Genomic DNA, 72,089 nt, shown 5'->3' with positions numbered 1-72,089 from the left:
GCATTCTAGAACTTGAGCTACACTGCCACTTCTGGCTTTTTTTGTGGTTAATTGGAGGTAAGAGTATCATGGACTTTCCTGTCTAAGCTGGCTTTGAACCTCTATCCTCAGGACTCAACCCCCTGAGTAGCTAGGATTACAAGCCTGAGCCACCACAGTCTGGCTCAAGGCTTTTTTAAGATAAGGTTTTTTTTCTACTCTCTAATCTAAAACAGAGCCATTATATGCTCTCAAATCAATCTATGCTTGCAGAAAACAATTTTTCATCACATGATATTATTAGATGGGTTTATTCCAGACTCAGTTTCAGGCTCTAGGAGCACGGGTCTATCTGCCTGGCCACACTAAGCATCCATTACCCAGGACAGTGTCTGGCCCACTGCATTCTGGGTGAATCTTGAACGGATAGATAACTGTAATCATAGCCCCTACCTTCCCAGAAGAATGTTTGGAATCAATCTGTGATGAAAATTTTTGTGACATGTACTCTACTCACATATTTAAATAGTCACTAATCTTCCTCATTTATACCTTGTAAAACAACAGAGCACAAAATAGTATTACCTGTTAATCCACAGCAGTGAACTTGGGATAAATGCATTACAAATGACATTCTTATTTTTTTTTTTTTTTGGTAAGGGAAATACTATAACAGCAAAGAAAGAACAGAGAAAAAGTATCTTAAAATAACATAATTGGGGGGCTGGGGATATAGCCTAGTGGCAAGAGTGCCTGCCTCGGATACACGAGGCCCTAGGTTCGATTCCCCAGCACCACATATACAGAAAACGGCCAGAAGCGGCGCTGTGGCTCAAGTGGCAGAGTGCTGGCCTTGAGCGGGAAGAAGCCAGGAACAGTGCTCAGGCCCTGAGTCCAAGGCCCAGGACTGGCCAAAAAAAAAAAAAAATATATATATATATATATATATATAAAAAATAACATAATTGGTTAAAGGGCACGATACACATATGAGACAAGATTGTGATGAGAACCGTTCAAACAATTACAGGAAGCCCTGATTCATGCCTGTAATTCTAGCTTTTCAGGGAGGCTAGAATTCAAAGCCAGTCCAGACAGAAAAGTCTGCAAGACTTTATCTCCAAATTACAAGCAAAAAGCAGGGCTGGGAGGCAAGCCTCAGGTGGTATAGAGCCATTCAAGCCACCAAACCAAGCAAATGCAAGGCCCTGAGTTCACATCTCACGACTATCAAAAAATAATTTGAGTTCCAGTAAATTGGCTTTCACGGGATATATTGTTATGGATTTACATTTGTATGCCCAAGCCAAATAAATATTGAGTGGATTTCACATTAAGCTGCAGCTCCTTAGGTGTCCAGATTATGAACTTGTACACTTCTAAAGCTTAATTCTGGTCTTTTGTTTTTTTATTGGTCATGGGGCTTGAACTCAGGACCTAGGCCGTGTCCCTGACCTTTTGTGCTCAAGTCTAGCACTCTACCACTTCTGCCACTTCCAGTTTTCTGGTGGTTAATTGGAGATAAGAGTCTCACAAACTTTACTGCCAGGGCTGGCTTCAAACAGCAATCCTCAGATCTCAGCCTAGGATTACAGGTATGAGCCAGTCCTACTCATTTTTAAGATTATTTCTATGATGTGAGCAGTATTTAAAATATGGTCAGAAACTGTAGGTTTGTAAAGAAATACTGATGCATTTCAAAGACCATTCAAGAGTAGAAAGGAGTAAACTGACACATTCCTTAACATTGATGAACCTTAAAACCACACAAATGAACCCAAAAAAGGCAGATGCACAAAAGTGAACATGCTTTGTCACTACATTTCTATGAAGCTCTGAAATATAGAAAATGGGGTAGAGAGATGGCTCAAGTAGTTAGGCAAAATTGTATTACTCATCTGTGATAGAATTCTAATTGCATGTGTAGAGGTGAGGTAGGATTTTCCAGGTGTTAATTACAGTTGTAGGTCGTGTGTGTGTGTGTGTGTGTATGTGTGTGTGTGTTTCAATCAATATTTGTGTATATAAGAGCAGAGTAACTCATTTTGTAGTAGAGGATATGCCTCATATATGTAAGGCCCTGGATTCACACACACACACACAACACAGCACATACACACACACAAAGATGAAGATTTGTATATCTTATTATAAGAAAATTAAAATGTAAAGTAAAAATACAGGATCGCAAGCAAAGTAAAACTGGCATCTGTGAAATAGGAGAAATATAACTGGCATGAATGGAACAAACTTGAAAGTTAAAAGTATAGGATGCCCATGTTTGTGGTCCTAGCTACTCATTAGGCTGAGATCTGAAGATGCCTGTTCAAAGCCAGCATGGCAGAAAAGTCCATGAGACTCTTAGCTCCAATAGACCAGCAAAAACAAACTGGAAGTGGAGCTGTGGCTCAAGTGGAAGAGTACCAGCCTTGAGCAAAATAACAAAGGCACAGTACCCAGGCCTTGAGTTCAAGTCCTAACACCAGTACCAAGATAAATAAATAAATATATAGTAGTTCTCTGGAAAAATTAGTAGCTAGTAATCTATATTATAGTTTTTATACCTAGCTCCAACCTCAATGTATTTTCTGCACTATTTCTATGGGTTCTCCTACCAACCCCCAGCCATCGAAATGGAGTTCCTTTTGGCAGTTGGATCCTTAACATTGATCATCTTGAAAAGAGGCTGGCAGAGACCCCCAAAAACGTCAGAATAAATATTGACTTAATTTCTCTCCTTATTTCTCTCTTCCTCCCTCCCTTTCTGGCAGTGCCGGCGTTTGAACTCAAGCCGCATCCTTGGCTCTTTCCCGCAGCTGTCCTTTACAAGGCAGGGTCTGACACGTTGGTCCATGGCAGGCCTCTAACCAGGACCCTCTGGAAACACAGGAGCATGCATCACGCTCGGCTTCTGGGTTGGAATGGGTTTTCCCTAACTTTTGTCTGCTGGGCTGGCGTTGAACCGCAATTGTTCCAATCTCTACCTCCAAAGTAGCTGGGATTGTAGGTGCGAACTACCTTGCCCACCCCTAAAGTCATTCTTCAAATGAATATATTTTATTGGAGAGGGAGGGGTAGGTAACATGTGGCCTTTGAATTTTTAAGATATTAGCCAACATTTTATTAATTAATATTAATTTTACTTTTGACATACAGGCTATATAAAACAGAATTCTAAATCAAATAAGTAACCACACTAGCTGAACTCTGAGTCTGACTGGATGAAGTAGGTAAAAGTTATCACCATCAGAGCCCAGTGAGGAAGCTGCTTGCGCCAAGAGGAGAGAGAGGCCTGCAGAGCAAATGGACTTCAGTCACATTTTCATCTCTCCAAATCTGCCAAGTGTTTATGGTGACATCATTTGCCATGCACTTAAGAATTTCAGATGTGTTTCAAGTATGTGGAACCTATTTAACTTGTTTCTCTCTTAAGGAAGTAAGGGCTTGTTACTTGTATTCAAAAGAGATTTCAAACAGAAGAAGGGCTAAACTATTGATTCTATTTTCTTACTAAGAACCTAAAATGTACCTGGCACCCAAGATTCACCCCTGTAATCCCAGCTACTCAGAAAGCTGAGATCTGAGGACTGGGATTTCAAACAAGCCAGGGTAGACAAGTCTGAGAGACTCTTATCTCTAAATAACAAGGAAAAGGCAGAAGTGGATCTGTGGCTTAACTGGTAGAGCTCCAGCTTTAAGCCCAAAAAGCCAATGGACAGCACCCAGGCCCTGAGTTCAAACCACAGTACTGGCACAAAAAATAAATACAAGAATGAAGAAGAACAAAAAGGCCAGAAGCCTTGTCCACAACCAAAGACAGAGAAGAAAAGCTTACATAGACACAACCACAATGTTTCTAGAAGACAGCTGTAACTACTGAGTATTGCATATATTTTCTTATGAACAGCAACTTTCATTGTTGTATTTTCTAATCTGCTGATTTTAATTAGAGGCATCTGCCAAGCTAAAAAGAGCCTGAAAATTATAAACACAAGACTGCAAACTGCATTTGCTCATGGAGTCTGTTTTACCATTCTCCCAAATAGTGAGCTTATGGGAGAAGAAATTACATCTGGGTGATTTTTATCTTTTCATCTTTTGATACAATGAAAACACATTTCCTGAGAAAATGTGTTGCAGCATACTGTCTCGATGTGAATTTTATATAAAACTTTACGACAAGGCTTAGCACTGTCAGAAAGAACTCACTGCAATTGTTCTTACAAACAACATGTCCTGGATTGTCTTCAGTCTATTAGAATTATTATATCTTAATTTCCCCCCAAGATTACCCAGTTCACCAGCACAATCATTAGCTAGACAGGACATTTGGAAAACATTGATAATCTTTAAAAAAAAAAAAATCTTACTCCCTAGCTACTCAAGAAGCAGAAATCTGAGGATCACCGTTCAAAGCCAAGACCAAGCAGAAAAATCCCCGAAACTCGTCCACAAGTAGCCACTCAAAAACCAGAGTGGCTTTCAGCCATGGCTCAAAGGCACCAGCCTTGAGCAAAAGAACTCAGGGACAGTTCCCAGCCCCTGAGTGCAAGCCCAACAACGGGCAAAAAAAGTAAGCAAAGAAAGAAATGTCTCCCATGACCAGCATCTCTTTCTTTAGTGCAGAGGAAGAGAGATAAAAGAGATGTCAGAGGGAGAGGCGAGGAAAGACGACAGAGGAGGAGAGAGAAGGAGAAAGGGATGGAAACAGAGGTAGTGAGACAGACAGCGCGCCTAAATCCATGAAACAAGACTGAGCAGATGACAGACAAAGCAGTCGGGCTAGGTCTAGTAGCTCAAACCCAGACCCCAGGCCCCATTGCCCACGCGGGGAATTATGGCCACGTGGGTAATTTCGGGAGGCAGAGCTGGATTGCCCTCAGCTACCATGCAGAATAAACTGAAGACAAAGTAGGAAGAGTGGAAGACAGAAATAATAAAATAAAGCCTTTTTGACTAGAAGGTGAAGTGCACAGACATGTGGGAGACAAAGACTGAGTGGGTTCAGGATAAGGTGGCTGTATGATCCTTACATGTGTGACTTGGGCCACCAGGATCGTAACTCAGCCAAACCATGAAGGAACCCAAGAGGAGAAACAGATTTGTGTGGGCAGACAACACGCTCCTTGGAATGAAAACAAAAACAGCATTTGTAGCTATATTAAAGGAGGTTGCTTTAAAAAAAAAAAAAGTAACTAAAAGTGGCTCTGCGATTCACGGTATTTGTCCAAGTACCTATGTTTATTCAGCAGGAGTTACAGAGGAAAGGTGTGCCACAGGAGACAGTGGACCTGGTAGATGGCAAAGAGATGAACATGCGTGGACCTGCGCAGAAGGAGCTCACTGAGCATGAGAGCTACTTAAATAACTAGTGTGTGTCCCAGGAGATGTCCAGAGCAGTTGCCAACAGGTTTCAGGTGCCAGGGATGATAGGTAGTAGAAAAATCCCACAGAATACACCTTGGAAAAGATAGTAGGATTTAAACAATATTTGAGAGAGGAAGAGAGAAGGGAGAAGATGGAAGGGTAGCATCCATTGTGTCCCATTAGGCTTGTGATTGTGTGTGGATTTGAAGCCCCTAGGGGCAACTTCTGAAAGATACTTTTTAAAACTTAATTAAAAAAATAAGTAAGCAATGAATAGACTTTTAATAGGTAGGAAACAGAGAAAGGACATCCTAACAGAGAGAAATCTATTTGCCGAGAAAAGGATCTGCTACTACGGAGGAAAGGAAACAAGGAGAAGACCAATCCATATGTGGTTTTGTGTTTGTTTGCTTGTTTTTATGCCAGTATTGGGGCTTGAAAACAGGACCTGTGGGCTGTTCCTTAGTTTTCTTAAAAATTAACTAATTGATTTTATTTTAATTCATATTGGAAAAGTGATATACAGAGGGGTTACAGTTACATAAGTAAGGTAATAACTACATTTCTTTTTGCTTCTTCTCCCCCTCGTCTTTCCCCTCTAAGTTGTAAAGTTCATTTCCAACATAGTGTCTAGTGAGTAGCACTGTTGCATTGGTTCACCCTTTGTCCTACTGTTTCTGTGATTCCCTTTCCCTTCCCCAAGTCAGATAAACTTATGTACAAGACAAAGAGTACAGAAATCAAAACAGTGCCAACAAGGCATAAGCCAAAGGGAAAGTAAAGAAAGAAAAAAGAAACAACTGTAAACAGTACATTATAAAAACCACTTGTTTCCATTTCTCTCTTTTTTTTTTTTTTTGCCAGTCCTGGGCCTTGGACTCAGGGCCTGAGCACTGTCCCTCTGGCTTCTTTTTGCTCAAGGCTAGCACTCTGCCGCTTGAGCCACAGTGCCATTTCTGGCTGTTTTCTAGATATGTGGTGCTGGGGAATTGAACCCAGGGCTTTATGTATACAAGGTAAGCACTCTTGCCACTAGGCCATATTCCCAGCCCCTTGTTTCTATTTCTTGAAGTTCATTTTGTTAAGCTTCATTTTATACTATCATTTGCACCTAGCTATTCAGCTATTGTAGTTCTCTGCTAAGAATATCATAGACATAGTCTAGTTATTACAAATGGGGGAAACCACGCTGCCTAAGTTTCTTTGGGTCTGGCTCACTTCACTTAATATTATTTTTTCCAAGTCTTTCCATTTCTTTACAAATGGGCCATGTCATTCTTTCTGATGGAAGCAGAGAACTCCATTGTGTATATGTACCACATTTTCTTGATCTGTTCATCTACTGAGGGGCATCTGTGTCGGCTTTATATCTTAGCTATGGTAACTAAAGCTGCAGTTGTTTCTTAGCATTTTTGCTCAAGGCTGGGTACTCTACCACTTGAACCACATCTCCACTTACTTTTTCTTATTCTTTTACTTTCCTTTTTACTTCTTTATTGTCAAAGTGATGTACAGAGGGGTTACATTTTCATACATAGGGCAGTGAGTACATTTCTTATCCAACTTGTTACCTCCTCCCTCATTCCCCCCTACCCATTCCCAATTCTCTTCCCCTCATGACTTATAGAGTTGGTGTACACCATATCGTTCTGTAAGTATTGCTTCACTTTCCTTTTCTATATCTTAGCTGTACAGTTAAGAAAGAAGAGAAGTGAATTAATATGGGAGATGACTGTTAATAATTTTAAATAATTACAGTGACCACTTAGAAAAATCTCCTTTCAGTCATGAAACAAACATATTGTATATTATTGTAAACATTTGCAAGCCATTGGCAGGTAGTATGCAGTCAGTGGTAAGAATAAATAAGAATCAATAATAATATTTTTCAGCCAAGTACCTGTGGCTCACACTGGTAATCCTAACTACTCAGGAGGCTGAGGTTTGAACGCCAGAAGTGACGCTGTGGCTCAAGTGGTAGAGTGCTAGCCTTGAGCAAAACAAGCTCAGGGACAGTGCCCAGGCCCTGAGTCCAAGCCCCAGAACTGGCCAAAATAAGTAAATAAATAATTGCAAAATGAGAAATGAGTGCTCACATTTTTGAGCCTTTAATATTCAATATTCAACAAGGAAAATATTATTCATTATTATAAAATTATATTTGTTGTATTTATATGACATGGGCTGATGATTAAATGGATTTAGGGTTTTTGCTTTAATCTCTAATATAGTAAGTAGTGAATGAAGTGAGTCTTGTATTACCATAGGCAGCTCATAACCAACACAAATGTATGCCTTTTGATTATTCAATGGCTATGTAAAAAATATAAAAAGGTTGGGTGCTAGTGGTTCATGCCTGTAATCCTAGCTACTCAGGAGCTTGAGATCTGAGGATCACTGTTCGAAGCCAGCCCAGGCAGGAAAGTCTATGAGACTCTTATCTCCAATTCACCACCAGAAAACCGGAAGTAGAGCTGTGGCTCAAAGTGGCTCAGAGCTCAAGTCTTGCACAAAAAGATCTCAAGGACAGCACCCAGGCCCCCAGTTCAAGCCCCACAACCCACAAAAAGTAAAAATGTGTAAAAATATCCTGACAGCAATTATCTTGACAAAAACAGCTTAAAAAAACAAAACATGTGAGTCACCTAAACAAGTTACTCGCTACAGTTACTTAAAACCCCTGAGAGTATTTGTGGCCCTGGGCCCACATTGTAGGGTTTCCTATCTGTCATCACTGAGCACTTCAAGCCAAAAGCATGACAACATGTAAAGGCCACTTAAATAGCAGCTGCCCAGCCCTCCAGTAAACTATCCAGACATGTGCCTTCGCTTTAAAGCATTTTGCTTTAGATTTCTTTATCACCAGTAAGGCTGCACTGCAAACATATTTACTCCAACTCTAAGATCTACATTATCTTCTTTCTGTTTTCTCAGTGCCAATTTTCCCCTACTTCAAAAAGCATTATTGGCATTAAATGTTGTTTGAAATATTTGTGCAAAATCCAAGAGGAAATACACAGTAGATAGCAGGGTACAGAGGAAAGACTTTGGACCAGTCATATCTATTTAAGAGTTCTTTAGCCAGGAGCCAGTTCTTTAGCCTGTGTTCCTAGCTAGTAAAGAGACTGAGATATGAAGATCGTTTGAAGCCAGCTTAGGTAGAAAAGTCTGTGGGATACTTACATCCAATTAACCAGTACAGTGCTGAAAACACAGTTGTCATTTAAGTGGTAGAGCATGGGCCTTGAAGAAAAAAGTCAAGCAAGAGCATGAGGCCCTGAGTTTAAGGCCCAGTACCAGCATTAAAAAAAAGAGGGAAGGGGAGGGGAGCCAGGGGCTGGGAATGTAGCTTAGTGGTAGAGTGCTTGCCTAGCATGCATGAAGCCCAGGGTTCAATTCCTCAGTACCACATACACAGAAAAGGCTGTAAGTGGGGATGTGGCTCAAGTGGTAGAGTGCTAGCCTTGAGGAAAAGAAGCCAGGGACAGTGCTCAGGCCCTGAGTTCAAGCCCCAGGACTGGCCAAAAAAAAAAAAAAAAGCCAAAAAAAAAAAACCCCTACTGTTCTATCAAAAAAAGCTACAGCAGCAGAAAAAGGAGGATAAAAAAAGTGGGTTCTATATTATATATTTGGTGATACTTTTTTCAGGACATTTATTAGGAAAAAAATCTACAATGAAAAATGATCTTGATTATTTAGTTGATTTATGCACATTTAGTGTATGAAACCGACTATGTAGGTGTCTCGTTTTCTCTTCTGCTGGGATTGCTTTGTGATAGAATCCAGCGGTGTTTTGTTTCAAGGGCTAGTGGAACAAGTGGTACTTGCTGATGTCTTTCTATTTGTTAATACTTTTCATGGAACATGAAAAGTAGAAGAGGGAGTGGACATGTAAAATCAAGGTGGTCTCACAGAAACACTGGCTTTGCCTTTGACTTCATGTGAGGAGACTGATTTTCTGTGTATCATTGAGGTTCCTGGCAATTTAAACACATTCATAAACTCAAAAACCAGGGGAAAACTTGAAATCCAGAATTCGGAGAGAGCCTGGCATGGTGGATCACACCTGTAATTCCAGCTATTTGAGAGGTAGACATGGGCAGATTGTAGTTCAACTGGGAGCCAGGCAAAAAAGATGTGAGATTCCATATCATCCAATGGTTGGATGCAGTCGTGAATGTCTACCATTCCAGCCACAAGGGAATTGTGTGGGTTGCTTGCAGTGGCATAGGCTGTCATTCCTAAGGAGGAGGCTCACAATCCTGCTCACAGACAAAGCAAGACCGTACCCCAAAACCCATTCATGCAAAAAGGGCTGCTGGCGTGACTTAACCTATGTAGAAAGCACAAGTCTGAGTTCTGTCCTCAGTACTGGCAAGAAGAAGATGATGAAGGAGGAGGAAGGGGAGAAGCAAAAGGAGGAGCAGAAGGAGGAGGAGGCAGGGGAAGAGAAGGTGAAGGAGATGGAGAAGAGGAGGAGGAGAGAAGGAGGAGGAAGAAGAAGAAGAAAATTAGAGAAGGAAGAATGGGAGAAAGAGGAAGAAGAAGAAAATGAGAAAGAAGAATCAGGGGAGGAGGAAGAAGAGGAAGAAGAAGAAGAAGAAGAAGAAGAAGAAGAAGAAGAAGAAGAAGAAGAAGAAGAAGAAGAAGAAGAAGAAGAAGAAGAAGAAGAAGAAGACAAAGAGAAAAAGACTTAGGGGAGGAGGAAAAGGAGGAGGAGGAAGAGAGGACAAGGAGGAGATTGAGAGAGTATCAAATCGTGGGGCTTTTTCAATGTGCACTAGCCGAGTCACGTGTGCAAAGGGCTAGGAGCCTTTAGAAAATGACACCAGTCCTTGGCCAACAGCAGCTGGGAAATTGGGACTTCCAAAAAGACCTGCAAGGAAATAAGGACCTGCCAGGACCTGAACTCAGACCTCTAACAACAAAAAATAGCTTAAAACCAGGTTCTTCCTCAGAGTCTGAATAGAAGACAGGATGTGATACCTCCATCAGTCTCTAAAATCCTCACTCAGCCTGCAGGTAGGTGATTCACAACATGTGTGCAAATTTGTGACAGCACATTTGAAAGCTGATGTAGCTATACACATTCTCTTCCCCAAATGGCAAACTTGAAACTGTTTTATATCCACCTGGGAAAACTCCTTCAGTCCCCAACCCTGGGTGCCTTTCATCTCTGTCCCCTGGGGCCTTAGCTGAGTCACTTTTTCTCTCCATTAAAGGTAGCTGGTGTTAAGAGCAGGGTTCTGTTGTTAACCTCACTTTCAACCAGAGAAAGGTTCTGAGAGAGTGCATTATTTTGTCCCTTTCCTGCCCTGGCTGGCAGACCTTCTAATGACTAAATATTCCCACATTTCTTGTGGGACTTCTCATGGATTTCAGTTCATTAGACAAAAAGTTGCCCTCGGGTTATTCTGAGAGAATTCTTTCTCCACATTTGGCATCTGCAGAGAGGATGAATAGATTTGATTGGGAAGGTCTTTAAGGTATATCTTTTCACCTCTGAGTAATTTGATGATTTGATTTTCCAGAAATCAACAAAATGCTATAGAAACCATACTCCACCTTCAACAATTTGCTTAGATGTTTCCCCAACCCAACACTTGAGCCACAGCTCTACCTCCAGCTTCTTGTGGTTAATGGAATACAAGAGTCTCACAAATATTTCTGCCCAGGCTGGCTTTGAACCATGATCCTCAAATCTCAGCCTCTTGAGTAGCTAGGATTATAGACATGAACCACTGGCACCCAGCTAGTGTGGATATTTTTAAACTAGCATCTCAAGTGAAACTCTCTTCAAAATTCTAATGGCTGTAGTTTACTCCCAGATTCCAAACACAGATAGATAACATGGGCTAGAGGTAGGAAGGGAGAATGTTATAAGATCAAAGCAGAAATGCTTACTGACAAGCTCTGTGCAGAATTATTATTATCAGAATAATCCTGTAAATTCTTTGATTAAAAAAAAAAGATCCAATTTCAAACCATAAAGCAGGAGTGAACTGTCATGTGAAATCTTCTTCATATATTTAAGAATTTGTTATGGTAATTTCCCTTTTGCTACCAAACAGAAAACAGATGATGGCCAAACAGATGATCACACACAAATGATTCAAACAATATTCATACACTTTCCCACAGTTTCTACGAAACTCCGGAAGTTCAGTTGAGCTCAATGTGTTACATTTCCACAGTCACGGTGTTGACTGGGTGTCTGTTTTGTTTTCTGGAACTTTTGGTTCTCTTCAGTATTATTATTATTATTGCTATTGTTGTTGTTTTTGTTATTTGTGCTGGTACTGGGGCTTGATCTCAGTGGCTAGGTGCACTGATTTTTTTTGCTGAAGGCTAGCACTCTACTATTTGAGTCACAATGTCACTTCCGGTGTTTTTGCTGATTAACTGGATATGAGAATTTCACAGGCTTTTCTGCCCTTGCTGGCTTTGAACCTCAATCCTCAGATCTCAGCTTCCTAAGTAGCTAGGACTGCAGGCATGAGCCACCATTGGTAACCAGGCTGCTTCTTGACACTGGGAGGATTGAGTTATTTTCAGTTGTAGAAATAAGGCTCCTATTTCCTTGTTGACAGCTGGCCAGGGCTCTCAGGCTGACGTCACTGCGACCATTGTCCACTCTTTCACTTGTACTTATCTACTCGAACCAGATCCTTCTCAGGGTTGCAAAGACTTTAAAGAAAACAAAACAAAAGATCCTCCCTGAAAAAGCCTCATTCTAATTATGTTTGGCCCCATTTTGTGGCTTGAATTTGGAGTTTTCGTTTTGGTTTAGCATCCATTTGTGGCCTTTCCTTCTGATTGACCCTTACACATGAATTTCTTGGTAATTATTTCTCTTGGTTTAAGGGCATACTTTGGTTACAACATTTTCCTACCTGAACTTACGTTATCAAAGGGTAACACCTTATTCTCCTTGAAGTTCAGGAACTGTGTGAGGGTTTCTTTTATATAATATTGTGGCATATCTGAAAGTTGTCTACCTTTTATCTTATCAACTACAGATTATACACTGAAACGCCAGGCACTAACATAGATGACATTTGTAAGACCTCTGGGCAGCAAATAATGACTGCATATAAAACACAAGTAAGACAATAGTCTTCGTTCCTTTTGCTTGAAACTTAGCCAAATTATACTGCCATGTATTCACTCCAATACTTGTCCATATTATGAAGAGTATACCAAAGGAGAAACTTATCTCGAGGAGATAAAACTGATGCCGATTATTAAGTGAGTATAATTATTAAGTTACTTTTTGAAACTTTTTAAGTTGAAGATTTTAGCACACACTAGATATAGCATGACTATTAAAATATAAACACTAGGCACAATGTTTATGTGCATCTGATCATATAAAATAACATTTATCAAAATAAAAAGTATATAAACACTAAGAACACTGTTCGGGAAAACTAAAAAGAACAAGGGCTGGGTGCTGATGACTGACGCCTATAATACTAGCAACTAGAGAGTCTGAGATCTGAGGATTGTGAGTCAAAGCCACCCTAGGCAGAAAAGTCCAGGAGACTCAGATCTCAAGTTAACCACCAGAAAAACAGAAGTGGAACTGAGACTCAAGATGGTAGAGCACTAGCCTTGAGCACAAAAGCTCACGGACAGTGCCCAGGCCCTGAGTTCAAGTCCCATGAGTAACAAAGAAAAAAAAAGGAAAGAAAAATGTGCTATGTATAAGGAATGCTCCCTCAACTACCAATTACTATAGAAGATTTTAAAAGTTAGTTGTATTTAACTTTCTTGTCCCAAAAGAATAGTTACAAATCAAATTAGAAGAGACCCGTTTTATGAGATGAGGAAGCAGAATATCATCATTTTGTTGTGTATTGATTTATGTAAGTAATACTCCATTCAAAGGCAAATAAGAACTGGCCAAAAGTTATACAACCTCTGGTTGTATTTCAACTTTTCTTAGGCCAAGTTCTGAAAAACGTCACTGTGTTGACTAAAATATGTTTTTAAATAAAGTAAGTAAATACAGAATCTAAGACTGAGAGAAAATGTCTGTATAGATGAACATACGTTTTCATAGAGGAATGTTAATTTGTATAAATGGAGGCTGACTGCTGGGCAAAGTAGTTTACACCTGGAATCCCAGCACAGACTAGGAGGATTATAGTTCCAGGCCAGCTGAATCAGAAAGATCTAGAGACTACATCTCAATAAAAGAGGTTGGGTGTGGGGATGCATGATTGTCATTCCAGATACACAGCAAGCATACAATCACGACCCTATTTCACAAATAACCAGAGTAAAATAAGACTTTGCTTCATGACAGGAGCACAATGAATGCCTAGCAAGCATGAAGCCCCAGGTTCAAATCCCACTACCACCACCCAGAAGAAATCAAGTGGCTTGAGTCATTTTATTTTATCATATATATATGATATATATCATATATATACATATATATACATCATATATATATACACACACATATATATGGTCAGAACTTGGGCTTAAACTCAGGGGCCTCGGTGCTGTCTCTTGGCTTTTTTTTCTTCTCAAGATAGGTGCTCTACATCACAAGAGCCAAATAGCTATACCCTTATGATCACATAAGATGATGCTAAGTGAAATGAACTCCATGTTATGGAAACAATTGTTATATCACAGTTGTAACTACTTTCAACGTCCCATCTGTATCTGTAGCTTCTATTATTGATGATGTTCTTGTATCACCTTCCTGTGGTTGTACCTACACTATTTCTGTAATCTTATCTGAGTATATTGGAAACTATGTATACTGGTATTAGAAGTAGGAAATTGAAAGGGAATACCAAAATTGAGAGACACAGGGTAAAAAAAGACAAACAACTACAAAAGCAATACTTGCAAAACTGTTTGGTGTAAGTCAACTGAACACCTCAGGGGGGGAAAGGGAAAGTGGGAGGAGGGAGGGGGGTATGAGGGACAAGGTAACAAACAGTACAAGAAATGTATCCAATGCCTAACGTATGAAACTGTAACCTCTCTGTACATGTTTGATAATAAAAATTTGAAAAAAAAAAAAAAGATAGGTGCTCTACCACTCGTGGTAGAGCTTTTTGCTGGAGATAGGAGTCACAAATCTGTCTGCCTGGGACCACAATCCTCAGCTCTCAGCTGCCTAGGTAGCTAGGAGCACAGGCAGGAGCCACTGGCACCCTTCCTGATTTTATTGGATACCACCTCTAGTATGCCTCGCGGGATAGGTATTTACCAGAAGAATTTGCAAACAGCAAAATGATGTGTCCTCAGCCTTCTTTGACAAGTAATCAAAGATTTTATTCAATCCTGGTTTTTCTTCCTGTTTGCATTTCCTCTTTCTGCTCCAGCGAAGCCAGGCAAACTAGAGAAAGCCGCCCAAGCAAGAGAACTCGCCCAGTGGTCTTTCAGAAAGCTTCTGATTTCAGGCAGCAGTTCGTCTAGCTAAGCCAATCCATTTCTCTCTCTACCATGCATAGCCCTAGTAAACTACAAACAGGAAGATGAAGACATACTGGAGCTACTTGACTCTCCTGGTTTAGGTGCTCGCCTACCCTTTATTCATACATCTTGCCATCTCCCTGTTTCCAGTGGGTAGTAGAAGCCAAATGTGCAATCCCATTGTGATACCCACTGTCTTCATTAACCAAGTGCTGAATGACTGGGTTCCCTGCATGTGCAACTTTTAAATTAATTAATACTTTATTTTTGTATTTATTAGTTATTATTATAATTAGTGTGTGTGTGTATGTGTGTGTGTGTATGTGTGAATGTTGATCCTGGGCTTGAACTTGGGGCCTAGGCACTGTCCCTGGGCTTTTGTGCTCAAGACTAGCATTCTTCCACTTGAGCTACTGCTCCTCTGTGGCTTTTTGTTGGTCAATGGGAGATAAAAAGTCTCACAGACTTCCCAGTCTGGGCTGGCTTCAAATCTCAGTCTTCAGATCTCAGTTTCCTGAGTAGTAGCTACGATTGCAGGTGTGAGCCACCGGCCATGCTTGGCTATTATTACTGCTTTAAACTTTCTTAAAAAGTCAACACCCTCCCTACTTAGGTAATAAGCACAACTGTACGGGTAAACTGAGGCAGTTTCTTCCAGACCTTCATTGTGAAACTTTACATTATAGGCAGCCACCTGTTATCTGGAAAGGTCACATGACTTCCTATATGTGGAGAGCCAGAACTTCCTTGTTGGATAAAGATTTATTGTTATTTTTTGTCTGTTACTGTTTATATTTGCTTGCTTGGTATCAGGTTTTGAACTCAGGGCCTTGTGTTTGCCAGGCAAGTGTTCTATCACTCACGCCACGCCTCCAGCCCCTCTGCTGTTGTTCTTTCAGAGGGGTCAAACACATTTTTGCTCAGGCTGACTTCAGCCCAGGATGCCCCTACTTCTCCCTCCCACACAGCTGGAATGACAGACATTGCTCACCACACCTCCATGATTTATTTGTTGAGATGGAGACAGGCTTGCTATTTTTTTTTCATGTATTGTTTGGTCTAGGCTGCCTGTGAACACTGAGCATTTCTATTTCCACCTCCCAAAGCAGCTGAGGATTATAGGCATGAGCCACCCCACCCAGAGGCCTGACTGAAGCTTTCTAACGTGCCAGTGGACGTGCTTAGTAGAGACTTGGCCCTTGAAAACAAAGTCTCAAACTAAGTACCCTAAAAATTCATCTATTTATCTAATTATATTTCACATGGGCACTACACATATCAAAGAAAACTAGGATGGATAAACAGAGGCAAGTAATTTCAGTGCACTTTATTTCCAAGAGATACAATGAAGAGCTAGACTAAGAAGGCAAATTTAGCACAGCTTGGCTATCTGTTACCCAAAATGTTTGGGACCAGAAGTGACTCAGCTTGATTTTTTTTTCAAGTTTTGGAATATTCACTTGTACCTAATGAGCTATCATGGGGTGAGACCTAACTTGAACTCAGGATTTACTTACTTTTCATGCATATGGCCGGAGGTGGCCTGATCCAACTCAAGACTGCTGTGCCTAGACTGCAACTCACAAGGGGAGGGGAGGGTGGAACTTTCCACTCGTTACCACAAGTAACATCATCACTCAAAAATTTCAGATGTGCAGAACAGCACTAAGATCCCATCTTATCTCAGTGAGAATTGCTGCTACACATAAAAGGGAAAAATGTATGTATATTTGTACATCTATGCACACATCATATATATACATTATATACATATGTGTACATATATAATTATATAACATATTATATACTATAATATGTTATAGAATGTGATATACTATGTAATATTATATGTGAGGTGCAATGAACTTGTACTCATCCACCAAAAAGAATAATTATGTCATTTGAATGAAAATGGGTGGATCTGGAAGAAGTCATATAGAGGGAAGTCAGGTTCAGAGAAACAAAGGATGCACAGAAAAGCATATCCAGCCCACACGAATATATATACAGAACCAAACTGACTAAATATCATTTATGCATGGGGGAAGTCCATGAGATAACCCCTCTGAACAGGCAACAGTTTAATAAAGTTGCCCATGAGAGAGCTGAAACATGTCTTTCTAAATGTGGGAAGGGGGAAGAGGAGGAAGGTGGATGAATAGCAAGAGGAAATATGAGTGAATACGGGAAGATGTCTCAATGTACCTATGAACAATGAAATTAGGAACCTTGAGGGGACAAGTAGGGCTGGAATGGATAGAAGGGGAAGAATGATAGGTGATGTTGATCATGCTAGATTGTACATAAAAAGGGGTACTGGAATGGAAATCTTTGTACTTGAAGATAACAATTAGAAACCCTTCATGCTGGCGCTGGTAGTTCACTCCTGTAAATCCTAGCTAGTCAGGAAGCTGAGGACTCAGGATTGCAGTTTAAAGCTAGCCAGGGCAGGAAAATCTGTGAGACTTTTATCTCCAACCAATCAGAAAAAAAAAAGCTAGAAGTAGAGCTGTGTCTCAAGTGGTAGAGGGCTAGCCTTGAGCAAAAAAGCTCAGGGAGAGAGCACCCAGGCCCTGAGTTCAAGCCCCAGAACTAGCTATAAATGGATAAGTGAAGTAAAATCTTTCAAGTGGAGAGCCTTGCAGGGAGTAGTTGGGGTTGAGGTTACACCTCTGTATGTGCAGGCCCCTGGTGGTTCCAGTTGGGGTTGGGGCTGCCCCGTTGTATTTGCAGGCCCCTGGTGGTTCCAGCTCCCATTGGATGCGCTCCCAGTCCTTGCTTTTCTCACCATCACCTCCACAAAGCCGAGCCTGAAAGCAGCAATCACGTGGACAGCCCTGCCATTTCTGTGGTTCTTCACGGAGTTGCAGGAGTGCTAGCTGGTGCTTAGGTCAAAGAAGACTCCATGGCCACAGGGCTGTTGGGCTTCTGAGCCTCCCTTTTCCTTATGGCCTCAGGGCCTCGTTCTCTGGTCTCCTCATGTGGAGGCTCTGCTTGACTAAGCTAGATAGCCAGGCTTCTTAACGATGTGTATGCACAGGCACGTGTGCGTGTGTATGCGTGTGTGTGCCAGTACTGGAGCTTGAGCTCAGGGCTAGGCTCTGTGCCTTGGCTGTTTTGCTCAAGGCTTACCACTCTACCAAACTGAGCCACAGTCCACCTCTGGCTTTATGGTGGTTCCCGGAAATAAGAGTCTCTTGAACATTTATGCTCAGGCTGGCTTCGAACCTCTAGCCTCATATCTCAGGTTCTTGAATAGCTAGTTTGCCAGGTACTGAGATCCCAGCACCTCCTTCAATGATGATTCTTAACTCTGAGCATTCCAAGGTGGAACTCAGAAGCTGGCAACCCCTGCAAACCCTGGTCTGGAGGTGAAGCCCTGTTATTTCTGACACATGATCTCGTGATAGGACATGAGGTAGAGAAGTGCGGTGCAGGACCAGGAGGCACAATTCACTGGAAGCTTCTTGGTGTCTAGCTGCTACTCCAAGCTGTGGTGGGGTGGGGGGGAGGGAAGGCATGGAAATAATATTTCAGGAGTGCAGGGACTTATTCCTTCGAAAATGAGGGAGAGAGAGAGAGTATGTGTCTTAGAGAATAAGAAGAGAATCTTACCTAATACTAAAGGTAGAATTTCCAATGTTTCTAGAATAGCAACCATTTTGGACCAGGCACTATGTTTGGAAGAGTTGAGATGGAGTAAGCCAGACGCTTGGTCGCTCATGCTTGTAGTCTTAGCTACTCAGGTTGGTGAGATTTGAGGATCGAGGTTTGAAGCTAATCCAGGCAAGAAAGTCTATGAGGCTTATCCACAATTAAGCACCAAAAAGTTGGATGTGGAGCTGTGGCTCAAATGGTACAGTGCTAACTTGAGTGTCAACAAAGGACAGTGCCCAGGCCCTGGCTTCAAGTCCCAGTACCCCCTTAAAGGTTCTTAAAGTAATTCAATATAGACTTGACATATTTGTCTAAAGAATATTTCAAAACAGGCCTTAGTACAATTTAAATAAAAATAAAATCAATTTTACCTCTCCCCAAAGGAATGATCCTATATTAAGCCAACTGAGAGTGTTCATTTAAAAAATGTAAATACCTAGATAAAATAAATGAGTAGATGACATTTGGTGGCCATGTAGCATTCAGCCTAATTTAGAAAAACAACCAAAAGAAAGCTTTCTGAGAAGTTACTAAGCGGACACAGACAATCTTGCCCTACTACAATATAGACTGTGTCCACCTAAAAGGTATTTGTGTGTGTGTGTACCAGTTCTAGGCCTTGGCACTGTCAGTGAGCTTTTTGCTCAAGCTTGTGTTCAACCATGTGAGCCACAGCTCCACTTCCAGCTTTTTTGGTGGTTAATTGGAGATAAAGTCTCAGGGACTTTCCTGCCTGGACATCTTTTGAACCGTGATCCTCAGACCTCAGCCTCCTGAGCAGCTAGGATTCCAGGTGTGAGCCACCAGTTCCTGGCTCCACCTTCCAGATTTTGATGGCTGAACACATCTGTCATTCTAGGCTCTTGTATAGGGACAGCTGGGACACAGATTTCTTTGGCCTTAAGGAAATGTCTTAGGTGTTTTTCCCACGGACTCCTTGTTTCATTTATTTTTGTGCTTTGTCATCTATTATTCTTGCAAATGAACACAAGTTACCTTCCTGAGGTAGAATGTCTAGGCATGCTGGCTTACTTACAGAAATTCCAAGAAAGAAAAAAAATAAGGTGTGGCTTTACAAGAAGAGAAAGAAAGAAAGAAAGAAAGAAAGAAAGAGAAAGAAAGAAAGAAAGAAAGAAAGAAAGAAAGAAAGAAAGAAAGAAAGAAAGAAAGAAAGAAAGAAAGAAAGAAAGAAAGAAAGGAAAGGAAGGAAGAAAGAAAGAGCAGAGAGTTTGAGGTTAGGAAAAAAACCATATCATGCATTTACTTGGGAACTTGTGAAATTATTAAATTCTGTGTAACCCAATCCAACAATGAAATGACCTAATAATGTTTCATTGAAATTTCATTAGAGAATTGTAGAGTGGCCATAATAAAGTTGTAAAAGTTCACCTTGACAGATGACATTTAGCGTGTTTCAAATTAGTATAATTATATGGGATTATTGCTTTATTATATATGATCATACAGCACAGGAGTCAGGAATGTAACATTACTGAGTCAGTTCCAGCTGTTCTCAAATATTTAAAATGTGGTGCTGAGAGCTCTCAGGACTGACCTTTATCGGGGGAAAGCAGGTGAAAGGCTGAGAAGGATTTTTGAGGCTGATCACAGGCCATTTAAACTGCTTTATAAACCTGCAGAAGCAAAGGGAAGTACCAAGTGCTGCTGGCTAATGCCTGCAATCCCAGCTACTTCTCAGGAAGCTGAGATTTGAGGATGAAGGTCCAAACGCCAGCCTGGGCAAGAAAATCTGGGAGATTTTTAACCACCAAAATAAAATGCTAGAAGTAGAGGTGTGGCTCAAGCCTTTAGCAAAAATCTGAAGAGACAGCACCCAGGCCTTGGGCTCAATCCCTGGGACCAGCCCACACACACACAGAAAAAAAAGGAAGAAAAAGCATTTAGAAGAATCCAATATAATGAATGAGGACACTAATAGACATTTTGTGTGTATTCTGGTCCTGGTGCTTGAACTCTGGGCCTGGGTACTGTCCCTGAGCTTTTTTGCTCAAGGCTAGCATTTTATCACTTTCTTAAGTTACAGCTCCACTTGCGCTGTTTGCTGGTTAGTTTGAGATAAGAATCTCTTATACTGTCACCAAGGCTGGCTTGGAACAGTAATCCTCAGATCTTAGCCTCCTGACTCGCTAGGATTCCACGTGTGAGCCACCAGCACCAAGTAGACTGGGGGACGGTCTGTTAATACAAACAGTAGGATGGATGCTTTCACATAGTCAAGAGTTTTTGACAGGAGTTTGAGTTCCAGTGACTGTCCTGAAAGCTTGACTTTGTTTTTGTTTTTGGCTGTGTGGAGTTTGGGTCTCAGGGGCCTGAGCTTCAGGGGCAGGTGATCTACCTCAGGAGCTGGCCTTCCGCACCAGGGGACCTACAGTGCACACAAGACTTAAGAGTACACAGAAGACTAAAGTGGCTCCTCTAAGACCCCCTAAAATCAAAGTACTCCAATCTGCAGCTTATAGGCATGGTAATGATTGAAAACAGAGCTTAAATTAGAAATGGAAACTTATCACTGCCAAATAAGGAAATGAATGTTCTGTTTAAAAATGTAATCATTACAAAAGACCTAATTTTGAAATTCCTATTTGCGCTTTTAAATACCTCAAATCTTTTGTGAGGAGACTCTTTTGATGGAGCTCTCGTTTCTAACCAGATTAAAGGGTGTTTTGTACTCAAAATTTAACTATAATATACATAAGAAAATATACAATTGTTAATATACAAGTTTGGGAATTTGAAACCATTGATTCAACTGTTGTTTGAACCATTAAGATGAACAGAATTAGAAACTATGGTAGGCTTTGTCTCCTCATCTAAAAATCTTTGTTGAAGGATGTAAAGTGGGGGCTTAAAAAAAAAAAAAAGCAACTTGTAGCCGGGAGCCTGCCTTTAAAATCCTCAGGAGGCTGAGGTCCCAGGACCATGGTTCAAAGGCAGCCGGGGAAGGAAAGTCTCCAAGATGCTCATCTCCAATTAGCCAGCAAAACGCTGCAAGTGGAGCTGTGGCTCAAGTGGCAGAGCACCAGCCTTGAACAAAAGCTTAAGGACAGAGACCAGGCCCTGAGTTGAAGCCCCAGGGCCAACTCACACACACACACACACACGTGCACACCTGCACACACAACACAGCACACCTGCACACACCACACACACAAGACATACACACAGGACACACGCGCACACATGCACACACAAACAACACAGCACACACGCACACACCACACACATACACACAGTACACACACATGCACACATACACAACACAGCACACACATGCACACACCACACACATACACACAGGACACATGCACACATGCACACACATGCACAACACAGCACACACGCACGCGCACACCCCCCACAGGACACACATGCACACACATACACAACATAGAACACACACACGCATGCACACATACACAACACAGCACACATGCACACACGCGCACACACCACACACATGCACACAAGCACACATTACACACTTGACGCACGCGTGCACACATGCACACCGCACACATGCACACACACTCAGCACACACGCACGTACACATCTGTTGTCAGGACACCCCTTCTACCCTGGAGAGGAGTCCCCGCCCCGCTGAGGTGAGCGCCTCCGGTGAGGGGGGAGGGCCCGCGCCCGGCTCCACCCCCTCGGCATTCCCTTCGGATGGGAAGCCCCGATCGCCCGTCACTGGAGGGGGCCGCTTGGCTGGCTGGCGCGGAGGCGGGAGTGCATGCGGGAGTGCGGGGGTGCGGGGTCCCCTCAGCAGCCCCAGGCCCGACCCGGCCTCGCCTCGCCCCTCCCGCCAGGAAGACAAAGGCCCGCAGAATGGGGAGCAGCCCCGCCCCGCTGGGAAAGGCGGAGCCCGACGCCGGACTCCAGGCCGGTGGGCACACTCCTGGGAGTGGGAGGGGCGGGGAGGGCGGGCCAGGGGCGGGGCCGAGCTGGAGAAAGGCGGGCGTGGCGTGGCAGGGGTGGAGCCTGTTGTGGGGCGGGGCCAGGGGGCGAGGCGGGGAGGGGTGGAGCCAGATGGCGGGGCGGAGCCTGAGGCAGGGCGGGGTCGGGGCGAAGAAAGGACGGGAGGGGCGGAGCCCGACGGTGGGCGGAGCCCGAAACTGGGTGGGGCCAGAGGAATACAAGGCCGGGTGGGGGCGGAGCCCTCGGCTGGCGAGGGAGGAGCCTGGGGGTGGGCGGGGTCAGGGGGTGAAGAAAAGCCGAGTCGGGGGCGGGGCAACGGTGGAGCGGGCTGGTGGGACTGGAGCCTGAGGAGGAGGCGGAGCCAAAGGTGAAGAACGGCTGGGTGGGGGCGGAGCCTGCGACTGGGCGGGGCCACGGCGAAGAGAGGCCGGGAGGGGGCGGAGCCTGAAGTGGCCGAAGAAGGGCCGTACGGAGGCGGGGCCGTACGTTGCGAGCGTAGCTTGAGGACAGACAGACTCAAGGGTGGAGAGAGGCGGGGGGCGGGGCGGGGCTGGGGAAGCGACGCGGGGGCGGGGCGACGCGCGGGGGGCGGGGCCGACGCGGGGGCGGGGCCGGCGCGCGGTGCGGGAGGCGGCGCTGCCCGGGCAGCGGCGGCGGCGGCGGCGGCGGCGGTTGGCCGGTGGGGGTGGGGCCGCGCGAGGCCGAGGCCGCCGGGCCGCGGCGCACGGCAGTCGCTGGGATCCTGGAGGCGGGTCTGGCGAGGCGGCTAGCGTGTCCCTGCCGGCGAGCGGGCGGCGGCGGCGGCGGCGGAGGCGGCGGTGGGTGCCCGGGACCCGCGCTTGTCTGCGGCGCGGTGCGGTGCGGAGCAAGTGCCTGAGGCGGAGCCGGCGGCGCGGACGACGGCCGCCGCGGAGCCGAGGTACCCGGGGGTCGGCGGCAGTGAGGTGCGGGCCTCCCTTGCTCGGTCCGGATGGAAGCTCAGGGGCTGCCGCGGGGCCCGAACCCCACCCACCGCCGGGAGCCCCTGGTCCGCGCCCTCCCCGCGCTCGCGGCGGGCAGGGCACGGGCGCGGGTGCCCCGCGACCCGGCCGCCGACCCCTGCCCTGCCCGGGCCGGGCCGGGCCAGCCTCGCGCTCCCCTCCCCCGACAAAAGACACGCCCGGCCCGGCCCCGGCGGCGGAGGGCGGCCGCTCGCCCCAGCCCGCGCCGGCCTCCGGGGGCGGCCCCGGCCGCTCCGCGGGGCTCCCGTCGCCGGGGACCCCGGGGTTCCTTTTGTCTGTCAGCTGGAACCGCAGGCCGGAACCGTGGGCGAACCCCGCCGGCGCTCGCGAGGCCCTCGACCCTTCCCCGCCGCCCAGGGGGAACCCCCCCCTCCCGGCCATCTGTGTGTCCTCCCCCTCCCAAGGCGGGCAGGACGCCGCCCCGACCCCATCGCGAGCCCCGGGCTCTTGGTGGGCGATGGGGTCAGGGCTCGGTCCCGAGACCCGTCAACCGTGGGAGGTGGATGGAGCCCTTGGCCTCCTCCTGAGCCCCGGTTCTTGGGGGGAGACTGAGCCCCTGAACTTCCTTGGCAGGAGATTGAGCCGGATCTCCATCCTGAGCCCTCTGTCTCGGATCTGAGATCTGTGCCCCTGATCTCCATCCCGAGCCCCTGTTCTCAGTGGAAGATTGCAACCCTGTCCCCAACCTGAGCCTCGGTGCTTGGTGGGAGACTGTACCCCTGACCGCCCCCCCCCCCCCATCTCTAGCCTTGGAGGAAGTGGGATTGCCGCTGACCCCTATCCCGAACCCCCGCCCTTGGTGCAGAGGACAGCAGAATGCAGGATGGACTTGGGTGTCATTTGCTGTTCTTGTACAGACAACCACCCGGCCCCCTTTTTGGTTTTGTTTTGTTTTTTCCTTTTTCTTCTTTCTTTTCCTCCCAGTTCCCACCCAGCTAAAACCCTGAGGTTCTTTTCCCTAGATTTTGCTAACTATCAACAAAGAAGTGTGGCCAATCAAGTAGTCCCAGCCCGACTTGACTACCGTGCAAGCGGATAGAGCTTCTTAGTGGCGCTGTTCTATCAAACTCGCCAGAAAGAGCTATTTGGCTAGGATTAAGGATGTTAATGGAGATGCATAAAGTGTCTTTTTCCCCCTCTCATGTTATATAGCGAGGTTTTAAAGTTGTAGTTGAATTAGATTCAAAGAGGGTTATAAAAGGGCAAGTTGTCTTCCCTAAAGGAGGAAAAATTACATGGAAAATGAATTTCCTTAGGGGTAAATTGTCCAGTTTTTTGAAAGTGCTAGAGATGAAGTATTTGGTTCTGTGAGGTTAATTTAAGTAAATTGTATCCTTTGGGTTTTTTTTGTTGTTGTTGTTTTGTTTTGTTTTTTTTGTGGTTTTTTTTTTTTTTTTTTGGCCAGTCCTGGGGCTTGGACTCAGGGCCTGAGCACTGTCCCTGGCTTCTTTTTGCTCAAGGCTAGCACTCTACCACTTGAGCCACAGTGCCACATCTGGCTTTTTCTGTATATGTGGTGCTGAGGAATTGAACCCAGGGCTTCATGCATGCTAGGCAAGCACTCTACTACTAAGCCACATTGCCAGCCCCTGTATCCTTTGATATATTAGCTTTTAACATGATGTTGCACTGACTGAGGTATTTTTGTTTTATTTTAGTTACTTATGGAAATTGTTGGTTTCCTGGACATTTTAACATTAAGGAACCTCTGGATTGGTTTATTAGCCATCTGCTTACTGTCTGGAAAGGTGCATTTGAAGAAGGCTTCCAACTAAGAAGGTGTTCAAAGTACTTTGCCTTTTCTGCTGTGTGGCAGACTAATCTGAGACGATGCCTAGCACTTGCCCAGCGTCCTGAAACTGGCATCCTTCATGAAGAGATTCAGTGCTACCTATGAACTGTGTCAGTGTCATCTTGAAGACAATGGACAGCTTTTCTGTGTCTAATTTTCAGATACAGGTTTTGCACTTGGAATTTGGAGCAGCATTTTGTTTAATTTGAAAGTTTAGGCTTTCCAGTAGTCTTCCAGATGCATTGTCTCATCTGTACACTTGAAACATCCACAATCACATGACCTCTAGATAGAACCATGGAGCCCTATAACCCAAAGAGATGCAGGAAAAGTGTTGCTGAACTTTGGCACCAGGCATTTTCTCATCAGTTAAGCAATTGAACTGGTGTATGTGTTCTCTGCTTATCCAGAAGATGGAACCAAATAGTGCCCTGCACATTCTGTTGCCAAAAAGATTCTGTGGCTGTTGAATTTTACTCTGTCATTCAGAATCAACTTATGCAAGTCAGGAGCAAAGGGATGTAAAGACCAGCGTTGATGTATTCGGATCCTAGTGAAGGTTGAAGGTAAAAAAACAAACCCTAATATGACTAATCCTTGGGAAGAGAAAGGCTGCAAAATGGCCCAGACAAGTTTACTGCAAGGAAAGCAGTTTTACTGTAGGGAGTGGGTTTTCCACAAGCTTCAGCACTGCCTCCAGGAGAAGACCAACTGCTGTAACAGCACTGCCAGTACCCCATCCCATGTCATGAATTCCGGGAACAACACTGGTGCTGTCTCTGGCAAAGGAGCTGCCTGGGGAGTTTTGCTGGTCGGAGGGCCCGGCAGTGGCAAGACAGCCCTCTGCACTGAGCTCTTATGGCCAAGTTCCCCGACAAGCTTGCAGAGAGGTTTACATCGCCAGGCCTTGGCGTTTCATTTCTGCAAAGCCCAGGACTCTGACACTTTGTGTGTTGGAGGGTTTATCAGAGGGCTGGTGGCCCAGATCTGCCGCAGTGGGCTGCTCCAAGGGTATGAGGACAAGCTGAGGGACCCAGCAGTACAAAGCCTCCTGCAGCCTGGGGAGTGTGAGAGGAACCCCGCGGAGGCCTTCAAAAGGTAACCCTGATGCCAGGTGTGGCCTGTGCAGTTTCTAGGCAGCAAAGTGTTTTAGTTTTTATTCATTCATTCATTTTATAACCATTGTGAGCTACCTTCACGCAGGCTGTACAGTTGGTTATTGCCACTGATTGATAATATACCTGTTTGGGTTTTATATTATATTGTTGCATAATTTATGGATTAAAAGCCAATCTTGATTTTGCTGTTGGATAACAGAAAGCTGACTTTCTCAAACAGTACCTGTACTTGGTAAGGGAAGTTTGTCCTGTGTTACAGGGAGCTAGTTCCCTGCCGGAAAGAACAGGAGACTGGTTTGCCGGGAGGTTTATAGTAGCATTTTTTTAGTAGTTGTTTGATAGTTGAGTTGTTTTTGTTTATAGTAGTGATTTTTAGTAAGAAAACTTTTTTTCCCTAACAAATCCTTGGCATTGAGAATCTGCAGAGAATTTGCTAGTGTTCCAGGGAGGGGTCACTCCCTTTGTGAACCAGTTGGAAAGCTGAGTGATGTGTGTGGTGTTACATAGAAAATACTGAAAGGTTAGAGTCACTTGAATGCTTTATTGAATGGTACACAACATTTTGTTCCCCTAAATTCAGGTAAGCATTTTCCCAGGTAAGCATTTTCAGGTAAGCATTGGTCTAAGGGAGCAAGTAGCATTTCAAAGTGGTTTCATACTCGTAAGTGTGTTCAAGAAAACATCATTCCTTGGAAATAATCTGAGTGTATCTGCTCTTCTGTTCATTGTAAAAAGTAGCAGACAAATTGTTATTTTGTGCTGTCAGGGCCTCACTTGAGCTTTCTTGCATATGTTGCCTTTTTCTTCTCAGCATTACCTGGGCTTTAGCAAGGAGAGTTTGCATCCATGACATATCATACACTCTGCACAGGAGGTCTGTGTGTCTCTGTTTACAGGAGGAATATGAATAGTTTAGAGAAGGGTAAACGTTTGTTTCTACTGTTTCTACTTGTCCTCAAATCTGTATGAAAGCTATAAATTTTGAAAGTGATAATGAAAGTGGTTAATAATAATGGTAGCACAGTCTGTCACTATTGTAAGTGCTTAGCAAATCTTTGGTCTTCCTAACTCTCTTGTAAGGTGGGTGCTCTTATTCTTCCTATTTTATTGATGACTTGAAACAGAAAGAGAGAAAGCACATAAGAAAACTGCCCATAGTTTTAGTTTAGGTTAGTGAGTAGCAGATCTGAGATTTGAAGTATGTCTAATATGTAATTGTAGGAATTCCCTGGAGAACTCTATGAGGAGTGGTTTAGAAGTTTGTGGGGTGAGGCTAAGAACCAGGGGTGTGTCAATGTGATTTAAGGGTGTGTTTCAGATTAACATTATAAGTGAGAGTTAGGAAGGACTGGGTAGTAGAATTCAGGTGGTGCTGGACTTGTTAAAGTCAGCTAAAGGACTTGATTTGAGAAGTGTGACAGTCTTATAGGATTTTAATATGTGAGTACAGCCAAAAAAGGTAAATTTTTAAATTCCTTTTAGCCATCAGAGTAAGGGTTCAATTGTTACATTACCTGTAGATTAATGAAGAAATCTGTTAAGAAAGGCCTGTGGCACAAATGTCAGAGGCAGGATCAAGGGAGAGTTGGGCTTCAGTATTTTTTCCTTATATTTTATTGTATGTATATGTGTGCATGTGTGTCTGTGTATGCGTGTTGTCTCTAAAGTTTTTTGCTCAAGGCTACTGCTCTACCACTTGAGCCAGTTTATTGAAATTACCTTTTCTTCCTAACAGAATAATGAAAGGAACTTAAACGCCACTTTCTCTTCCTTCAGACAGAGTAGAGTGTACTGTACCTTAGCTTCATTGTCAAAAAATTTCTTCTGACCTTCATTCATTAATTCTTTTTTTTTTTTTTTTGTCGATCATGGCACTTGAACTCAGGGCCTAGTACTGTCCCAGAGTTTTTGCTCAAGGCTAGCACTCTGCCACTTTGAGCCACAGCTCCAATTCCAGTTTTCTGGTGGTTAACTGGAGATAGAGTTTTACAAATTTTTCTGCTAGAGCTGGCTTTGCACCATGATCCTCAGTTCTCAGCCTCCTGAGTAGCTAGGGTTACAGGCGTGAGCCACCAGCTCCCAGCTTCATTCATCAATTCTCATAGCAACTATTGAGCAGATATTTTGACTTAAGTACAGTTGTGCTGAAATATCTACTTTGAGAACATTTTCAGTGTTAGCTGACATTCAGCTGGATGCAAGAGGTAGTTAGGACATACAATTACCTGCCTTCAGGGAGCTTCCATTTTTAGCATTTTAGCATTTATACAATTATTCAGTCTGCTAAAGGGAATAATGAGTAATGACAGATTGATTTCATGTATTTTTAAATTATTTAATTTTTAAATAGTTGTGTACGTTTACAGTTCCTTTTGTGTGTGTGTGCGCGTGTGTGTGCGTGTGTGTGTGTGTGTGCTCGCACACCATTAGCAGGGCTTTCATTCAGGGCTCTTCACTTTCACTTAGTTTCCTTGCTCATGGCTAGTATCATGTCTCCAGCCCTGCATTTTGCTGGTTATTTGGAGATAAGGGTCTCACAGCCTGCCCACACTGGCTTTGGCTTAGAACTGCAATTCACCAGATCTCAGTCTCCCCTGTAGCTAGGATTACAGGCCTGAGCCACTGGGGCCCGTCTACTGTTCTTTTTATTTACCCTTTTCTGTTAGTGAAAGGAATTAAATAAATGATATTTCATTTGATTTTGAGAACTGAAGGTTGATTTTTCTCACCCTCCCCTTTCCCCCCTCCCCCTGGCTTTTATTACAGAATTGTATAAGGTATTTTCAGTGTGTCTTTTCTAGTCTCAGCATTAGAAGTAGAGTTTCTTATTAGCCCTATAAATGTAAAATGAATTCTAGGTATATTAGACAACTAAGAAGTGGGCGTGGCAGAACTGAAGATGGCTGCTTCCTTCAAATAGGCACTGCTGTGGGACTCTTACTCTCCCATGGACCTTGAAGCCACTGGTCCTTCCAGAAATACAGTGGATTTGGTGCCGGGAAGTACAAATGTTTGTTCCTGGTTATATCCTTCCCTGCTTTTATTCCTGGCAAACAATGTGCCAGAACCAGGTATGAGTTTTCTCTCTGATAGCACATTTTCCATGTAGAATAACAAGTTTTTTCTGTGTAATGTTAATATTAAAAATAAAACACTTTTCTAAATACTATACATTAAATATAATGGAACAAAATTGTGATGAAAAATTAAACAATGAATTTTAGACTTTGAGAGTATAAAAGAAAGTTGTGTTAATAGGTTTAAAAGGCAAAGTGACTTATTTGAAAAAAGATTGAGCTGGGCGCCAGGACTCAGGCCTGTAACCCTAAGCTAAGCTACTCAGGAAGCTGAGATCCAAGGATCCTGGCTCGAAGCCAGCACACAGGCAAGAAAGTTCAGGAGATTCTATCTCCATTTAACCATCAAAAAGCCAAAAATGGAGCTGTGGCTCAAGTGGGAGAGAACTGTCTTTGAGCATAAAAATTCAGGACAGCACCAAGGCCTTGAGTTCATATACAAGGATCAGCATGTACACACACACACACACACACACACACACGATTGAGAACTGGGAGTCCAAACTGACATCTGTTGTTTATGTCAAATAGGAATCTGGAAACTTGAATGTTCTTGCTAATCTTTTCATACCTCTTAGGGTATTTATAATTGTTCACTTTTGTCTCTAGGTTTTTATCTTACTTTATAGTTATTTATGTATATATCTTGTCTCCTGTATTAAGCATCTGCATCTTAATGAATTTTTTATATGCACCGTAGCACTTTGTGTAGTGTGTTGCATGGAAAGATCACTAGTTATCATTTGAATGGGCACCTAATACTGCTTGCTTATCTAGAGCTTGTCTGAACCCAACTGAAAAAGAAAATGGAAATGTGGTTATTTAGGTCACTTTTAATGTAGACCAGGCTAGTATATAATGTACTAATAAAGAGCTGTCTGCTTTTTAACATTTACTATGGCATCAGACCCGATAGTTTGATGTAGGTTGGTACCTATCCTGTCAGGGCTATTTCCATCACACGTGACAAAGGGGCTCAGAACAGAGGGGGCTTCTTCCACTCCTGCAGCATGGCTCATATAACCAAGACTGCTTAAGACAGTTGTCACCCATTCTTTAATATTGTTAAATTAAAAGATCCCTTTGACAGTGTCTATTGTCCAACTATTGCATGGTGTATGTTACATAACATTTTATACATGTATTTGTCTTTTCATCTTAGTTCATGTAACTTTTCACTAAATTGTCTCATTGTTTTCAGGTTCACTTGTTTTTACTCTAAGGTGGATTTCCATTCAGTCTTTTGAGAGAGGGAGAGAGAGAGAGAGAGTGTGTGTGTGTGTGTGTGTATGTATATATTCTGGATCTAGAACTCCAGGTTTGGGCACTGCCCCTGGGCTTTTTCCTCAAGGCTGGTGTTCTGCCACTTGAGCCACAGCTCCATTTCTGGCTTTTTAGTGTTTGATTGGAGGTGTGTGTCTCACATACTTTCCTGCCTGGGCTGGTTTTTGAGCCTTAATATTCAGATATCCCCTCCTGAGTAGCTAGAATTGCAGGTATGAGCCACAGGCCCCCTGCTTTGTTTGTACTCTTGTAGTAAGTAGTGTGCATTGAGTGTCTATTCCTGTAAGTCTCTAGTACTTGCTTTATTTTCAAAGTTGTTTATATTTTGGAAAGTGAATATAAAGCTGTAGCATAGTTTCAAAGGACTTTTTTTGTTAGTAACAGTTTTGTTTTGATATTTTAAACTTGAATATGGGTCTAGGAATGTGACTTAGAGGTAGAGTGCTTGCCTTGCATGCATGAAGCCCTGGGTTCGATTCTTCAGCACCACATAAACAGAAAAGGCCAGAAGTGGCGCTGTGGCTCAAGTGGCAGAGTGCTAGCCTTGAGCAAAAGGAAGCCAAGAACAGTGCTCAGGCCCTGGGTTCAAGCCCCAGGGCTGCCAAAAAAAAAAAAATCGAATATGTGCCGGACACTGGTGGCTCGTTCCTGTAATCCTAGCCACTTGTATCTGAAGCCAGCCCAGTAGGAAAATCCACAAGTCTCTTATCTCCAATAAACTACTTAGAAAAAGTCATAAGTGGTGCTGTGGCTCAAATTGTAGAGTGCTAGTCTTGAGCACAGAGTGGTTCAGAGGCAGAGCCCAGGCCCTGAGTTCAAGTCCTAGGACCAGCAAAATAAATAAAATAAAAAATAAAATAGTGAAGTATATCAATCTTTTTCCTATAGTAGATTATTTTTTGAGTTGTAAAGTTTTTCCTTCCTACACAATTGAATATCCCATCTTTCATGATTTGTTTGTAATGCTACTCCTGTGAAATATGTGTGTATGCACACATGCACGTGCACACACGTACATACATATACCCACTTTATACACACATCTGTGTTTCTGTGTCCTCTAATCTACTTTGATTTATTCGTTTATCAAATTTATATTAGAGCTGGGTGCCAGTGGCTCACATCTGTAATCCTAGCTACTCAGGAGGATAAGAGTTAAGGATCATTATTCTACACCAACCAGTGCAGGAAAGTCTATGAGATTTTTATCTCCTATTAGCCAGTACAAAGCTAGAAGTAGAGCTGTGGCTCATGTTATCACCAGTCTTGAGTGAAAAAAAAAAAAAGCTCAGGGACAGCATCCAGGCTCTGAGTTCAAGCCCCAAGACCAGCACACACACAGAACTCCAAGGCATCAGGAAGATTGCAAGAATGACATTAGGGACAAACTTCCTCTGCATTTAATGAATTCACATTTTTGAGAATTAGAGCAGGTACCAAGACAAAGTGTTAAGGAATCAAGGTATAACATAACAATTATGTAGAAAATCAAAGCAAGGTAAGGAGAGGAAGTGATGTGCTGGGGTGCAGAGGGCTTCTGTTTTGTGTAGGTGAGAGTGTTAGGGTGTTGTGAGGGAAGTCTGATGAGCCCGTCAGATGGAAGGATAGGAAGTGCAGTGCCCTGACATGTTTGGAAGTTGTTTTCATGTTTTCCAGGAAAACAAGTGAACTTCTGTGACTGAAATGGAGTAGCAAGTAGGAGATTGGCTTGAACTTGGGGCATCTCACTCTAGTTTAACTTTTTTCCTCAATCTGGTGCTCTGCCACTTAAGCCACAGCTCCACTTCTGGCTTTTGTGGAGGTTAATTGGACATAAAAGTCTTACAGACTTTCCTGCCCAGGCTGGCTTTAACTGTGATCCTCAGATCTCAAGCTCCTTAGGGTAGGTAGGACTATAGGTATGAGCCACCCATACCCAGATTGATTATTTTTATACTGACTTATATGATAGCATATTGGATGTAGGCTTTGAGAAAATAGTCAAGTATGATTCTAAGAATTTTGGACACTAGTGCTGTTGGCTCATGCCTGTAATCCTAGCTATTCAGGAGACTAGATCACGGTTCAAAGCCAACCCAGGCAGGAAAGTCTGTGCAACTCTTATCTCCAATTAACCACCAGAAAACTGGAAGTAGAGCTGGTCAAGTGTTGAAGCATTAGCCTTGAGCTGAAGAGCTCAGGGACAGTGCCCAGGGCCAGAGTTCAAGCCCCAGGAACAACAACAACAAAATTGTGGCCTGAGAAACTAGAAGAATAGAATGGTTAGTCACAGAAAGGCAGAAAACAGGGAGGAATAAAGATGAGACAGGGATGGAAGTCAGGAGTTACATTTTTGCAGCTGTTCAGCATTGGATATCTAAGCAGATTTGTAAGTGCTGAGAAGCAGAGAAGAGAGGCTCCCATCCCATATAAACTTGGGGTGCCTGTGAGATAGAGATGGTAGTTAATGAGCTTGTGTAAGGAAAGAAGAAAGGATATGCAAGATAGGAACCTCGGTGTGCTTTAGAAGTGAACAGTTTGTAAAACTGGCTGGGCACAGCCGCTGGTGTGCCCAGGGGGCAGCTGAGTGAAAAGGTGACCAGTGTGCCTGGAAGGAGGGAAGGGTCAGCTACGGAGTATCTCTCCCGAGTTGAGAACATCTTGAGATAAAGCTAGACTTTAAAGTAAAGCTCGACACTTTGGGCCCTAAGTGAATGGGAAGAGTAAATAACATGTAGACAGAATATTGGAAGCGTTTAGTGGAATGGGAAATAGTGAAGTTAAGAAGTAGCTGGAGAAGGTTGTTTTAGAAAGCAAGATATTATAGGGGCTGGGAATGTGGCTTAGTGGTAGAGTGCTTGCCTAGCATGCATGAAGCCCTGGGTTCTATTCCTCCATACCACAGAAACAGAAAAAGCCAGAAGTGGCGCTGTGGCTCAAGTGGTAGAGTGCTAGCCTTGAGCAAAAAGAAGGTCGGGGACAGTGCCCAGGTCCTGACTTTAGGCCCCAGGACTGGCAAAAAAATGAACAAGAAAGAAAATGATATTACAGGATAATATATTTGAATAATAGAGAATAATAATTTAAATAGTAATATTTTTAAGGAGGGGGTAGCTGGAAATGCAGTGGGTTGATAGGATAGATATTCCGGTGAATACTCAAAATTTTCTTCTTATGTATCCATGCAATGCATTTTTATTTGCTATTTATCCATATACTTTTTTGTTGTATAGGAAGCAAAATCAGGATCTGTGGGGGCTCTAGAGGGATAAAGATGGGAACAGTGTGACCTGGTCACCCATTAGTGCTTCTCAAAGTGGAAGGTCTTCATCCAGAGATCTGTGAGGTCAACACGATTTCTCAAAAGAATACCAACATAGCAACTGCTTTCTAAACTTCTCATTCCCTTCCCAGGGTGCTTTGGAACTTCCAGCACTACACAATGTGAGATATTGTAAGAAGCTGAACACAACATTCTTGGGATTTTTATTTTTAATTAGGCTTGTATTGAATCTGTAGGTTACATTGTTGAATCACATGCCCTTCTGTTCATTTAGATTTGGTTTGTTGGTATTTTCAAATTTCTTTAATGTTATTTAGTTATTTATATATTTATGCATGTATGTATGGCAGTCCTGGACCTTGAACCGCAGGGCTTGGCTGGTGCCCTACCACTTGAGACATAGTTTCGCTTCCAGCTTCTTGGTGGCTAACTGGAGATGGAGAGTGACACAGCCACTCTGTACAGCTCACACCTGTCATCCTCGCTACTCAGGGGGCTGAGATCTGAGGATTGCCATGCAAAGCCAGCCCAGGCAGGAAAGTCCCTGAAACTCTTATCTCTAATTAACCACCAAAATATCAGAAGTGGAGCTGTGGCTCAAGTGGTAGAGTGCTAGCCTTGAGCTGAATTGCTCAGGGACGGCCCAGGGCCAGAGTTCAAGGGCCACAACTGACCAAAAAAAAAAAAAAGTGTCACAGATTTTCTTGCCTAGACTGGCTTTTACCTATGGCCCTTAGATCTCAGCCTGATGAGTAGCTAGGATTACAGCATGAGCCACCAGTGCTCCATGCTAGTCATTTTTGTAGAATGACTCCTAATGGGCAACCTTACTAGCATTATTATCATCATCATCATCACTTTATTATTATGATTACCTTACTCTTACTATTATTACTCATTGTTAACCCACAACCACTTTCATTTTAAAAGGTATTTCCTGTGTTGAAAAACTTGCTGAAAGTATAATTTTTGTTACCTTGAAGATAATGTCTTTTTCCCCTCTGGTTTCTTTCAAGATTTTTTTTGTCTTGAGGTTTCTTGCTGTTTTCATTTTAGTAGGTGTCTGTGGATTGATGCTTTTCTAAGTGTTACGAATGTCTTGTTCATTTTTTATCTGGCTTCACTGTGATATTTGCATATATGCATATAATACATCATTTCTTGAGATATTTCTGCCTTCTTTTTTTTTTCTTTGCATTTGTGCTGCACCATGGAACTGTATGCTCCACTTTTTTTTTCCACTCATCTCTTGGTGCTTCAGCTTGGATATTTTCTATTGACTTCTTGTTTTAAATTTCTGTTCCTGCCTTCTATTGTAATCAGGCTGGTGTCAAATGCATTCAGAGTTCCTGATGGGGGATAATATGTTTTCTTGAATAGCATGGAATTTTAGTTGATTAATTTTTTAAGATTCCATTGTGTTCAAGCTCTCTGTTTTACCAATTTTTGACCATTTTCTTCAACATGTTAATCACAGTTATTTTAGTGTATGCTAGTGAAAATATCTGAATTATTGATGTCTCTATCTATTGTTTCTTTTTCCTATAGATTACTGATCTTATGTTTTTGGTTTTTCCTAGTGGTTTTTTTTAGTTATAAAAATGCTAGAGGACTGCCATGCCCCAGAAGTTATTTATTTATATTTTAAACTCATTTTTGATGTGCAAATGGTAGTACAAGGGGTTATAATCTAACATGACCCTTTAGGTGTCCAGTGCTTCATGATCAGAGGCAACCCTTCCATTGTCCCCCACTTCCTTTGTCGTGTGTGTACATTGAAGCATTCTCTTTCCAGAGGTTGTCCTTGGTTTTTTGTTTCGTTTTTTTAAATCAGAACCTTCCCTGTCCTCTCCTGGGCAGCTTGGTGAAAGGGCTGGGAAAGTTAGGACTCAGCTGGCTGGGGCTCATGCTCTGGTTCTCATAAGGCCTCTGGTTAACACCTGTCCTCTGCTCTGATCCACTCAAGGGTTTAACCAGAGCCTGTAGATGTCCTCTCTGTTTCTTATGACTCAACAATACACTTCCCTCCCAAGTAGTATTTAGGTTTAGCTCTGTAGCTTCCTGCCCCATATCCCTCCAAACTCTTAAAAATCTCTTTGAGTTCTTTGTTTAAAACAAGCACCCTCTCCTTAGCAGAATTTTGTTTCCAATGTACAGACTAGGAGAGATTTCATGTTGGCCTTTAGACATACTTGACCTAGTTTCCCATTCTTTCAAGCACAGCCCAGAAGTTAGCAAACATACCTTGGGGAAAATTAGTCTTGTGGTCAGGACAGTTCACATTTGTACTTTAAAAGACACCCAGCTGACCTCTAATAGCCTTCCTGGTTTTGTTCCCTTGATAGAGTCCCTCTGGGTGGACCACATCTGATTCTTAGTCTCTGCCAGTAATCAGTTTTTGCTTTCAACTGAGCAAATGACCCTTGAGAAGAAATCAGTAATCTGTATTTCACTTCTTAGAAAAAAATCTCTTCTGTCTAAAGAAAACTTCTCTGAAGTTTTAATTCTTGCTTCAGCGGCCCCCTACACCTACAAAAATGCAGACCATACTGAATAACCTATTTTCTTCTCTTTTTTGCCACCTCCTACCATTTGTTTATTTACTTATTTGTGCTACTCCTGGGGCTTGAACTCCAGGCCTGAGAGCTGACTCTGAGCTTTTGTGCTCTAGGCTAGGATACTTGAGTCCCAGCTCCCTTTCCAGCTTTTTTGCTGTTTAGTGGGAGATAAGAGTCTCACCGGGCTTTCCTGCCTGGGCTGGCTGCTAACTGTGATCCTCAGATCTCAGCCTCTGCAGTAGCTAGGATGACAGGCCTCTGGTGCCTGGCACCTCCTACAATTTATCTGGTTCCTGTGGCTCTTTATTTACCTTTTTGATTGATGATTTATCTTAAGTAATTGAGTTTTGTGGCTGTTATTTTTGTTTTTTTCATTCCTAGGGATTGAACCCAGGGTCTTGTACTCTATCCTTGACCTGTGCTCCTGGCCATTTTGGATTGGATTAAATATGGGATCTTCCCTCCTTTCTGCTTGGCTGGCCTTGACATCATGCTCTTCCTCCCTAGTAACCAGTGCAAGGGTTGCTGAAAGGAAAAGCCCATGTGGTTCAGGGAAAGATTGGGGGTGGGGGGAAGAGAGCAGGGCAAGAGGAGAGAGATGAAAGGGGGGGGGGGTGGAACATGGCCACAGTGGAGGTGGAGGTGGAGCCTGGGGGACCACCCACTGCCCCCAGGTGCCGCCACACATGGGGACCTGGAAAGAGGGCCACGTGCACAGAATGAACCCAAAAGGGAAAGGGACCTTTCTCCCGGGCGGACCTAACCGTGGCTGTGTGTATACATACGCTGATAGTGGCCTTCGCGTCCTCTCCGACCACGAGGAGTTTTATTTCCCCTTTCCTCTTGTGATCCCCGCACGGTCCATATTTCTGCCGCTTTACTCTTCCTGCTGTCATGGTGATGGATTGCCTCGCTCTTTCCTGGTTCCAGTGAGATTCCAGTGAGGGCCGCATTTTGAAACGCCAAGTTCTGACTCTAAGCTGCTACTGGCGGTTTTGTAGGTGGCATGTTGGCTCAAGATCTTTGTGGATTCGGGTCCTGTTTCCCTTGAGGCCAGCTCTGTGCCTTCCATGCCACCGCTGCTCTGATCACAGGGAGCCCAAGCTGTGCCCGCCTCTGCCTGGAGCCCCGCCCGCAGAGCCAGGCTTGTCATCTTCCCAGGCCCGAGGATGTCTGTCCTCTGACTGCTAGGTTTTTCATTTCTCCTTTTATCTCCATATTTCGTTTTTTCCCTGTGTTGCTTTGGCAGAGGGAAGGGCAGTTTATGGAAATATGACATTGTACTCATAAATTGATGTGTTGAATCAATACCCCTCTGTACAACTATTTAAAGATAATGAAGTTATTGCAACTCCTTCATCAGAAGTTCAGACATGAATTTTACTTTACATTTTAATCAAACTCTTGGCCTGATTTTCATTCTCAATTGTATACAAGGGTTGTTTTTTTTATTATGTTTTGGTAAATGTAATAGGTGCTATTTTTAGTTATCTAATTGTGTTTTTCTCTTCTTCCTGTTTAATGTATTGGGTGGATGATTTTGTTCCAAAGAAAATAAGAATTCTAAGTATGTCCTTCTGAAAGAAGACAAGACATATGGATTCCGCATTTAGAGTGGGGTACTGGTGGCTCACACCTGTATTCCTAGCTACTCAGAAGGCTGAGATCTAAGGATTGCAGTTTGAAGCCAGTCCAGACAGAAATGTTATTAGACTCTTATCTTTAGTTAACCGGCAAAAAGCCAAAAGTGGAGATGTGGCTCAAGTAGTGAAGTGCCAGCCTTGAGGGTAACAGCACCCAGGCCCTGAGTTCAAGCCCTAGTATGGGCACCAACAACCAGCAACAACGACAAAAAAGTCATCTTCTCTATAAACACTGTTATAAAGTCTGAATTTTTGAAGAATTTAATCATTTGTTAATAAGACGGTAGGCAGATAGGTCTTCCTGTGCTCCTAGATGATTTAGAAAGTGCTAGATGTTTGGGATTAATCTTCTAGTGACTTGGCCTCACACATCTAGGCATATTCTCTACCATTGAGCCCAATCCCCTAATTGTCTAACATCTCAATGCTAAATATTGCAGGTAATTGCGAGGTTTCAGGCTCTAAAATTCAAGATGGGTAATCTGGTCATTACACTGTCTTAGTCATCTTGCACTCACTATAACAGATACTTGAGAAAATTGTCTTTAAAGAGAGAAGGTGTTTGGGCTCACAATTTTACATGCTTCCCTCCTGAGAAAGCTAATTCATTGTCCTTAGGTTTCTGGTAATGGCTGGAGCTAGTGACAAACCAGACTTTCTCAGCTCATTGGCAGCAGGTGCCCAGGGTCCCCTTTACTAGTGTGCCTCCAGCAACCCCAAGACCTCCCTGTAGAGTCAGAGCCTCATCCCTAGCATACGTGATGCTTCACTCTAAACATCCTTTAAGTACCAAGGTCACTTGTAATAAGTGTAGAAAATGTATTTGGATGTTACTGAAAAACATTAAGCTATTGGAAATGTTTTATCAATAATCATTCATAGTACTACCTTGTCTAGCAATGTGCAGTGAAGTCACAAGAGAAGGAAACACACAAGAAGATGGGAGACTTGTGTTTCTTGGTTAATGCTTTGTTCTCATAAGGGATAGGATCACTAGAAAAGATCTTTTCCCAGGACTCTAAGATCCCAGTCATGAAGTCCCACTCTCCTGATCCAGCTACCCCTTGGTTCATAACCTCTACGCTTGTATTTCCTCCTGGTCCATGAGTTTGAGGTGAGGGGTGTGTGTGTGTGTCTGTGTGTGTGTGTGTCTGTGTGTGTGTCTGTGAGAAAGAGCAAGAGAAAGAGAGAGAATGTTTACTGAAGCTTTTTTGTTCAAGAATGGCACTTTACCTGATCCACAGCTCCACTTCTGGCTTTTTGCTGGGTAATTGTAGATAAGCATCTTAGGACTTTCCTGGCTACTCTGGCTTTGAACTGCAATCCTCTGGCAAATTTATGACCTCCCCATAACCAACCCATGCCATGACAAACCTTTTAAAACAACCATGTAAGTGTCTTTTCACATCGTACTTTAGTGCTTATGTACTCCTATGTAGTTGGGACCAGAGGTGGGCAAGACTGATTGTAGGCCATCAAGGGGACATCTTTGCTAGACTCCATCTCAACCAGGCACAGTGGTGAGTGCCTGCCATCCCCGCAGCTGGGGAGAGTATACATAGAAGCCTGTGGTCCAGGATGGCAGCCTGGGTTTCCTACCTCCAAAACAACCAATGCCAATGGGCTGGAGGTGAGGCTTAAGCAATAGAGTGCTTGCCTAACAAGTGCAAAGCCCTGAGTTCAAACCCCAGTACCATCCAAAATAAAACAAAAATAACAACAAATAATCAGGAATTGGAAAAGTCTTCCTTAAAACCTTGTGTTTTGGTAATGTTACACTAACCATTGCAGCAGTATTATACCAATCATAGCTCAGAAAAAGTTGGAATGCTTGTGTTAAGAGAGTTAAAGGTTTAAGTGTTAGTCTCACATTTAAAACTAATGGATAACAAAGCAGGAGAACAGAATAACATTGTGAAGTGAACGAGGATGATAAGTGAAGGCCCAGTGCTATCCTCCCCTTTGTAATCCAACGACAGGCTCTCTTTCTGTTTCTGCCCAGTTACCTCTTCCTTCCCATTGTTCCTGCAGCCTAGACTCCTCTTCCCATAGCAGATTGTTGTAAATGTCAATTTGTGCTGTTGAGTAGCAAACAGAGCGCAGAACAGTTTATCTCACAACAACTACTGAAACTCACACATTGCAGGTTTATGAGTTGCAGTGGTGCTACCCTCTCTACCTCTCCTTTCTTCCCTTTTCCTTCTCCCTCCCTCCCTCCTTCCTTCCCCTCCCCTCTGCCTCCATTCTCCCTCCTTCTCCCTCTCCTCTCCCCTTGCCCTTCCCTCTCCCTTCCTCCTTCTTTCTTTCCCTCCCCTTGATCTGTACGTGTTTCTTTATCTCGCTGTATCTGTCAAACTGATCCCCAAAACAAAATATCTGTCTACCCCAGATTTAGAGCAATGTTCTGCTCCTAGCTGTTGAACAAAAATAGTAGGACTTGGTTGGCAGCATGCCATGGTGAATGCAGAGGCCTGTGGCAGATACATGCAAGAAGCTCTGGCCCTCAGACGAGGTTGACAGGCAGCTGCATTGCTTGGAATGAGTGGTTATTGTATTTTACTTTTAATTAACCATATCTGTTTGATTTATTTTAAAATGTGCTTTCAGAACTGTTCCTATTGCTGTAAAATGAAACTATTAAAAACAAACTTTTCTGTAAATATCTTTCTTCAACATTGGGGTAGGTCAGAGCCAATTAATGCTGAGTTAATTTAATAATTGAGGTTGATTATACAGTACAGCTGAGTTATAGCATCATGTATATATATATTATATATATACACACACACTTATTTAATGATCAGAAACAAAGATGTGTTACCATTTTGTATGAAACTGAAGTTTCAGAGTAGGGACATATTCTGACATCTAAGAAAAATGCTGAGCCTCCATTATTCCCTTCAAGTGATTGTAAGAGCGGATGGCTTACTTTGATATGTTCCCCTGTAATTGAGAGTATTTGTCTCAATTTTGTTTTTATTTCTGTGCAAGGTTAGTGTGTCCTTTATTAGCACTTTAGTTTGTTTCTTTCTAGAGCCTAAAGCTAAAAAAAAAAAAAAAAGTTATAAAATGAACCTTGATCCAGCACTTTGATATGTGGTAAAAATGGGGTTCATATCCACACTGGGGGACATTCTGCATTTCTTCTGATGCAAACATTAACCTCACCCAGAAACACACTCACAGATACCCAGGAGAGTGAGTGATCAAGTGTGTGGGCACCCCTGGCCCAGTCAAGTTGGCACACAAATGAACAGAAGCCCAGAGGAGCGGAGTCAGTCAGCAGTGAAGTGTTTGGTTTTAAAGATGTGGCATTGCAGTGGAGAAGCATTGTTCTGAAGAGCAGCAGTAAACCCACTTATTCATCCACTCATCTGGTAAATGTTTATAGGTAGTCCACTTTTTGCAAGGTCTGGGACTAGCTGTTAGAATGATAAGGTGATACCTGCCCTGTCCCCCACAGTTTTTGAAATAGATGCCAGACTGCTCATTTCATGCTTACTTGATTAATTACCATTGTTGTGAAGGACTTTTGTGGCCATTGTAGCAACATTTATTTCAGGTGACCTTTCTCAAAGTGATGCTTGAGTGGAACCCCAGGCCACGAAGTAAAAAGGGGCAAGCCCTGAAGCTTGGAGGAAGGTTCTGAAGGTGACAGGGGATTGATTTAAAAACCAAGAGTGGGTGACATGATTGAGAAATAACATAGGTGCCCATTACTGCTCAGGTCCTGGGAATTGTCCCAATCCCACGATTTTCACTAAGGTTGGATGGGCTCCAGTGATCTAAGAGACCTGGGCTTCAGAGAGAGGTATGATCTGATCTGACTAGCTGTTCATATGAACCACAGAGAACCCAGGCATGAAGACTCTTAGAAGTTAACCAGTTGCTTGCTCAGGGTTTCACATACTGAGGAAGACAGTTAGTTTCTTGAATTTTAAATACTGTGATTCCCTGGTATACACCAAGGTATATGTTGGAGTTCCCATTAATACACTAGTAGGAATAATTGTGTTTTAAGAGTTTTTAGTCTGCATACAGTAAAATGGACTTGCATCGCACATTTGTGTGACTTTGGACAAATGCATAGATTCATGAATCCACCATAGTTATAGCGCAGAGCAATCTTGTCACCCCTAAATTCCTCCAGTCTCCCATTCCAGCCTTTGGCAACCAGTGATGTAAATGCTGTCCCTATAGTTTTGGCTTCTCCAAGTGTTACATGAGTGTGGTTACACATACAGACTTTGGACCTGGGTCCTTGTACCATTGGTTGACATTGTGTGGCTCCTGTGGCATTGTCCTTTGTGCTGTGGAGGAGCCCTCCTGTGTGGACATGACACCTGTGCCCCTGAAAAAGCATCTGTGTTGTTTCAGGTTCAGGAGGATAATACGCTGATAGACTTCAATGTAGGTTCTTGGAGTGATTATAAGTTTCAACGTGCTTAGGTAAATACCAAGAAGTAGAGGTTGCTGGGCCTTGAGCTAAATGTATGTCTAGGGAACTACCAGACTTTTCCATAAAAAAGTCTCTATGCTACCAATCACTGGTAGCTCCTGGCTGTAATCCTCACTATTCAGAAGGCTGAATCTGAGAATCACACTTAGAAGCCAGCCTTGGCAGGAAACTCCATGAGACTCTTACTCAGATTGACAACTGGAAAGCTGTGATTCATGTTAATAGAGCACCAGCCTTGAGTGGCAAAGCTAAAGGATAACGTCCAGGCCCTGAGTTCAAACCCTAATGCCAGCACTCGCACACACACACGCACACATCACACACGGATTGGCCGTGTCCATTGAGGATGGCTGATCATTGTTCTATAACAGGATCTGTACTTTGTATTCAGGAATTTTCATTTATTTCAGAGATTCTGTCTTAACTGGAGTTTCCCTACTAGCAAATGATGTTGAGTATGTACATGCTTATTTCACTCTGTATATTTTTTAGTGTTACACTGCTCTTCCACTAGCAATTGTTTCTTATTATTGCTTGAGAGTTTCAATATATCCTGGCTATGCCTTTAATCAGAAATTTGCTTTATAACTACAACCTGTCAATCTTTAGCTTATGTTTTCATTCTAAAAGTAGTTCCTAAAGTTAATTTTGATTTTAAAAAATCATAGTTAACATTTTCATCTTTTGCATATTTCTTTTCCAATTTCTTTTTCCTTCTTTCTTTTGGTGTAGCTCAGGATTACAAAGACTTTCTCCTAGAAGTTTAGAGTCTAGAATCTGGTTTGAATATATTTTTATATAAAAGATGAACAATATATACTGTGGTTCCTATTTTATTTTGCATTAGGACATCCTCCAACATCCTTTCCTAGGCATCATTTGTTGAAACACTCTCAGTTGGAGTACTTTCACAACTTTATGGTCAGTTTCCTGTATTTAAGCTGGCCTGGACATGTCTGTCTTTAGCAAATACCATGCTATCTCGATTGTACTAACTTCACAGTAAATCTCCAAAATGATAGTGTGGCCTTCAGCTCTGTGTGTGTGTGTGTGTGTGTGTGTGTGTGTGTGTGTGTGTGTGTGTGTGTGTGTAGCATAGCTTGAACTCAGGGCCTCACACTTGTTCTGCTTGCTTGTTTGGCTGATGCTTTCCCACTTGGACCATACCTCCAGCTCAGCTTTTGGTTGTTTGGAGATAGAGTCTCTCACCTGACCTACAGTCCTCCATATCTCAGCTTCCTGATATGCTACAGTTTCAAGCACGAGCCACTAATACCTAGCATTCTTTGTCAAAATAACTTTTACGTTTACTTTTTGAAAGCCATATATCTTATGTAAAACAAATGAGACAGAGGTGAATAGATTTTGTGCCTGAAAGTGAGTTGGGACCCTGAGCTCATGGAAAAGGGGCAATGTGTGCAAGTCTAGTGAGAAATAACCTTGCTGTCTCCCTGGTTCTTGCTGTTCTGGGTCTCTGTACCAAGTGCCTTGTGTTTAGGTGGGATCATTTTCTAGGTGGACTTTCTTAATTAGTACTTGCAACTCTTAAGTTCTTGGTCCTCTGCAGCTGTCTCGACATCAGGGCTGTGGGAGACAGGAGAGGGACAAGTTCTCTTTCTCTGATTAAGCCTGCACTGTGCCACTTGGTCTCGAGTGAGGTCCTCTCAGCTTCCCCATCGATCCCTTATTGCAGCAGTAGTGTTCACGCTCTGTCCCCCATTCCTCAGGGTACAAAAGCAAGAGCAGCTGCTGGAGGCATTTATCACCATGCTTGCCTGCCTGCCAGGATTGTTCATAGATAGGTAGGTAGGTAGATGATAGACAGATAGATTAGATTAGATAGACAGGTTAGATAGATAGCAGCCATGCCAAGTCTTTCTTTAGGGTCAGCTCTGACCCTGAAGGGAGCTTCTGGAAGCATGAAGGGCATTGCTAGGTGAAATTTCCTGCAGAGGTCCAGGTGACTGAGAGAGTGATGCTACTAAAAGACAGGTGGCACGGAGAGATTTATAGAAAGTAGCCTAATTGTGCCCCCAGGAATAAAGCAGATGTTGGCTTGTAGGGCGTAGAGGGGAAGAAGAATGCCACAGGAAATACTGTGCAGCTTCCCCCTCGTAGCCAGATGGGCTGTGTCCTCTTCTCCGGGGGTGGGAGGGTGATCAGCATGGCCCCCGCCATCTAGAGTTTGTGCTGGCTGCAAATGAATGAGCACCCTGTCATCCATGAAAAATGTATATTCATTGTAGTAGAAATTATATGTATAGGAAATGCATTATTCAGTGGAATAATAGGAACATTTTCTTTACTAAGCAATAAATAATGAATACCTAGAATCTTTTTTATTAAGTATACTTTGTGTTTTCAAGCTTTATTTTCATAAACCTCATGGGAGAAACATGAATAAAGTACTTTGAAGTTCTGTTGAACTTTTCCGCTGATGATGACGATGATGATAGTGTCCTCAGCACTGGGGTTTCCTTCTCTTCAACTTCCTGTACAGTGTTGCCATAGACAACTCAAGCTGTTTAGCACTGACTGAAAACATCAGAAAGGAAATAGTGAAGGCTAATTTTCTCCAGTTGCTACTGCCAGGCTCCTTAGTTAACTTGAGTTACACACACACACACACACACACACACACACACACGCACGCACAGAAACAATGTTCCTGGAAATGTGAACTAGTTAGAAGCAATATTCTCCCTGAAGTAACTGAAATGGATAAGGTTTTTGATGGACAATTCTAGTTTTCAGACATTGCTGATTCCCAGTCCTGATGTTTGGATAGGGGTGCTAACTGTGAGGTTTGCCAGGAAAGGAACCCCACCACATGGTTCAAGCAGAAGAGAGTTTATTGGGGGGAGAGCAAACTGCTGTCTGCACAAGATGGAGGCATGGGGAGACTGGGGACCGGGGGCGGGGAGAAAGAAGACAGAAAGGGGGGGTGGGAGAGAGAGAGAGAGAGAGAGAGAGAGAGAGAGAGAGAGAGAGAGAGAGAGTAGGGACTCGTATTAAGCAGGATTCTATATGGAAAAGCGGGAGAGGTGGCCAGGTGGACCGGATGTGACCCCGGCAAAGGGAAGGTAACTGCCGCTGCTAGGTGTGCCGGTTACCTAGGTACTAATGCAGGTTCTGGGTGCAGATTTAAACAGGCTGGTGGGGTGGGGGACACGTGCCAGAGCCCTCCCTGGGGGACCGGAGGCTTGCTCCTCCCGGGCAGTGGCATTGACCTGCTGCTGTGTCTTACAGGTGCGTGCTGCTCCCTCTCCTGGGAGTGAAGCCCCCCCAGCAGAGCCTCTACCTGCTTGTTGACTCAGTGGATGAAGGGTGGAACATCGCCGAAGGCGAGCAGACCTCTAGCAGCTTCTCTGGAACGGTGGCTGAGCTCCTAGCCGGACACCATGACTTCTTTCCACCCTGGCTATTACTGCTCTGCTCTGCCCGAAAACAGAGTAAGGCTGTGACTAAAATGTTTACCGGTAAGCACAATCCCTTCCTGCCATCCATGATGAGCTGCACTGGTGAACAAAACATGGGGTAGAGTTCTCTCAGAGCAAGCCATGGGAGAAAGCCACTGGGGCTCCAATTGCTGCTTCTGGCAGCTGTTCCATCCCTAGCATCCTTTACACTCAGCAGAACACTTCTTTCAGAATTCTTTCCTGGCTGCCTTGCGTGTGCTGCTGTGTCAAGGTCAGTTCTGTTTCTTCTTACTGAGCAGTATCTTAAGAGCAGTGGATATGTCTTTACAAACAAATCAATGGCAATGGCTCTAAGTGCCTTTCTTGCTGGAGGAGAGGTAGAGCTAATGGGCTCTTAGGATACTTCCTGATGTTACTTCCTCTTTCTGAGAGTGAGACTACAGTCTAATGTCTAATGTTGTAAAGGTTCACCACACTTCTTTTTCTTTCTTTCTTCACATTACTTTTCTTTTTAACCAACCCTACTAAAGTTGTAGCTGCTGCCATTTGATTATGTGCAGCACTTCTTGTACTGTGGGAATAAACAGTCAAAAACAGGGATTCTCAGCATTTGTGGTGTAACTGAGAGACAGGAATCGAGTGAATCAGGAGTCAGCCCCATCACTTTTAAGTAGCTCTGCACATTTTATAATGTGGCAGAATCTTCTCCTTGTAAGAATTTTCTGTGACCAGCCTGATGTCAATCTGTCTCTGTTTCCCTTGCTACTGTAGCAGAATTTTGCTTCCCATGTTTGGCTTCTTTCTTGTTACTGATAAAATCAAGTGAGAGTTGCTAACACCATGCCACACGTCCTGTGTCAGGCATGGCAAGCTGAAGAAGCTCCTTGGGACCCTCTCCCATGCTCGCTGATAGTTTATTCCGTGTTCTCTCTGCTAGTGCGTACATGATAAGCATTTACAGTTTACACAGCAGCACCACAGGTATAGTCTTAGCTCCTACTACTCGCCAGCTTGTACTTACAGCCTTATCAAAAGCCTTTTAGATGTTGCTACTGTCATTTTATTCTCATCTTTAAGCAAAAGACGATTTTGAGTCCTAATTTTATTATTACTTCTAAATCCAAATCACTGGTTTTCGTGGCTGGAGAGTAGTGTTCTCTCTGGGGATAACTTACTTGCTTTTCTGTTGTGCTCGGCATAAGGAGAGTATTAACATTTTGTCACCACCTATTGAAAAATCCTAATGTAAGGATCCAGAATCTGAAATGCTCCCAAATCCATAAACATGATTCCACAAGTGGAGATTTCCTCACCATGAGACTTGTTTCACATACAGAATTATTCAGAGTCTTATGTAAAATTACCTAGTAGATTTTTTTAAGCATGGGATTCTGTCTCCAGTGTATTTCATCATGTATATGAAAATATTCCAAAATCTGAATTCCAAAATATTTGTGGTAGCAAGCATTTTAGATGAAGGTTGTTATTCAACCTATATCACAAACTACTTCCTTCTTATACCTGTCTGTATCTCTTAGACAATATCTGTCTACAGGTTTATGGGGCAAACATGGGCTTGGAATGGTTGGCTTAGAGAGTGTGTACTTTTTGGACTTATTAATCTTTCCAAATTATTAACTAGAATGACAAGTAATTTACACCTCTACCAACAAGATGAGCTTTCCCTTTCCCTGCATGCACCAGCCAGCATGGGTTCTTTTCAGATCTGCTTTTCTGCTCCAGGGTGCAGCACCTGGTTTCATCTCGGTAGAATTTTCTTCCCTGGCCTCTTACTGCTGTCTCTTCACTTAGTTCTCTGTTCAGGTACCAATCACACACACACACACACACACACACACACACACACACACACACACACTGCATTTTCTGTAAGAGCTCCATTTCCACCTCCTCAACTTCTTAATTACACACTCCCTTATCTGGCTTTATTTTCTTTATGTGTGTCACTGCTGATTAAAATATGTTAGTCTTTCATCGCCTGCTAGGATGACCTCCCCAGGAACTGGTCCTGAGTGTACCCACCCACAGCTTTACCTTCCTAGCCTCTAGAATGTAGCTGGAACAAAAACAGCTTTCAGGGATTTGCAGATGAATGAATTTGTGTTTACTTTCAACCATGATTTACCAGGAAAAACAAAACAACAAGGTGGTCAGATATTCTTACCACGCTCCTTCCTCTGAGATATTAACTAGGCTTCAAATAACCTACCTCTCTGTTGATGGTAAAATTTTAATTTGGGGTAAACATTTATAATATTACTAAACTTATTAAAGCCTATTACCAATGCTTTCCCAAAAAAGTAAAGAGCAGATTATATTTCTGTCTTAAAAGTGTTCTTTCCTGTTGGGCGCTAATGGCTCACACCTGTAATCCTAGCTACTCAGGAGGCTGAGGTCTGAGATCTCAAAGCCAGCCCAGGCAGAAAATCTGTGAGACTCGTATCTCCAATAAACTAATCAGAAAAGGCTGAAAGTGGCTCTGTGGCTCAAGTGGTAGAGTGCTAGCCTTGAGCACAAAGAAGCTCAGGGACAGTGCCCAGGTCCTGAGTGCAAGCCCCAGGACCAGCCAAAGGCGGGGGGAAAGATTCTTTCTTTGTATTGCATTATATTTTAAAATATTTGCTAAAATGCTAGCTCATATCTGTCAGGTTGTTTGGGTTTGTCTTACTGATTATTAGGGGTTTTATTTCATATTCCCTCATGTTTGCAATTTCACTGTTCAAAAATTGTAATAGATACTTTGATGTCTATTCAGAGTGTTCTAACATATTAGCCTTCACTGTTCTGCATTCATAGTTTTAGTCTATTCCTGAAACACATTGTCTGCTGAACGGTGTCAAATAAGGCACAATGAGACCAAGTTACCAGACCATACATTTTCTGAATAGGTTCTTGGGGATACTAAGTAATTACCGTGAGCCTCGCTTTGTAGGCTTGGCACCGGCCCTGGAGTGGCATGCCCCATTCTCCTCTCTCCAGTTCTGAGCAGTGTCACCCTGAGAGCTACGTGTATAAGAATACAAAGTACATCGGTAGTGAAGTGGTCCAACATTTCAATGAGTTATGCTTTCATTCCCTACAAATTTTTGTTCTTTTTGGCATCACCTTAGAATTTTTAAGTACTGTAAAAAATATAGTAAATTGTTCGTGTTCATAAGAAAGAGATGACGTATTAGTAAAAGGAATTGAAGTTGAAAAATAACGAGGCTGAGGGTATATATCACAGTGGCAAGTGCAAAGGGCCTGGCTTACATCTCCAGCACTGCACACATACCAAAATAAAGACTAAATAAAAATAGTTATGTGCAATATATAATATAAAATAATTGTTAGAAGTACAGTTCTAATTTCTGTGAGAGTATATGTGTTTGTTTTGCTTTTCTGCGATGTGAACGCTTAACTCCAGGCTCTGGCACACAAAGAATAAGAACTCCAGTCTCTGGCACACAAAGAATAAGAAATAGTTCTTCGTGTTGATAGGAAAAGAAAATTGTTTTTCTGCCATCTAGATGTTTTTACGCCATTATTTATATGCTAGGTCTATCAGTAATACTGATTTAATAGTATTAACTTTTCATTGATTCATTTGTATTGGTTTAGTTTACTTCAGAGACACTCTCTTTGAAGATAGGGGGTACTGTAGCACTTGTCACGTGCTCACCTCTGTTTTTGTGTGTCTTTTCTCTCCAGGCTTTCGGAAAATAAGTTTAGATGACCTTCGGAAGGCATATATTGTGAAGGACGTCCAACAGTATATTCTTCATCGTTTAGATCAAGAAGAAGCTTTGCGCCAGCACCTCACCAAAGAGACCGCTGAGATGTTAAACCAGCTCCACATCAAGAGCAGCGGGTGCTTCCTTTACCTAGAGCGAGTTTTAGATGGAGTTGTAGAAAACTTTATTATGCTACGAGAGATCCGTGACATCCCGGGAACTCTGAATGGTCTGTATCTCTGGCTGTGCCAAAGGCTTTTTGTAAGGAAACAGTTTGCCAAGGTGCAGCCCATCCTGAATGTGATTCTCGCCGCCTGCCGACCGTTGACAGTGACGGAGTTATACCATGCCGTGTGGACCAAAAACATGTCCTTGACCTTGGAAGACTTCCAGCGCAAGTTAGATGTCCTTTCCAAAGTTCTCGTGGGTGGGCAAGGGAACACGAAAATCCTCTTCCACTACAGCTTTGCCGAGTGGCTTCTGGACGTGAAGCACTGTACCCAGAAGTACTTGTGCAACGCCGCCGAAGGGCACAGGATGCTGGCCATGAGTTACACCTGCCGAGCCAAGAGCCTGACCCCGCTGGAAGCCCAGGAGTTCGCCTTGCACCTCATCCACTCCAGCCTGCAGCTGGAGCCCGCCGAGCTGGCCCTGTGGATGATATGGAATGGCACCCCGGTTCGGGACTCGCTGTCCACACTGGTCCCCAAGGAGCAGGAGGTACTCCAGCTGCTGGTGAAGGCCGGGGCTCATGTCAACAGCGAGGATGAGCGCACCTCCTGCATCGTCCGGCAGGCCCTGGAGAGGGAGGACTCCATCCGGACCCTCCTGGACAACGGCGCCTCGGTGAACCAGTGCGACCCCAACGGCCGCACCCTGCTGGCCAACGCTGCCTACAGCGGCAACCTGGACGTGGTGAACCTGCTGGTGTCCCGGGGCGCCGACCTGGAGATCGAGGATGCCCACGGGCACACCCCGCTCACCCTGGCTGCCAGGCAGGGCCACACCAAGGTGGTGAACTGCCTGATCGGGTGTGGCGCCAACATCAACCACACGGACCAGGACGGCTGGACGGCCCTGCGCTCAGCGGCCTGGGGCGGCCACACGGAGGTGGTGTCGGCACTGCTGTACGCGGGCGTGAAGGTGGACTGCGCGGACGCCGACGGGCGCACGGCGCTGCGGGCCGCGGCCTGGGGCGGCCACGAGGACATCGTGCTGAACCTGCTGCAGCATGGCGCCCAGGTGAACAGGGCCGACAACGAGGGCCGGACGGCGCTCATCGCCGCTGCCTACATGGGCCACCGCGAGATCGTGGAGCACCTGCTGGACCACGGCGCCCAGGTGGACCATGAGGATGTGGACGGGCGCACGGCGCTGTCGGTGGCCGCGCTGTGCGTGCCCGCCAGCAAGGGTCATGCAGCAGTGGTGAGCCTGCTGGTGGAGCGCGGCGCCGAGGTGGACCACTGCGACAAGGACGGCATGACGCCGCTGCTGGTGGCCGCCTACGAGGGCCACGTGGACGTGGTCGACCTGCTGCTGGAGGGCGGCGCCGACGTGGACCACGCGGACCACAACGGTCGCACGCCGCTGCTGGCGGCCGCGTCCATGGGCCACGCGTGCGTGGTGAACACGCTGCTGTTCTGGGGCGCGGCGGTGGACAGCATCGACGGCGAGGGCCGCACGGTGCTGAGCATCGCGGCCGCGCAGGGCAGCGTGGAGGTGGTGCGCACGCTGCTGGACCGCGGCCTGGACGAGAACCACCGCGACGATGCGGGCTGGACGCCGCTGCACATGGCGGCCTTCGAGGGCCACCGGCTCATCTGCGAGGCGCTCATGGAGCAGGGCGCGCGCACCACCGAGACGGACAACGACGGGCGCGTGCCGTGCATCCTGGCCTCGCAGGAGGGCCACTACGACTGCGTGGCGGCTCTGCTGGAGGGCCCGTGCCCCGTGGACCAGCGCGGCTATGACGGGCGCAACGCGCTGCGTGTGGCCGCGCTCGAAGGCCACCGCGACATCGTGGAGCTGCTACTGAGCCGTGGCGCCGACGTGGACGGGCGTGACGCGGACGGGCGGCCCACGCTCTACATGCTGGCACTCGAGAACCAGCTGGCCATGGCCGAGCTGCTGCTGCAGAGCGGCGCCGACGTGGAGGCGCGCGATGCCGAGGGCCGCACAGCACTGCACGTGTCGTGCTGGCAGGGCCACGCCGACATGGTGCGTGCGCTGCTGGCGCGCCGCGCCGACGTGAACGCGGCCGACCACGAGCGCCGCTCGGCGCTGCAGTCGGCTGCCTGGCAGGGCCACGTGCGCGTGTGCCAGCTGCTGCTTGCGCACGGCGCGCGCGTGGACCACGCGTGCAACCAGGGTGCCACGGCACTGTGCATCGCGGCGCAGGAGGGCCACGCGGATGTGGTGCGTGTGCTGCTGGAGCACGCCGCCGACCCCAACCACGCCGACCAGTTCGGCCGCACCGCCATGCGGGTGGCCGCCAAGAACGGGCACGCGCAGATCCTGCGGCTGCTGGAGCGCTACGGCGCCGCGGCACTCAACGGCTGCGCGCCCTCACCCGTGCACGCCATGGAGCCGCAGCCCCCGCCGCCCGCCCCGTCTCGCGGCCCGTCCCTCACCACCCAGTCGAGCAGCTCGGGCAGCACCGGGGCCTCGGCGCTCGGGGCACCGCCCCCCGGCCCCGGCCCTGCGCAGGCGCTCAGCTCGCCCTCCGAGTCCCCCGACTCCACCGTGGACCGGCACAAGTCCTCGCTCTCCAACAACTCCCTCAAGAGCTCCCAGAACTCCTCCCTGCGCACCACGTCGTCCACGGCCACGGCGCAGACGGTGCCCATGGACAGCCTGCCGGGCCTCAGCTTCACCGAGCAGATCCAGCAGCACTCGCTGCCGCGCAGCCGCAGCCGCCAGTCGGTGGTGTCCCCGTCCTCCACCCCGCACGCGCTGGCGCCCGCACCTGGCCCCGCGTCGCCCTGCGCTGAAGCTGACTGGAGCCAGCCCCAGCCCGGGGCTAAGTCCCCCAGGCCGCCCAAGGGAGCGCCGCCGCCGGAGAGCGCCGGCAAGGCGGGCTCAGCCGGGAGAAAGGCCGGGAAGCCCAGCGGCTGCTCCCAGCCAAAGGTTCTCGAATACGAAATGACCCAGTTTGACAAGCGGGGACCCGTGGGCCAAGGCGGGAGCGGTGCGCCCCTTAAACAAGGACCCGTGGACGCTCAGAGCAAAGTCCTGCCGCCTGGCACCCCGCAGGACGCGGGCCGGGGACCCCCGCCCCTGGGCGGAGAGCAGAAGAGGAGGAATGGGATCATGACGAACCCCAACTACCACCTGCAGGGCAGCCAGGTGTTCCTGGGGCGGGTGTCCGTCCCGCGAGCCCTCCCCGACAGAGGCCACCAGGACGTGTTAGAGGGGTACCCTCCCCCAGAGACAGAACTGAGCCTTAAGCAAGCCCTGAAGCTGCAGATGGAGGGCTCCGACCCTGGCTTCAACTACAAAAAGGAAACGCCGTTATGAAAGAAAGGTAAGCGCCGTGAACCCTGCAGGCACACGCGGCCAGAGGCGGCCGCGAGGCCAGAGGCCAGGGCTCCCACTTGCCCTGTCATCCCAGCTGCCTGGGAGGAGGGCTGCACCCAGGCCCAGGGTTAGCAAGGCCTGGTCCTGGTTACTCTCCAGGCATGGTGGGGCGGGGCTCTAGGGGCTGCTCCCCCCCTCCCCCCCCCCCCAAGCCCGGGTGGGAGGGTCAAGGTACAGAACTGGCCTTGAACAGAGGCATGAGAAAAAGTCAAAACTGCGGGTGGCGGGCTGGGAATGTGGCTTAGCGGTTAAGTGCTTCTCTGGCACGCATGCAGCCCTGGGTTCCATTCCTCAGCACCACACACACAGAAGCTAGCCAGGGACAGTGGTCAAAGCCCTGAGTTCAAACCCCAGGATTGGCAAAAAAAAAAAAAAAAAAAATACCACCTGGTGGATCGCAGTTCGAAGCCAGCCCGGGCTGGAAAAGTCCACGAAACTCTTACTTCGAACCAACCAGCAGAAAACTGGAAGTGGACCCGTGGCTCAAAAACCTATCAAAAGTTCCCTTTACTGAGAACGCATTTTTCTCCAGTGTTCTTCTAACCTCCTGATCTCTTTGAATGTCATCTTTCATCCAATCCTTCCTTTGAAATTTGAATTCTCCTACTTTCCCATTTCCTCTTTATCCAAAGCACTTGTCACTTACTATGCTTTTTAGATCCTATTGATTTATTAGGTTTACTACTTGTTTCCTCTGACTGAAAAGTAAATTTGCAAGGTGGGTTTGATCCATTTGTTTGCTCAGTGTTGTGTTCCCCGGCCTTAGAATCATGCTTGATGCTCTTGGTAATTTTTCGGTAGGATAAATTGAGTGAGTAAATGAATGAACAAACTACTTACAGGTCGCAGATGAACCGGTTCCTCTAGTCATTCACCCTTTTACACGATCTTGGATGATGACAGAAGCTAAAGCCGGCCTTGTAATGTTCATTGTTTTGTTTTGAGAACATTGTGTATGTAACATTTAACAGAGAGTTGGGCAATGTTAAGTTTATTGTATCTCACCTCTGAAGAAGTCAAAGCCATAGTCATTAATAGGTAGTCTTGTTATGACAGATATCAAGGAAATTTTTCTTTTTATATATTCTTTTATGACATTGAATTCATTGTACTACATGGTTTTAATTCACCCTGTCAAGTTTGTGAATATAATGCATTGTGATCGGTGTCACCCGTCACCCCTTCCATCATTCTCTGTCTCCCCTAACTCCACCCATCCCCTCAAGTCACCCGGTTCTGTTTTCACATGGGAACGCTGAATACTGTGATTGCAGTTACCCACTCTTCTTCGCCTCTCTTTCCCCTCCCCTTGACCTCACCTGGTCTTTGCAACACATGCTCCAGCTTGCTGCTACTCATTTTGTTAGACTGTAAATTAGTCATTCAAAGGAGTTACACTGTTGGAATCCTCTCCCCATACACCATACTTTAGTTAACGTGCGTGTATATGTAATGTGTATGATCTAGTATACATATATATTTATATATATAGTATACATATATTATACATATATACATATATAGTATACATACATATATTTATAATTTAGATGTAAAAAATCAGGCTAAGTAAAGTCAGGCTCAGAGAGACAAAGGATGTATGTTTTCTCTCATATGTGGAAGTTAAATCAAGCAAGATTTTCAATACCAAGAGTAGTGGGAAAGAGAATCATGGATGCTTTGACCAGGTGGGTGCATAAAGCCTATTAGATTCCCATAAAATAGTTTTCATTAAATACACATGTTTCTCTTTCACCACAAAAGAACTCACTAAGAGGGGAGGTCGAGTTAAGAAATAGGCCCAAACGTACTTCTTATGTGTGGGTGCTTTTTCAGAGGCACATTTTCTGCATTGGAGCTGTGTCTGAAGAGGACATTGGGAATAGTTCTTGTTTATCCCACCACTGTGTCCATCCTACTTTCTTTCCTACTTTCTTTAACAAAATCATCCTCTCAGACAGACATCACTCTTGTTTCTTTTGTCAGTGTTGTATTTTAGACATAGTAAGTGAAACTTTACTGTGATTAATACCTTCATATCTTTCTTCCAGTGTAACTTTACAGATAACTAGTCACATACCATTCAAAAAATGCTACTCCACGATGCCTTATTTTCATTAGCACAGCCTTCTAACTCTCTGATGTCTTTTGTAAAATCAAAGTATGGATATATGTTAAATAGTAAAATCCATGTATTAGGTAAATAAATACCTATAGAATCATTAAAAGAAAATTATAGCCAAAGGAATGGCTCAGGTGTCATACCAGTATAGCAAGCATGAGGTAGTTCCTAGTTAAAAAAAAAGAAGTGTGTGTGTGTGTGTATGATAAGTTAAATGATGAATTCCTAATAGTTTAACCTATTAAATTTGTCTCATGCAGTTGGTAGTATGTACATATGTATGTGTTCTTTGATAAAAAATCTTGCATAAGTATGTAATAAGGAATATTGAGATTAATTTTTTTCTCTTGAATTTTTGTGTTAGTGTGCTATCCTGGGGAATAGACGACATTGAAGGAATGAATGGTTCTTCAGCTACCAGATGAAGACATAAAATGCCTGTTGATGTGCTGGAAAAAAATCTGAAGAATGTAACATCCCAGGATAGTTAGCTTAATTACTGTAATGTGCCTGACCGGCAGGGCTGCCTTCTCAATGTGACCCTGTGTGCTTAACAATCTCATTGTGTGTGCTTTGTATTCGCAACCCAGGAAAAGCACTGTTTGAAGAAAGAATGCAGAGGTGCGCACAGCTCCCTGGTAAAGCTGAAGAAAAAAGCAGCCTCTGAGTAAAGTATTTTAAGTTAAGATTTGATAAATGTGCATGTGTCAGGTCAGATATGTATGGAAGGCAGTGTTCCTTGTATTTATTTTCTTCTTCTTGTGGCAGAGAAAACTTAAGTGTACTATTTCAGTCACATTTGCATCATAGTGTATGCCTGGTTCTTGTACCTTTACAAGCGTTTCTCAATAAACTAAATACTGCAGCTGTCTTACGTTCAGTACCCCTTCAGCCGTGGAGAAAATGAGGTTCTACAGAAATGCCACAGTGACATGAAAACATGGTTTCTTGAAACATTCTCAGAAAATGTCATTTCTAATAGTTTAGGGAGCTGTTTTAAGTATTTTCCAAAAGCGCGCTGTCCTTCCACCTCCAAGAAGACAGACTCCTTCCCAAGGCAGGATGCTTCTCAGCCACACACGTGTCCCTAGGGAGCACACTGATCCCTGAATAACTCATTCCTGCCCTCTCCCCTCTCTCCCTCCTGAAGGTGCTTGCTCAGGAGAATGGGTGTACTGCCCCCCCCCCTCCCAGGTCTGCTCCCCTCTACTTGCTAATGGCTGAGTCAGTGGAGGCGCTTTGAAATGCAGTGAATGGTCTAGTGGGGGAATGTGCTTTGTGCTGTTTTTCGAAGGTGATATCCTTGGCCCACAACTGACTGAGACTACAGCATGTGTCTTATTGTTTGATAAAAAGCAATGGATTCTCTGTCCACATGCTCTTTCCCCTTTCCTTCTTTGAACAGTGGCTGAGTGCCAGGGTTGAGGGACACAGAGAGAGGTCCTTGAGCATGGGGAGACCTTGGTTGAAATGCCCGTGGGCCCACAGCTCTGGCCTCATGGGTGTATTCTACCCTGCAGAGCCTGCTGGCCTGGGCTGCACGTGCTTGGAAAGGCTGACAGAGTGATGTAGAAAATGAGGGTGTAGATTCGATCTTTGAATGAACCTGCCAGTCTGACACATCTGAGAAATTCTGTTCTTTCTATGTGCTGTTGAAAAGGAGGAATGAGGAAAGAGAATTTGGAGATTGAGCACAAAACCACCACTACTATTGAGAAGAACCTTTTAGCATCAAAACAGTAATCTCCTCTAATAAAGGACTCATAAGTGAGGTGTTGTTCACGAGAATAGAAATGTATGATTGGTTGGGATAAGTATTTCTCACTTGAATGTGTAAGGCTTTTCTTTTTTGGAATCAACAAAACTCATTTTCATCTGAAAATTGTAATCGGGATAAGGAGATAAGTTGAGGGGCTCAAAGTTAAGGTGACATGGCAATATCGGTAACTCGAATGCCAATGTTTCAAGTATTGAATTCTTGTCCCCATGGGACATTTATTGAAGACACTTAATAGGACTCTTTCAAAGGAGCCTTAAAAGTGTTGATGATTCTGTTAATAAATAGGAACGCATACTCTAATCACCAACTTCACTCACCTCCAGTTCAGCACAGTTGCATGGCTGGTAGAATGAAGCGCGAATTAATTTCTTACTAGGCACATTTTTCTTTAGGAAGTCAACCCTGAAAGCTGCCAGTTTTTCTATTACCCTTGAATTATGGAAATTGTATTTATTTAACTTTATTGTTTTTACAGAATTGCACCTTGTGGCCAAAGGGCAAAGCTATGACTCATTGCATTAGGGGTTTATTTTTTTCAAAGAGCTAACTGTTTTGGTAGCCATCCTTTATATACTTGGAACCATTGGTAAGAGGAGAGCTTATTGAGAAAGTAGGATTTTCATACGTATTCTGTGGGACATTTTTATAGAGATAGGGTTTTAGAAAAGAAGGAAAGTGACTCTCACTTGGGATGCAGCTGAACTATGCTGGAGATGCTTTTCTGTTTTCAGTGGGGAATTTAATACCAGAGATGGGTGGGAAATGAAAATAGCCCCCCCTATGTTAAACTCCTAAATAGCTATTTTTGAAATTGAAATGTTTAAATTTTGTAAATCAGCTATTTCCGGTACACAACTTAAATGATACCATGTGCTTGTAACATTTTTTATAACATTCCATTCTATTCATTCCCCTAAAACTTATGAGTTGATCATAAGAGAAGTGATTTTTTAAAAAATCAGGTATGAAAATCTGCAGGTTTTCAGGTAAGGCATGGGTTAGAGAATGGAGCAGGAAGCGCAGTGTTGCAGAGGAAATCCAGCCTCTTCTGCGCCGCTTCCACACCTCACGCTTCCAGAATCCTCGCCAAACAATAGTTCACTCATGAAACACCAATTCTTCCTCAAGTGGTAGAGCACCAGCCTTGAGCGAAAAGTGTGCCAGGACCTGAGTTCAAGCCTCACTCCCCCCCCACACACACACACATGCACACACATAAAAGGACAAGAAGTAAATGCTTTTCTCCATATTGTTTTTGGCTATGCAAATGTTTGTTCTACATTTTACACTGTAGGCAATGTAGCTGCAGACAAAAGGTTTTGGTTTTTGTTTTACTTTCTTACCCCCTTGGGTTTTAGGGTCTGTAAATAACCTAAAATGTACATTGAATTTCACATTGTAAAAGTTTTATTTTATTCCTTGTATTATATTATGCCAAAATTCCTTATGTATATGAAAGTGCATAATAAATATATTTGCTTTACAGAAGACATCTTGTTTTTAATTTTCTTCTTGAATCAGTACATGCATGATATGAAAAACCACTGCTTAAAGGTAATGTTTCAATAAATGTTAAGGTGATTTGAAAGTATAAAAACTGAGCTATTAGCACTTTCCAATGGAAGGTACAAAGAGAAAGACATAGCCTTTATATCTTCCTGAAGTTTCTGTAAAGATGGGTGACCTCCTCTCCCCTCCCCTAACTGGCCAGGTGGTCCCTCTGAGATCCTTCTAGAATCCTGGGGCCAGGAAGTTGGGTTCATCTGGCTCAGTGATTGTCACATTACTAAGGCAGGCTCACCCTGAATACTTTTGTTTAATTTCCAAAACAATTATTTTTCTGAATAACATGCTCACCTCGTGACCTTGATCCTTTACAACCTGTGTCCTCCCAATACACACACACACACACACACACACACACACACACACACACACACGCGCGTACTGTGACTCCCAAGGGAAGTTTCTTAAAAAGCCAACAAGAAAATTTTGTTCTTGTTTAGTAATTCTATCATTACGTTCTGCAGTAATGTCCTTGTCAAGTTGTTGGGTTAATCAAAAATTGTATCCTAGGCAAGTGTAAGGTAAGATAAGTAAACCAAAATGGGAAGGATGCATGGACTCCCAATGAGCTCGGGTACACAGCAGAGCGCTAGCTGTGGCCCAGGCAACCTGCCCTGGGGTGGAGCAGTGCCTGGTGTGCGCCCTCCAGTCCAGCCCCGGGAAGGAGAGACTTCACGCTGCTGAGCTGACAATGCTCATGTACCGTGCAAATACACACATAGCCTTGTTTTCAAGACTGAGCCCCTGATCACCAATCTTGGGTATCACAGTACAGTGAACCCATTTTGCCATTTGTAGCATCTTTGGATATTCACCTTTAAATTCACTTTTTACCAGAATGGCATAACTTCTTAGCCAAGTTCTGAGACCTGTGTCCCGGGCGGGGGTGGTGGTGGTGGTAAATATGCCTAACATTCAGAAAACCACTATGCACTTAGTGTTTACTTATTCTTGGTCCATGTTGGTGAACATGGATATAATCGTATAGTTGTCAGGACACTGACAGAAAATCAATGCAATGGTTTTATGGCTGGGATTTTTGTTTTCTGCTTATTTTGTTTTTGTGTCTTTGTTATCTGTTTGGTTTGGGGGGGCTTGGCTTTTTTTTCTTAATACTGTATGTGTGTGTGCACATGTGCACACACACACGTGCACACGCCAGTCTTGAGGCTTAAACTCCTGAGCTTTTTTGCTCAAGACCAGTGTCCTACCACTTGAGCCACAGCTCCACTGCTGGCATTTCTTTTTTTGGTTGTTAATTGGCAGTAAGAGTCTCCCAGACTTTCCTAACCAGGCTGGCTTTGAACTGCAATCCTTCAAGCCTCCTGAGTAGCTAGGATTACAGGCGTGAGCCACCAGCACCTGACTCTTAATGCTACTTTTTATGTGTATGTCTGTTACTCCTATTTTGCTTATTATCTTGTATTAAGCTTAACACCTTCAGGAAATTAGACTGTTACTATCCTAGAAATGTGTGCAAATGGAATACACCTGCTAACCGGCCAGACCAAGGCACAGGTCCAGCCTTCGCCTCTCCCTCCAGACATTAACCACAGCAAAGTGAAACCTGAGTCTGGCGTCCATTATACTACGTTAGTATTTTTCCAAATTACAAGACAAAAACCATACATAAATGGAACCAAATAGTATGACTTCTCTTTTGTGATTTCTTTCCCTGTGTAATTTCTTTCTGTGTCAATGGCTTGCCTTTTCACTACTATATAATATTTTTTCTGTTTAGGGTAGTATAATATTCTATTATGGTAATAAGCACACCATACTTTTTAAAAAGAAATCTAGTACTACTAATGAACCTAAGGGTTATTTCCTATTTGGGTTTCTTAGGAAGGATACTGCCTGTAATAGAATCTTGCCCATAGATTTGGTGTGCATATATATACATTTGTTTTTAACAAAAAGGAAATTACTAGATCTTACAGCATATACGTGATCATCTTTTCAGTGGATAAAACCAGTTTTACAAAGTGGCTTTTACCAATCTCCACTTAAGAGCTTGCCTGTAATCCTAGTTAATCAGAGGCTGAGATCTCAGGATCATGGTTCAAAGCCAGCCCAGGCAGGAAAAGTCTGTGAGGCTTTTATTTCCAGTAAACTGTTCGGAAAAAGCCAGAGTGGTGCTGTGGCTCAAGTGGTAGAGCACTAGCCCTGAGCAAAAGAAGCTCAGGGACAGTGCCCAGGCCCTGAGTTCAAGCCCTAGGACCAGCAAAACTTAAAAAAAAAAAAAAGAAAAGTGATGTAGAGCAACTTTGCCAGAAGCTGCTATTTAATCTTTTTCCTTGTATTTGTGTACAAATACTGCATTGCCATTTGAATTTATTTCCATCATATAGCTAATGAAATGAGATGTTGTACATATGATTGTATATTTGGATGTTCTGTTGTGGGGAGGAATTTGGACATTTTTCCCCTTTGCTTCCCTGGTTTTAGAATTTTTTTCTATTTTGGGGTATTGTAAGTTCTCTAATATATCAATATAGAAAATACACACACATATATCAAATATCTTCATAATTCTATCCTTGTCCCTTTCACTTTTCTTTTCTTTGGTGGGGGGGGTGGATTTTGAATTCAGGGCCTGGTCACTGTTGCTGAGCCTTTGTATTCAAACCTCATGTTCTTCCACTTTGAGCCACAGCTCTTTTTCTGGCTTTTTTGGTACTTAATGGAAGATAAGAGTCTCCTGGATCTTCCCTACTCAGGCTGGCTTCAAACTGCACTCCTCAGATCTCAGCCTCCTAAGTTGCTCGGCGTAAGCCACCCGCGCCCAGCTACTCCTTTCACTCCTATTGACGGACTTTAGTAATGATATTACTTATCCTTTATGTGCTGGTCGTAGGGCTTGAATTCAGGACCTGGCTTTTTCCGTTTGGTGCACTACCACTTGAATCACACCTCCATTCTTGCTTTTTGCTGATTCGTTGGAGATATGAGACTCTTGGATTTTTCTGTCCAAATTGGTTTTGTATTGCAGTCCACAGATCTCAGCCTCCTGAGTAGCTAGGATTATAGAGATGAGTCACTAATGCCCAGTTGTGAGGATATTCTTTGTGGGTGTGGGTGTGCAAATGTGTGTGTGTGTGTGTGCCAGTCCTGGGGCTTGGACTCAGGGCCTGAGCACTGTCCCTGTCTTCTTTTTTGCTCAAGGCTAGCACTCTACCACTTAAGCCACAGTGCCACTTCTGGCTTTTTCTTTATGTGTGGTACTGAGGAATCGAACCCAGGGTTTCACGTAGACGAGGCAAACACTTTACCACTAGGCCACATTCCCAGCCCCTAGTACATTCTTATTTAATAATATCTAATCATTTTCAGCTGTATATTTTTCAAGTCTTGTTGAATAAATCATTGCCCAATATCCTCCTGTTTTTCTCAACAGCTTAACTGTGCTACCTCAATTACTGAAGTAATCAGACTTTGTTCACTGAAAAGTTGTATTTTCACGGTATTGTTATAGCAATTAGCCTTATGAGTTTAATTAAGGTACTGTAAGTCTCAATTTTGTTTTCCTTAGCGTAACTTCTTATCTTTTCTTAGCTTTCCATACAACATTTCCATACAACTTTCAAACTAGCTTCTTAATTACTCTTTAAAACTGATATCTTGATTGGGTGAGTTGATTTATTCATACTTTTCAGCCTTCCAATCAATTTTATATGTGTGTTTTATTTATTTCTATTTATTTTATTTATATTTATCTTAGTTAAATATTTATATATAAATTTTATTTTATTTGTATTTAGATATCTTATTTATCATATCTTATTTTTATTTACCTGTTTCACTTTGAGTAATTTACTTAATTTTCTGTGTAAAAGTATAAGCATTGATTGGCTGTATTCCTGAGTGATTTCTTGTTTATTGATACTGTATAAGTGGCGATTTTAATTTCATTTTCCTTTGTTGCTGGTACACACACATATAGTTTATTTCAGCATATTAATCATGTGTTCGAGAATCTTGCTAAGTTAAGTTTTAAAGGGAAATACAGTTTAGATGTAGCCCATACAGAACACCCATGCCGAACTTCATAAGCTAAGATTGTGTAAAGACGTGCACATCCATGTTCATTGCCACACTGTTCACAACCAAGTTGTGGAAACCACCTAGATGCCCCACCTTACACAGTGGATCCCAAAGAAGGTGGTGCCGGTACCCAGTGGAATTGTATACAGCCATTAGGAAGAATAATACTGTATCATTGGCAGGGAAATGGATGGGCCTAGAACAAATCATGTTATGCGAGATAAGCCGAGCTGTCTCCTGGGAGATACGACACCCAGGAACCTGATCCATCAAACAGGACGCCAGGCATTCACAGTGAAGCCAACAGAGGATTCCCTCAGGAGAGGAACACACAGGCATGACCATGCCTTTGTACATCTCATCATATAGAACAGTATTTATTGAAATGAACTCTGGGGAATGGAAACAAGGATGTGTTTTGTTGTTGTTGTTGTTGCTGTTTTTCTTTTCTTTTTTGTCTTGTTTGTTCATTTATCTTTCCTTGGGAGGGAAAGGGGGCACAGAAATGGAGAGACTGAGGATGAACCAATGCAGCTGTGGTGCTCACTAGACACTGTGTGGAAAATGAACTCTACAACTTGTGGGTGAGGATTGGAGGGAAAACTGGGAGAGAGCGAGGGAAGGGTTGACATTGTCAGAAAAGGTCTCATTACCTGATTTATGTAATTGTAACCCCCCTGTACATCACCTTTATAATAATAAAATAAAAATTAAAACTATAGTCTGACGTGTGTATACAACATAGTCTCTATATCACTTCCAAAAGCTTTGAAAGCAGTTTCCTCCTGAAACCACCAGTGTGATCCTCCCTCCCTCCTGTCCTTCTTACCTCCTTCCTTTCCTTCTTTTGTTTTTCTCTTTTTTTCTCTCTGGCTTTCGCTGGCTTTGGTTGTTATTGTTTTTGTTTTGACAGTACTCAAGTCTAAACTAAGACCCTTTTGCTTTAGTTCATTTTCAGATAAGATTCGGCTTTGAGACCACTCCAGGCTTTATCTTGTTATCTCTGCTTCTCACTTACCTGGGATTACAGGCCAAGGCTACCACACCTAGTTGTTTCTGAGATGGGATCTCACCAACTTTTTTCTTGAGCTAGCCTTCTACCTGTGATCCATCTTCACCTCCTGCTTAGCTGGAATTACAGGCATGCACTACTGACTACAATCACTGATTTTATTTTGGAATGTCTTTCCTACATGCTGGCAAAGAGTATTTTTCTTGTTTTGTTAAATTGTGTTAAATTCCCTTACTATTTCTGCCCTGTAGCCATTGCTCCTCAGAGGTTTTCTGTGTGTGTGACATGGAGCTGTTCTAGTCTCTGCAAGCTTGGCCTCAGAGACTGACTTGCAGGTGTGTATCTCCAGTCTCTGTCCTGCTACCAAAACACATGTGCTTCTGACTGTAATGTGTGAGGTTCCCAAACGCCAGCTCAGAGAACCCCATAGACCTGAGACATTACCAGCTTTCACACTGCTTGAGGATGCTTGCTAAATCTCATTTTGGCAAATAGAATTATTATGTGTTAGGCTTTTGCTACATATAAGAATAAGCTTTCTAATGACTTCCTTTTAGAAATCTTTGTCATAACTTTGTTTCCTAAAAAAAAAAAAAAGAGTTGATCCAGATATCTTCATGCAGTGCTAGAAGCCTAAGTAGAAACTGTATGAGAATAGTATATTTATATGTGCTTTCTAATAAAATATAATTTTCTAGGAGAATTTGTGGAAATGCTCAAAATTATCACAGTAACAAATAACAGGATTTGAGTCCTAAATTATTGAGGCTGGTCCGTTAGTTTGTTCATTTTTGTGTCAGTATTGTGGCTTATATTAAGAACCTCATTTGTCCTTTCCACTCAGCCTGGTGCGTTACCACTTGAGCCACACCCTCACTACTGGCTTGTTGTGGTAATTGGACATAAGAGACTCAGAGACTTTTCTGCCCTGGCTGGCTTTGAACCAGGATCCAGAGCTCAGCTCTCCACCTCTGGAGTAGATAAGATTTAAAGTGTGAGCCACCAGTTCCTGGCCGTAGCTGTCCTTAAAAGACCGACAAACATAACGAATCAGCTTATCACCCCCTTCACTTAATTTCTTACCAATTGGCCATGAAGAAGACAAGGGCCTACTGCAGTCTAGGAAGCCGGGCCTCCCTCCCTGGCTCAGGTGGTCTGTGGAGCTGCAGGGAACAGAACATGGGCTGTCCCCCAGGGGCTCAGCCAGCCGCAGGCGCCTTCCACTCTCCCACATGGGGAGGGAGGGAGTTGCAGCACTGGGCGCCCGCCCTGCCATTAGAAACGTCTTCTGTACTTGCCACATCCTCATTCTCACTCTGCCTGACCACAGCCTACTTCTACATGTTCGGGATGGGCTGGAGGGTAGCTCAGTGTACAGAGGGTGTACTTAGCATTCCTTCCTGGCACTACAACAAGTAAGAAAAAAACAACAAGGATAGAGCTAGCAGTGAAGAATCTGTTACTATTATGCAAGCACCCTCTGACATAGTTTTGATTTTCAGCAAGGAATATGTCTTCTCAGTAGTAGACAACCTAGTGACACTTCTTTAATTCTTAGAAGACTCAAAAATGCCTCCCCCAGGTGCTGGTGACTCAGGCCTATAATCCTAGCTACTCAGGGGGTTGAGATCTGAGGATTGTGGTTCAAAGCCAGCCGAGCAAGAAAGTCCATGAGACTATGATCTCCAATTAACCACCACAAAGCTGGAAGTGGAGCTGTGGCTCAGAGCGGTAGAGTGCTAATCATGAGGATAAGAGCTCAGGGACAGTGCCCAGGCCCTGAGTTCAAGCCCTAGGAGCAGCATCAAAACATAATCGGATATTTGTTTGGATTGAACCAATGACAAGACTTCTACCATACAATTCATTCTCCCTAGCATTTAGGCTTAGGACTCCCAGTCAACCCTTACTAAATGTTGGTTTTCAATTGTTAGCAAGTCTAACCAGGCTGTCTAAATACTGAATACTGTTCTGTTTTGGAGAAGCATCATGCATGCTTGCAAATGAAAGTTCACAAAACATCCTTTGAGAAAAAAGGAAGACGTTGTATATACTAGAATTCTATCTCAACCAGGCACTGGTGGCTCACCCCTGAAATCCTAACTACTCAGGAGGCTGAGATCTGAGGATCACTGTGTGAAGCCAGCACAGGCAGGAAAGGCTGTAAGACTTTTATCTCTACCAAACTACCAAAAACGTGAGAGAAGTGGAGCTGTGGCTCAAATGGTAGAGCACTAGCCTTGAGCACAAGAAGCTCAGGGACAGTGCCCAGACCCTCAAGCCCCAGGACTGGCACACACCACACACACACACACACACACACACACACACACACACACACACACACACACAAAATTTAAGCATAACTAGCCAGCCAGCATCCTAGAGAAGTGTCACTCTTACTCCCCCTCAAGGATATGGCTTTTATGTGTGGTGAAACCCACACTCTTTATTTTTGTGCCCTCAATGGGGCATGCACTCAGGCCCTTGTGCTCCCATTTAGGACCCTTTGCAAGGTTGGCGCTCTATCTCTTGAGTCACGCTCCCAATAACAGCTTTTTGCAAGTTGATTGGAGATTAGAGTCTCACAGACTTTCTTGCAGGAGCTGGTTTTCAACGTTGATCCTCAGATCTCAGCCTCTGGAGCAGCTAGGATTACAGGGGTGACCACCAGCGTCTGGCTGAGATAGAACTTTCATATATACACAGAAGAATCCATCTAGACACAGCCTATGTCCAAGAAGTCATCTGGAGATTCTAGAACAGGATGTTCCAAAATGACAGGAACTTGCTGCGTAGGGACAAGTGGGTGCAACCTGTTCCCACTGTCCTGGTCACTGAGTTGGCTCCAGGAGGCAGGCCAGGCTGTGCCCCGTCCTCTCCAGGCAAGAGCAGCACACCTCATTCAACTTCTGAAGAGAGTATTCACAATCCCCAATCAGGAATCCCAGTGCTCTTGGGAAGAGAAATGTCAGAAAAACTCAAGCTTCGAAACACCAGCGGCTTTCTGGGTCCCCGTGGCTCATGCCTGTAATCTTAGCTTCTCAGGAGGCTGAGATTTGAGGATTGTAGTTTGAAGCCAACCTGGGTAGGAAAGTCCATGAGACTTTCATCTCCAAGTAACCACTAAACGCCAGAAGTGGAGCTGTGGCTCATGTGGTAGGGCTAAAATCCTTGAGTGAAAAAGATAGGGGATGGCGTCCAGGCCCTGAGTTCAAGTCCAGTACTGGTGCACGCGCGTGCGCTTGCATGCACACACACACACACACACACACACACACACACACACACACCTCTATGGTTTAAGTGGGTGATACATGCAAAGAACTGTGAGCTGCCTGAGACCCTACCCATAGACTCTCATGAATACCAGCAGAAGACAGAACACTTCTAGGTTAGAGACAAATGACATCTTCCTAAACACAGAAGACATCACAAGCTTCAGCTTTCTGTTTCTCTTGACCCCCAAGCTCTACCCCGATGGTGTGGAGATGGGCCAGGTATGTATTACATTCACAGAGTTTCTATGCCAAGGAAACTTCACTGTTTTGTTTTGCCTTGTTTTGCCAGTCCTGGGGCTTGGACTCAGGCCTGACACTGTCCCTGAGCTTCTTTTGCTCAAGGCTAGCACTCTACCACTTGAGCCACAGCGCCACTTCCGACTTTCTGTTTATGTGGTGCTGAGGAATCAAACCCAGGGCTTCGTGCATGCTAGGCAAGCACTCTACCACTAGACCACATTCCCAGTCCCAGAACCTTCAATCTTATAAATAACATTGCCTCTTTAAAAAAAAAAAAAAAAAAAACGTTATGTGCCAGTACTGGGCTTGAACTCATGCCTTTGCACCCTTGCATATCTTTTTCACTGAACGCTGGTGCTCCACATTGAGCCACACCTTCACTTTCAGCCTCTTGCTGGTTAATTGGATATAAATCCCTTGGATTTGTGTACGCAGGCTGGCTTTGAACCTTTGAACCTCAATCTTCATTTCTCAGCTTTCTGACGGACATGCCAACAGTGCCTAAGTGCCAGGCAAGACCGCTGTCTGTCTCCTGCAGCAGCTGAACAGGTGCCTTCTGCCATGAAGGACGTACTCAAAGGCCTTTTAACTCCACAAGCATCTTTGCAGGGACAGTGCAGAATGGAAAATGCCCAAGATGAGCAGGGAGATCCCTGGTGACTCCAGGTGAAATGCTTCCCATATCAAAGTGAGAGGATAAGTTAAAGTGACCAAGACACTGGAGAAAAACATCTTCTTTCACTAAAGATGGACGCTGTGGTGTAGCTCAGGAGCACTTGCCCAGCAAATGCAGCAGCCTGGGTTTGGTCCCCAGTATCAAAACCAAAAGACAAATATACATATATTTATATTTATAAATAACAATATAATTTATTTTATATGTAAAATATATGATATGTTATATATAATCGGTTAATAAATGTTTATATAAACTTATTTTAACTATATAACTATAAAACCATACATAATATATTTCACTTACATATACATATATATATTTAATGAAAGATGGAAGCGAAAGACAGCATTCAAGACATTAGAACTATAAAGAACTCAAAGGTGTTAGAAGGCAAGGATAAGATAGACTCAGGTAGCCAGGAGATTTGGGCTGTGCTGTCCCAAAGCCTGCCGGGCGCTGGTGCTGCTGCCAGCACTGGGTTGAATTCAAATCCTGCCCGTCACTTGTACCAAATGCAGGTCAGGCTGGCTTCCAACAGCAAGAAGAGGCAGATACGGTGACCTCCCATTTGTGAGTAGACCTTGAAATTGAAATTGGACATGAAGCGTCAGAGAAGACGGTGAAAGCCCCTCGCTTAGTTCACTTACCATGATTCTTTTTCCATTTCCTGGTAAGTGACATGTTATCATCCTTATTAATGGATGAACAAAATTCCGTTTGTGTGTGTGTGTGTGTGCACACGCATGTGTGTGTGTGATGTTTTCTTGACCCATTCATCTACTGAAGGGCATCTGGACTGTTTCCACACCTTGACTGAGGTGAATAGAGCGGCAGTGATCACGAACATGCAAGCAGTGTACTCTCACTGACTTGTAATCTTTTGGATAAATGCCCAAGAGTAGAGTTGTGGAATTGCTGGATCACAGAGTAAGTTCTGTGTTCAGTGTCTTGAGGAGCCTCCACTCTCCTATCCATCGTGGTTGCACTAGTTTACATTCCCCACCTCCACACTCCTATCCATCGTGGTTGCACTAGTTTACATTCCCCACCTCCACACGCCTATCCATTGTGGTTGCACTAGTTTGCATTCCCCATGGTGTAACACAGTTCCTTTTCCAGATGTCCGTACATCCTTAGTTGCTTGTATTCTTGATGATGGCTGTTCTAACCCAGATGACTTGTTATGATTTACATTTCCTTTATGGCCCGCAATGTTGAATATCATCATGAGACAAAGGATATATATTTTCTCCCATACGTGGAAGTCAGATCTCAATTAGAAATACATATGTACATGTATGCAGGGTCATATGCATATATACCCAAACCTGGAAGCTAAAGGATGCTATATGCAGGGGAGACTTCCAATGGTGTAACTCATTTGAACAATGAACTTACAATTTGGCAAAGTCAACACTAGAAAGCTAAAGCATGTTTTGTTAGAAGGCAAGGTCAAAGGGAGGGGCACATGGATGAATCCAGAAAGGAATGGTAAACAAACACAGTCACAAGATTCAATATACATTTGTGAATTGGGAGCCGGGTAACTTGAGAGGATGGGGTGTGTGGGGGGAGAGAGGAGAGAATGACAAGAGGTGACGTCGTTCAAGACACATTGCACTCATACACTGACATGGTGGATTCAAACCTCTGTGTGCAATCACTTTTGGGATAGATGATTGAGAGATAGATAGATGATTGGTAGATAGAAAAATGATAGATAGATTGATTGATTGATTGATAGATGGTTGGTAGACAGATAGAATTTACAGGAGGACATGGAAATCAGGTAAAGCTCAGTTCAAGATTCATCCAAGAAATCAGCTTCACTCTGCCACCCAGTGAGCGTGGCTCATCTCTGCCATTTCCTACGCGCACTTACCACCGATCCACTCTCAGTAGCTGCTGGATTCTGTCATCTCTCCCCACAGAGGACTCTGAGGACAAACACTAGGATCATCACGTGCACACACTGGTGTCTTCTCTGCCTAAGCTCCCAGGTACTTCCTGGGAAAACAAATGCCTCTCTCTCTCCCTCTCTCTCCATATATATATACATACATATGTATATACATACACACACAGATGTGTGTATGTATATGCATATGTATATATGTGTGTGTGCATGTATATATATAAATTATATAAATAGTTTCTATGCCTGTACTGGGGCTGGAGCTCAGGGCCTTGTGCTCTTGCTTGGATGTTTTGGTTTTCATAGCCTGTGCTCTACTGCATCAGCACACCTCCATGTCTAGATTTCTGCTAGTTGATTGGAGAGAAAGGTCTCGGGGCTTGCCTGCCTGGGCTGGCTTGCACTTCAGCCCTCAGATTGGAGCCTCCTGTATGGCTGGGATTACAGGTGTGAGCCACCTGTGCCCGGCCGATCTGTATCTTTGCAGATGCCTGCCCTTCCTAAGGGCAGAAATGAGAACAAATGTGGGCCGTGAACCAAGAGTGACACCATAGAGCCTTCATGGAGGTGCCAGGCGAGTGCGGGCAGGCCCTCGGGAGCCTGCCTGCAGCTGCTCCTCACCAACAGAACTTTCCAGAAACGGTTCTCAGGGTCTGCTATCTATATCAGTCATTCAGGGGGAAGCATTATGGCTCAAGAAAAATAACCTCAAAGTAAATTATTTAGAAACCTAAAGGCAAGGTAATACAGAAAGACTCAAGGCTGCAGGCCCATGCTGGTGAATGACTCTACCCAAACCATTTGTAAAGAAGTACAACTACTAAATTGCTCTGCAAATGTAAGCCATGAGGAACTAGGAAGCGTGGCATAAAATAAAAGTACACGTAGCACCACAAGGGCATGGATGCGTTATATCTGACGTTTCTTTTTTCTTTACAAAACCATTCAAATCCAGCCACATGGCAATGGCCTTGGCACCCCAGGGCTCCCAGCTCCTCTTGTGGGATGTGGTCCTTGAGCCCCATTCCACTTCCTCCTTCAGCCAGGTCCCTGGGGAACAGCCTGCACCAGACCCTGGATTCTTCAGTGCAGACCCCAGGCCTGCCATCCCTGCCTTGGCCCCTCACGATAACGAGGGGCTTCGCAGCGACTGTGCCCTTTTGCTGATGTGCTTCCTTGCCCGGGGATGGATGCGTTCTGAAGTCCCATTCCTTCAGAGCAGAGTGGCTCCTGTTTCCTCCTGCAACCTGTCCCGGGAACAGAGGCCTTCTGTTCCAGAAGCACGGGAAACACACGGCCCAGTTTTGAGTGATTTGTTTTTTAATGCAAACGTTCATGGTGCAGAAAGATAAACCCTGCTGGACGGGATCCACCGAAGCCATGTGACATCTATTATAGGCCTTAATTGTGTGTAGACTAAACATGGCTGCTTTCCTGCTATCAAAGACTTAGCTGAATGTCTGAATGTCTGTTTCTAGGTAAAGAAACCAGACGGAGAGGTAGATCAAGAATCTATTCAGTTGTGAGTAGAGCAAAGTTTTTATTTTACCTGCAAAACTGGTTCCAAATATTCCTTACCCACATTCTCCCAATATGAGTATCTTATGTGGTCATGGAACTGTCAGGAAAACTAAGACACTGACATTTAGAGTAGCACTGTAAAAAAAATCATGGACCCTATTTGTATTCCACAAAGATTTCTATTCTGTTCTACTTTATGCTACTATTCATTAGATTCTATTCTGTTTTATTTTTTAATTACCTTATTTTTGTTATTTATTTTTAAATTTATTTATTCTGTACTTCATCATTTTCAGTATTTTTTAATATTGATTTTATTCTACTATTTTGTATAATATCTTGTCCTTCCTTATTCTATCATCATCATTATTTTGTGCAGGGCCCCGGGGCTTGAACTAAGGGCCTGAGCACTGTCCTTGAGCTAGGATTCCAGGCATGAGCCACTGGCACTAGATACCCTTTCTCATCCCATTTTGTGCCGTTTTTTTTCCCCTTTTCCAATACAAGGAATTGAATGTAGGACTCGGTGCTTGCAAGGCAATAGCTTTACCACTGAACTACACATATGCACTTGCTTTTTAATTGAGATCTTATCACTTGTGTAGATTCACACAGCCACCGA

The 72,089-nt window shown here is 44.1% G+C and overlaps 1 protein-coding gene across 1 annotated transcript; it reads left to right on the top strand.

The window, feature by feature from the left end:
* The first annotated feature begins 23,095 nt into the window (after positions 1–23,095).
* On the top strand, positions 23,096–56,622 carry Ankrd50 (ankyrin repeat domain containing 50). Its single transcript, XM_048333543.1, has 5 exons — positions 23,096–23,303; positions 25,044–26,275; positions 45,828–46,057; positions 49,709–53,254; positions 55,794–56,622. The coding sequence occupies exons 2-4, from the start codon at positions 25,764–25,766 to the stop codon at positions 53,245–53,247; spliced, it is 4,281 nt and encodes a 1,426-aa protein (XP_048189500.1). The 5' UTR covers positions 23,096–23,303; positions 25,044–25,763; the 3' UTR covers positions 53,248–53,254; positions 55,794–56,622.
* Positions 56,623–72,089: the final 15,467 nt, after the last annotated feature.

This window comes from Perognathus longimembris, chromosome 24 (genome assembly GCF_023159225.1).
Source record: "Perognathus longimembris pacificus isolate PPM17 chromosome 24, ASM2315922v1, whole genome shotgun sequence".
NCBI classification, from domain to species: Eukaryota; Metazoa; Chordata; class Mammalia; order Rodentia; family Heteromyidae; genus Perognathus; species Perognathus longimembris.
Note: the sequence above shows the minus strand (reverse complement) of the source record. Positions and strands in the feature narration are given on the sequence as shown.

Coding starts and splice junctions, on each gene's coding strand:
- Ankrd50 (XM_048333543.1), top strand. CDS start 25,764: ATGACTAATCCTTGGGAAGAGAAAGGCTGCAAAATGGCCCAGACAAGT. Junction 26,276..45,827: donor CCCGCGGAGGCCTTCAAAAG/GTAACCCTGATG, acceptor TGTGTCTTACAG/GTGCGTGCTGCTCCCTCTCC. Junction 46,058..49,708: donor TGTGACTAAAATGTTTACCG/GTAAGCACAATC, acceptor TTTTCTCTCCAG/GCTTTCGGAAAATAAGTTTA.